This window comes from Serinus canaria, chromosome Z (genome assembly GCF_022539315.1).
Source record: "Serinus canaria isolate serCan28SL12 chromosome Z, serCan2020, whole genome shotgun sequence".
NCBI classification, from domain to species: Eukaryota; Metazoa; Chordata; class Aves; order Passeriformes; family Fringillidae; genus Serinus; species Serinus canaria.
In genome coordinates this window covers 15,832,976-15,905,064 of record NC_066343.1, presented here as the reverse complement: position 1 = coordinate 15,905,064, position 72,089 = coordinate 15,832,976, and the positions used below count along the sequence as shown (strand labels likewise).

At 40.0% G+C, this 72,089-nt stretch overlaps 1 protein-coding gene across 1 annotated transcript; it reads left to right on the top strand.

The window, feature by feature from the left end:
- Window positions 1-38,512: 38,512 nt before the first annotated feature.
- Window positions 38,513-51,624, top strand: SLC25A46 (solute carrier family 25 member 46). The gene is made up of 8 exons (XM_050987097.1): window positions 38,513-38,882; window positions 40,658-40,700; window positions 41,969-42,026; window positions 42,524-42,601; window positions 43,258-43,358; window positions 45,823-45,882; window positions 46,316-46,373; window positions 49,395-51,624. The coding sequence occupies exons 1-8, from the start codon at window positions 38,630-38,632 to the stop codon at window positions 49,971-49,973; spliced, it is 1,230 nt and encodes a 409-aa protein (XP_050843054.1). The 5' UTR covers window positions 38,513-38,629; the 3' UTR covers window positions 49,974-51,624.
- Window positions 51,625-72,089: the final 20,465 nt, after the last annotated feature.

Below are 72,089 nucleotides of genomic sequence, written 5' to 3'. Positions count from 1 at the left end.
CTGTGCAGGATCCGTGCCGGTAAGCATCAGCAGTGATGAAAGCGGCTTCAGCCTCGGCATCTGGAGTCACATCTCCATTCTCACACCCTTCTGCCCATGCAGAGGTCTGCTTTGTGGCAAAACCATAGCTGTGAGACTGCATTTATGACACTGAAAAACAGTCCAAAGCACTTTTATTTACAGCTATGTGATTTAAATGCTGGTGTTATTACTTTGCGTGCCGGAATTCTTTTACCACCTATTCTCTAAAGAATCTACAGCAGCTCAAGAGACTTCACCGGGTCTGCACTAAAGTAGAAGAGGATAAACTAAATAAACAGCATCAAACAAAACTCATCATTGCCTGAGGATTTACATGTTCAAATGCAAAGCCCCAAGCCCCTTCCAAAGTGATTCACTCAACCAATGTGAGAAAAAATGCATTTTAAAATCAATTATGTGCATGTCAGTGGTGTTGTACTCTTACTCATGTAACTGATATCAGTTAGATTATCTACACCAGGCTCAAAAGGTCCTGCTAGCCTATTGTCTTACTTCTTCTGTATTTATCATTCAGACCTTGGGGCATGATGGAGCCCTTTGATGTCTGACATGTGAACATTTTCCAACAGCTTTTGGTCTCATCCTTCTCACAAAGAGCTGAAAATTAGCTCTAACTCTGAAACTTGCAACTGAATATTCTTCTGCAGAAAAGTATCATCAATTATTACTTCTTCAGAATATCCAATTCCTTCTAACTGTAAAAATGGCTTTGAACTAAAATAGCTCAAAATGGCTATACATTTGCTATCACTCTGCATGGCCAAATAGGGTAGCTTACTGCCAGTATATATAGCATCCTGTCCTTAAAGAACTCCTTTGCTGCCAGAGAGTCTTTCCACAGGAAACATGAACTGTATTGAACTTCCCACTCTAAATAACCTCACACAAGAGCTCTGTAAATCGGAAAACAGGCACATGAGCTCATGGTCCTCACTTTGCAGGCACATAAGTTCATGCAGCTGACAGGTTGTATTAAGCCTCTGAGGGACTGTATACATGAATCAGGGACTAAGCAAAATCAGAGAACTGAATTTAGATTGAAATTGGTTTTTAAATTACCCAGGGTAATTCAGAGGTCACTCATTCTTGCATGACAAAACATCCTACTTCTCATTCTGGAAAGCCACGAGGGACAATTTATTACTGAGTACTTTAATTTATTATGCAGAGTGTTTCTAAACATCTCAAAAATTAAGCTTTCATAATTAATTTACCTCCATGATATGTTTTATCTGTCTCTCCTGAACTTATATAATATTTTCGATTCTACTCAGCTTCGTTACTTTTACTTAGGGATTTCTAACGGTGACAAAGAACAGTAGACCTTGAAATAAGGAAAATAAAAATAGGCACAGAATAAGTTGCTGAAATCTATTGTTGAAAAGTGTAGGTGTATGTCGTCTATAATTTATCAGCAGCATAGTCTGGAGAAATGGTTACATTCAAAAACCTTAGACATATCTGGATTTCAGAGGAGATTTCTTCAAATGCCAGATGCTGATGTTATTTTAGATTTTGAAATGGTTTCATGTTTCAATAAAGGCTGGTAATGGACTATCACTGCAGTGTGCTAGACATTCCCTGCACTTACTGCAGCTGAAAGGATCTTAAAGCATGAAAGGAAGGTCCTGGAATCAGACTACTCATTTCTCCCTTGATTTCTTTCTCTAACGACCCATGTAGTCAAGACATGCTTATTAATGAATAGAAGCCACTGTTATGAGAGCACTCAGTGTCCTTTTGTCTCCATACTCACTGGAAAATTGTTCAGAGTGCATTAGTCTAATTGCTTTCAATTTTTTCACTTTTGCTTGCAACCTGTTCATGTGCTGGATCTGGTCACCAATGGAGGTGAAAGGTATCTGCTGTGAGGCTGCTGCTGCTCTGGTCTTTTGTTTGTGCTGCTCCTCTCTTGCTCACACAAGAGTCTTGCAGCAAACACTTCCCAAAGCCTCCAATGCATGCATCTCAGTTACTCTCATGAAAATATCTCAGTTGCTCGACAACTGTTGGACACAAGGCACAATATTTGCCTGAAATCTTATGCAATAATGGTCATGCCACTGACACTCTCTCCTCATGGTATTGAAGATTTGAGATTAAGTGGAGGGTTAAGTTTAAATTGGTCTGTTTTGTCTTGCAAGCTCTCCAGAGAGAGGAAAATTCACAATCTCCCTCTACAGCCTTGCCCCGACATAAGGCTTGTAGGATGTGCCACATTCTTCCTCTTCCCATCTGTTTCAATCCCTTGCTTTTCTCTAACAAACTGTCCTCCTTCCTCCTCAGGAATTTAATTCTCTTTTCTTTTTTTTTTTTTAATAAATTTTCCTTGAAGAGGAATGTCAATTTTGTCAATGTAGCAGCTCATTATTTTGTGTATTTAGCTATTATCCTCCTTCCTCTAATCACCATAAAAGTATTAAATGTCTTTCAGAGAAAAAAAAAATGAGGTAATTGAGGAAATTAGTGTGTAAAGGTATTAAATAACTCATTCATGATCTGAGTTCATCCAATCACAATAAGGTTTACGGAATATCAGGTACTTCCAGAGAATATTATTATTCTGCTGTAAGTAACAAATGTCCAAGTGTCTGCAGTCCTGAGAAGTTACTTTAGAAACTGAAACAGAAAACCAGATATAATTGTAGTCTCTCTCATGCTCCTTTGAAGACCTGCAATGGGTGCAGCTAATGTACACAAACTAAACTCAAAGCTGACATAACCAACTATATAGAACAGAACATAATTGACACTGTCTATGTGTGACCTTTCTTAGGATAGAGAGGACTGCACTTAAAAAAGAACTTGGTAAGCTGTTTCAGGCTATAAGTTTGAAATAGGTTTTGTCTTTTGGGGCTGTTTATTCCTCATGACAGTTTAAACATTTACTTCTGTTTTTCTGTCCATAAAACAGAGATAAGTACACTTATTCTTTCTTGAGAAGCTGTGTGAGTTCCTAGGAGAAAAAAAATACAAGAACTAAAAATTATTAACTCATTAAATAGCATTTTTATTTAAATACTGAGAAGAAAACCAAAATGACTACTGGTCAGTTCATTCCCGGGGTTATTCCTTCTTTGCTAATTACATGTTTACCTGAGTGAAAGAAGAGTTGTTTACCCTAAGGACACTACTGAAGTTATAATGGACTGTAAGCTAGGCACATAATTAGGCAGTTTTAAATTACATAAACTATAGGCTATTTGGTGTCAAATAATTATGGTCTTATCATTTCCCCACTAGAGACAGAGCTTAGAAAGTAGAAAAAGTACTCAGGAATAACCTTGACATGATGAGGTCCAAGAGCCCTGCAGAAGGAAGGGTTGGTGGTGGAAGAAGTGAGGCATGAGCATCCATCTCCCCACCCAGGCGATGTTGTGCAGGTCTGCCTTAGGCAGACAGTGAAGAACCAACCTCTTCATTCTTCCTCCCAAACCTATTTCCCCTGACACCTAGGCTGTTCAGTCCTGCCTTGTCACTGGGCACTGCAGAGTGGCACTGCATTAACTTCCCAGCTCCCTCCACCCAGCACACTGCTCCCATTCTTTGGCTCTGCTTCACTCAGAGTTGGTGAGAGCAAACAGGAATCACAAAGGGGTATTGCTGCCACACAAAACAGCAAGAACTACATCACCGCATCATGCTGCAACTTCTGGTAAAAATTCTTAATGGTCTCTTCAAGAAGTGATCTTGTTTCACAAAGTCAGGCTGTAATCTGTGCAAAATAAAATTGTTCTGTGTCTATCATTTTTGCTGAGCCAGGAGCAATTTGTCCAGCTAAACTCAGCTTTAATACTTCTTACTGAGCTGCAGATACGCTCATTTCATCACTGCGATCCCATCCAATGCAACACATATCATCTGATTGTGCTACCCACCATGCCAAGGAGAGACTGATCCTGTCCTTCTACCAAGGTTACATCATGTGCTGGTAATGATTCAGAAGGTACCACAGCTCAGCATATGTTTTTCCCTGCCTTCAGCATGAATGTGTAGGAGAGAGGTATTTGGATATGGCTCACAGCAGACCACGCAGGCTGAGAGTGTTTTAACAGGGAAAAAAAAAAAACCTTACTGCTGTTTTACAATTCGTTCTGTTTGTCTTTTACTTAATGGATGAGCTTTAACTTCACCTTGTTGCAGCTAGAGCTGTTCCCCATTTTTCCACTGCATGGATTAGTAAATGCGGTGTGACCTCTTGTGGTGCAATAAAATATTACACACATCCTCCTTATGTCACGCCGTTCATACAACCTGTAATCGACATACAGCCCATCTGCCTGGAGGAGGCAGGCAATTAATAGATTCCTGTTAACCAAAGAATAACTCCTGTCTGAGAAATTCTCATTAACGATGGATTTCTCTTCAGTTGATGCCTTGAGAGGCTGATCTGGTACAGAGGCTAGGCAGAGTTAAATAAATAAAGGTGATATTTATTAAAAGGCCTTACAAGGATGCACCTTGGGCAGAACAAGAGCCTGGCAGGGGCTCTGCCCAAGATGGACCCAGGATGGTTGCAAGATGGCCAACCGGTCATCAGTTTTCACACTTTTATAAGTTTTGGTCCATTTTCATACAGGGTTTAATAGTCCAGTTATTGCTTCAGGTAATGAAGTCCCGTCCTCCTGGTTTGCTCTCCGCAATTTGCTGTTGTTTATGCTTCTTGGGCCTGAGGCGGTAATGTTGTCCTTTGTTCTCAGGCTGGAAAAGGATTGTTTTGTCTAACTAAAATGTGAAGAGAACTTGCTAACACTTAATATTAAGTTCAGAGTTACATACCAAGGCAGTACAGAATCTGAAAAATATGAAAGCTAAAACTTAAGGCATCACAGTCCTGTAATAAATGCATGTATTTCAAATAACTTTTAATTACTAGCTAATTAAATTTTCATTAACTTAATCTATCCTTAGTTTGTTTTCTTTTAATTTTGGATTATGACTTTCAAATTCCACATTCAGCAGTCATGTAAAGAAACTGGTAGTGAAAATACCACCTCATACTCATCATTAATAATGTTTGTCACTGAAGAAATTGACAATTAGCAAGCAATCTTTTTAATCAATCTGATTGTACACATAGGAGACTTAATACACACATGCCAAGAGCAAATATATAAAAGAAATGCAACCCGGCAAATGGAATCACTGGCTGTTATATATATCTGTGTAGGTACTGGCATTCCTTAGGCAGCAGAGGAAGTTACAAATGTACTGTTACTGTATGCAGTTGCTTTCTATAACCACGCATAAATCTTCTTTAAAAGGAAAAGGGGAAAAAAATCAGGGGAAAAGTGGTATTTAAAAAAAAAAATCTGAATCTTTGTGCTTCATATTGTATATTACTTGTGGCCATGACAACCAACGATGGCAGCAAGACTGCAATGCCTCTGCAGTCTTAGCACAGCAGCAGCAGCAGCCCAGTGATGTGCTGCGTGCAGTGCACCCAGAGGATGAGAGCCATGGAGTCCCACACAGGCACCTGCCCTTGAGAGTCACAGCAGAAACACTGAGTCAATAAATGCACTGAAGCTGAATCCAGAAACAACTCTGTTCCTGTTTCTAATGTAGCTCAAGTTGTTCAGCTCCCTGAATGGCACCTTGCAGGATTAGTCCAGACACAATTTTAAAGCTTAAGGATACCACAATGTCATTTTTTTATTCCTATTTATAAAAGTCTCCTCTCATTACTTGAAATACACAGTGATGTCTTAGAACACTTTCAGAAATGGTTTAACAAGTAATTAGCTTTAACAACAGGGAGGACCTAAATTTAATTAAACTTAAAAAAAAATTCACCTCTCCTACTTGCAGTACAGTGTTTTTCAAGATGATCATTAAGAGATGTGAAGTGGTTTTGATTTTCTTTCCCTTCTTTATCTGCTCTTACATCTTTTCTTTTTTACTGCTCTTACTGCACATGTGTCAACTTTGGGAGGGGAGGGAATGGAAGGGGAGGGGAGGGGAGGTGAGGGAGGGGAGGGGAGGGGAGGGGAGGGGAGGGGAGGGAGAGGGGAGGGGCGGGGAGGGGAGGGGAGGGACAATATGGTTTATGTGATCATGTCCGTTTTGAAGGACAAGAATCATCTTCTGCATTTGACGGCTCACAGAGCTGAATGTGGCTTTACAGATCAAAGTATGAGCTGTGTGTAAAAATATAAAGCCTGCAGAAAGAACAAGTGAAGTAATTACTTCTTTATATCCATTGTTACGGAAAATGAAGATGATTTTGAAAACTTCTGAAAGCCAATCACAAGTTTCAATGTTACAAGGGTTGGACACCTTCAAGCGACTAGACAAATAAATTTACGGCTTTTTTTGAAAAGCAGGGTCTAAATATGTTGTGGATTATTGTAAATGAAGATATAATGAAAGTTGAAGGAATATGGGGAACCAAAGCAAGGGCTCTAAGTAAGACCCCTGAGCAACATGCAGAAAGAGCAGTCTCATTGACTGTGATAGAGGTGGGTGACAGAGAGAATTCTGGCTATAATAGGGAAGTAATGGATAATGTTTTTTGCAGACTGAGATCTGAGCTTGTAAACACAGACAAGTGAGAGAATTTGTTCCTGTAATAAAAGTTCCAGTATCTGACTTCCCATTCATTAACTTCCAGTTAGACAGGAATGGCAGGAAAAGATCCTATGCATTAAAGAACAGCATAAAACATTCACAAGTATTTTAAGCAATCTCTTTTATTTCTCTTTGACATTTTTTAATTCTCTGACATGGCAACTAGTAGGAATCCTTCAAAAATATAACTACTTTTGTGCATCTCTTCCCCACAGCCTTCCTTTTCTTCAGCAAAAATCACACCCCCTTTATACCTCTCTGCATTGCTTCATCTCTCCAGCAAATTTCCATGCAAGATGTTATCTCTCCGCCTGCTTCTCCTGCCCTACAGGCTCTGTTTGCCACTTGCAGCTCCTTGCAGACATAAGGGCTAGCACACAAGGGTGCAGCTGTCACTGCTTCCCGGAGCCCCCACGGCACTCCCCAAGTCACCCCAGGTACTGCAGCACTCTCTAGCTGGAGCCTAAAGAGCTATTACAAGACAGAATGAACAGCCAGGGTAAGACAGAGGTTGACCTGAAGACTTAAAATCTTCCTGAGCTTTGCATACTTCTGTTTTCTTTTCCCCTGTTATTGATAGTGCCATGATGTCAGTTTTCCTTGTCATCGTCTGTGCATAAGGCAGAAGGGCTCATCCAGTAACTCTGAATTTTGAAAACATTGAAGTGAATTGATGGGAGTTAACTTTTTAAAATTCTGATGGCAGCAGGCTTCATACAGAAGCCTATGGGATCAACCCATGAGACTTGATTTGTTTCTCACTTTTTTTTAAATAATCCCACTTTCCATCTTTTTCAGATTCACAGCAATTAACATGTGAGTAGATTTAAGGCTTTAATGGGAGACATTCTTCAGCTTTCCATTTTGTTCACCTGTATTTCAGTGACAGAAACTCTTACAACTTTCAGTTTGATGAGGACAGGGCTCTCCAGTCACTTTTCTTGTTGTTCATTTGATGCACAAAAAAATCAGAAAGTAAATTAATTTCCTAAGTCCATATTTTAAACAGAAGAAAGAGAGGACATTTAACTTCAAATGGGCTCCAAGGTGCATAATATTTTTTTTAAATATTAATAAGAAATACCTGGAAAGATCCAGACTTGTTGGCTGGCAGAATTATACATACTGCCAAGGAGAGAAACTTCTTGCAGAATCCCTGGCAGATGCCTTTCATTGTAACACTATTTTCATTAGAAGAAGTCAAACTTACCAAAAAAACAGCTGATGGCCCTGATGGGCCCCTCTGACAGAGTTTTCAAAAGCTTGGAAAGTGGACAAATGTGCTAAAACACGTGTTGATCTTGCAAGCCTGACTAAACACTGTAGGGAACAAACTTCAGATCTCACAAAATGAGCACAACCTGTATAGCAAAAAAAAACCTGAACACTGAATGATTATTCACTAATCCTGGATGTGGTAGGATAGGGACAGTCTCGGCAACCTCATCATGAAAGGTAGAAAACTCACCCTGAATCACCTAGGTGTTGAGCCTGCTACAATACATTTACTCTTTTGCAAGCAAATCCCGACTCCATCAACAGTGATGTCAAAACACCTGGCCTTGGCTCTTCCTGGGTTTGCTGGTGAGCTCCAATACTCTGCAAAGCCTCCGTGGACTAAGTTGCTGAAAGTCATAGACATAGACCTCCCACAGAAAGTGATGGACCGACCTTTGCCAAGACCGACTGCCTTCACCGACGCATCCTCAGCGACTTCGACAGCAGCGGTGGTGTGGCAAGCTGAGGAACAGTGGCGTTGCATTAAAATGACTGCCCAACAGCTAGAGGTGGCGGCCCTAATAGTGGCGTGCGGGCTGTTCATAAAAGAGCATCTCAACGTGGTAAGTGATTCAGTGTTCGTTGCCACGCCTGGCCATGTCCAGGCCCGGCATGTCAACATCCGCCACAGCGGCGAAAATTGAAGAGGCGCCCTACTCCCGAGAAGGCACCATGTTGGTCATCCATATCAACAGCCATGACCCGATTAAGGGGTTTTTTCAAATCGGCAATGATAGAGCTGACGCTGCAGCAAAGGGGTTGTGGACACTTAGAGACACCCATCAGTTACACGAAACACTTCACATCGGGGCCAAAGCGCTGGCAAAAAAGTGCGGAATCCCTATCGCTGACGCGAAACATGTTGTAGCCACCTGTCCATATTGTCAAAAGACCCCACTATGGTCCTGTAGCTATTTCTTCTCCAGGTGACATCTTATAAGGTGAATTTTTCTGTGTATAAGCCATGCTGAAAGGTGAATATCCTTCTAAAGGTTTGAAGAAAATTAATTCAGTCTTCATGAACACATGCTACAAATACTTCATTCTGTATCTATAAGCATACACAGAGAGGTACTTTATTCTCCATGGTTTACTGCTCAAAATAGATTACTCAGTATTGTCTGAACTTCAAAACTGACAGGTCTGAAAATTGTTCTTTCAGAGATGAGTGGGGACAGCACACCTTTATGTTCCTCAGGACAAATATGAGATAGCAGAATTTCTCTTGCTGAAACTTCCCATAAAATATCAGAATTTACTTCAGCCAAAATGCTTTTAATGAAAGGTGAAGAGATATAGCAAATAGAAAATTTAGCAACACCTAATCCTTGTTTTCTTTCACTCTGGTAAAAAAAAAGCACCTGTATTTTTGGTTTTAAGTGCTCATATAAGCCATCAACATAATTCTAACTATGCTGTTTCTCTCTGTAGCAGTTATATCAGAAAAGAATCCCATAGAAAAACTTGAGAAGAAAAATTGAAAAAAATTCCCAAAAAATAAACATAAACAAAGTCTTAAATATGGTTGGAATATTTCCTCAAAATTTTAGAGAAATATTCTGTAATTTGGATTAATCCCTCGTGTTGGATGTTCACCAATCCATGGAAACATTCTTTCTTCTTACAGAAGCATTTTCAAAAAGGTGCCCTGATACTCTTATTGACAGATAGTGCAGGTATATGGACAAATTTTCAAATAATTTATCAGGAAGCACCATCAATTAAAGCAAGATAAAATCTATATAAAGAGAGGCCCACATTTAGTATTGCTCTGCCAATTATACCATCAATGATATTTTTTTCAGCTTTCATTTTGAATTCCAGGAATATGAGTATTTAGCACTATAGATAATAAACTCATAATGTGAGCAAACAGGACAAAAAAATTCAAGTACTGAAATTGAAGCCCATGATCAAAATGACTGGATTCTACTAATTTTGTAAAAGTGTAAATCTGAAGTTATATCTCTATGTACAACAAATATGAAGTTATGAATCTCTATAGTTTTCAAAAAGTCAGTTTAATTTTTCAGTATTGATGGTTATGACATGTAATGGATCATTACTGGCAATTTTAGAAGTTTCACAATCTTTGCTACCTTTAGTTTTTTGAACGTAAGTGCAATTTTTGTCCCACATCATAGGTGGTTTTAAATAAAATAGACTGCAATAAAAAGTAAGGCAGAGATGCCTCATGGATTCATCAGAGCACTGTCCAGACTAATTAAAAGTGTTGCTAAGGTTTCTACAGTAGAAACAACACTAAAAATTAGTTAATGAAGCTCTATACTGGGTGCCTTGCGAGTTTACGGTAGATTTATTGCATCATATTACAGTTGTTAAATTCTAAGCAGGTAAAGTAGCCTGTTTGAGAAGTGAGGGTCTCTCCTAGATAAAGTATGTCAAACTATTATTGATGTTTTGTGCTAAGGTGTTTCAGAATTTTATGCAAAATTGTCTAACTTAACATCAAAGAGTTTATTGAGAGGGTGTAACAAAACCTGTTCTGTTCATCTTTTAAAAGTTCGTGTAATACGAATCACTAGTGGACATAGTGGTTTTTGTTTCTATTATGTCTGTGAACACAGCCATACAAAATGATGGCTAAGAAGGTAGGATTGCTTTTCATGGTTGGAAAGATAGTCAAATTGTTCTTATAACTATTCTTTTTTCCTGTGAAAATTAGTGATGGCGCTCTCAGCTTTTGGCTAATGATTTGTGAGAATCATATGTTCATGAAAGTGACGGATTTATAGATCTCACAGGCAAAATTTAGCTAGGCAGTTACTATGCAAATTTTTCCATATTTGCCTGTCATTGTGCTTTAATCTTTACTTTATCTGCTTTAACTGCTAACTTCTGCGTAGGAAAAGAAATGTCACAAATCCTGCAAGGAAGAATGGAACCACAGCCTGACACAAACCTTCCAAGTTCAGCACATTCTCTTTCCCCTCTTGCTCATCCATATGTTGTAAGATGAAAAAAAAATCAGTCTTTCTCCCAGTTAATTTCTCAATCTCCTTCTCCTGTCAAAAGAAGTGCTATTATTATTTATAGCACAGTAACACCTAGAGATCACAAGTGAGAGAGGAAGTCAGGGTGTAATTTAGCTCTCTAAAAGTAGATTACTAGCACTGATTCAAGTGGTTTGCTGTTTGGAAGATGTTCGCCTGGGCTCCTCTCTTCCATCAAGAAACACTTTTGCTGTCTTCTCCCATGTAGGCAACTATATTCAGAGGTCCACAAAAAGATACTGGTTTGGACTATTTCCTTATTCTCCATGGACTGTTCCTCATTCTTCTTCTACTGTTTACAGATTCTCCATGGAAACCCATGTTATTCTGTGCATTGAAGCCTTAGCCAAAACTGGTCATTCAGCTCTCCAATACTGACTGTTGCAATAAGCCTTTTGGTCTTTGGATCTTTTTATACTATTTTTTGTAATGGCATGACCAGTTGGGCATCTCTTGAATAAGGCACCACTCAATGTGACAAAAAACTCTTATTTATTCACGTGCCTGCACCCAGTGTCCAGATCAGCAACAGTGCCAGAAGCAAAAATAAAGAAGAGAGAAATCTAATGGGTTTCATGGAAAGTCCAGATAAAAAAAGAGAGAATCATGAAAACCTATACAGAGTTTGGTGGCAGACAATACTCAGGGCAAGGGGAAGTTTCCATTTAGCAGGTGACCCAGCTGGGCTCACATGAGGCACATCAGTTTCCAGGACAACTAAAAGTGCCTTGTCTAGTGAGTAGAGGAAGACCAAGACAGGAAAGTCTTGGGGGGACAACACCCATGTCATGGCCCAGTCTTCACCTAACAGCACATTATTTTCATACACCACTCTCAAGGAGAGAAAGAGAACATGGACATAACACTCCGGGCACCCTTTTGCTTGATTAACCTTGAGGTACCACAGGCTGTATCTGCAGGCCAAAAGGCTGCAGCCATCACGTAGAAGGATGAGGGAAAACTGAACTAGAGATATCCAGGTGAACAAACAACTCTTTTGGAGCTTCATGGAGTTCTTGGAGCAGGTCAGGCTAATCCACAGGTACAAAAGAGAGAAGTTTCCAGCACCACAAGCAGGACAGGAGTTAAAGTGGCTCATCAGGTGTAGCCACAAGCTGCAGCCCTAATCAAGAGAGTTCTGATTCAGAAGATGAGAAACCTTTTAGCAAAAGAAATTAAATTGAGTGAAAAAAATTATGCTGGATGTAAATAGTGTTATCATAGAAAACCAAAAAAAAAAATAAAGAATTCATTCTTGTTCATCTCCTCGGTCATTTGCTCTGCTTTCTTCTGAATGGTCCCTCTCCTGGAGATGGAGCAGATGGCACCACACCAGGCACTTCAGTAAAGTCTGGGACAGCATTTTTTCAGGGATAGTGTTGGTAAAGGCCTTCTTTTCCTTTCTGACTTTACCTTCCTTTACTTCACAGCCATGTCTTGCTACTGCTGTCAAGGAGAGGTAGTAATAGTAGCATCAGCAGGAGCTGCAGTAGCAGCAAAATTTCCTTCAGAGTTGATGTTTATAGTTTCCAAGTGGGGCAGTGTCAAGGGTGTGCTAATAATGGAAATTTCACTACTAGGGTTGAGTTTGCGCTGATCAGCTCTAAAAAGCATTGCTTATCCCTGACTGCCTCAGCAGGGCCACATTGCCTCAAACACAAAGCCACAGTAGAGCACCACTGCTCTTAAAACGATTGCTAAATACAGCAAGCTCTTGGGAAGGGAGTGTTTGGAAAAATGAGCTTTATTCTCATGTGAGTTCCAGTTAGTGTAAATACTGTACTCAGAATGCAATATGGTGAACACCATAGTAGATGGTCTAGGCAGGGACAGGCATCTAGAGATCACAAGCAGATCTTTTAAGCTGAATCAATTCCATGGAAGATTTTCCCATGCTGACCTAGTTGCTTGGCCTGAGAAATGCAGCAGAGCAGAAATGTTGCACTGCAGCTGTGCTCCTCTCTTGGGGCAAGGGCTCCACTGGTGACAAGCAGAGTGAGAGGGAGAAGTGTTTGCTTGAAAAGCTGTAGACCACTGACTGTCCAGAAAACAAGGATCAGGAGAGTTCCTAGTCCAAGAACAGAGCTCTGGAAATTCGCTATTGACGTGCTGAGTTCCCACACACTATGTTCCCACATACAGAGCCTTTGATTCTGTGGTGCTGAGAGCTGGAAGAATTGGTGACAGATGTGAGAATGCTGGACCTCTCCCTGTACCATCCTCGGAAATATGGGGAGAAGGTCCAACAATTTGAAGCAGATGAAGTGTTCATTAGTTGACAAAGTGCCTCCACCAGAGCTTGGGTGAGGCTCATTTTCTAACACGGAGCAACTAACTGAGAGTTGCTATGAGTGGCACAGTGCTGCCTGCATTGAAATATAACCTGGACCATAGTCTAGTGTGTCAGCAGTTGTTACAAGGCCAATTCAGGGGCTGAAAAAGGAGGAAAGCCAAAAAAAATAGAATCTAGTAATGCAGATAAATGTTGGTATTTCCTGGTGTAAAATGAGATTTCATTCTCATGTCCAAAAATATTCAGTATTAGAGCAGAAATATATAGAGATTGGCTCTGATCTTTTAGTAAGTCCCTTGAATGATACTGTACTTCTTCTTACTGAAGAAGAATGGAAGGGAGAATGGAAGGGAAAGACTCCTTCTACTATGAAGTATGGGACATTTTTTAATATGCTTAGTTATGTTGGTAGCAAAAGCTTTGGAAATTTGCTGATCCTCAATTTACAGTCCTAGCTTTTCTCTTGTGAAAATCTGAGGGAATGTAAGTTGTTAGCTCAGGTCTTATTTTTCATATAGTTCTAGATGCCACATTTAAGGTCCCTTTTGTCCAATTCCTTTAGCATTGCTTGATCCCTCCCCCACCTAAGTCCTCTCCATATGGCTATACTTATGTCAGTAAGTGGATTTAGCCCAGTAGGAGTAGATCTGTAAAAGAGATTAACTGCTGCTCAGTACCAGGTGTCCAGGACACGTATTTCACACAAGTGTGAAATGTACACAGGTACCTTGAAACAGCTCCATAAAGATAAATCACAGAGGGAGCACAGTTTTCCAGATTTAACTCACTACACAGACAGGACAGAGGAATTCTAACTCTACAGAAGCTCATTTTTAGGAAAGACTTCTATACTAAATATGGAAATCTACTCATAGTCAGGTCAATTCTACCCTCAGAGTAAGAATCCCAGTACAAATTTACAGTACCTTTTTTTTTTGTAGAGTGTTTGTGAACATTGCATGAACTCTTTGGAGATGTTCTGTAAAATTCTTATGGTCTTTTCCTCTCTGACATATCAACATGGAAAAAAAAAATCATCCTTGATTTCAAAATATTATTTAAGTTTTTCCTCCCGACAGCCAGTGAAAGAGATATTAATTTATTTATTGTAAGATGAAAGCAAGATGAAAGATTGTACCTCCCAATCAGCATTCTCTCCTTCAGAGGATTCTTGAAGAGCAGAATATTTAACAATTGCATGTTCTTTTGTTGTTGCGTAGCCTGATATTCACCTAGTTCCCACACAGTCCACAAGTGGTTAAACTAAGGATCAATGGTTCACTGGCACAGCAGTGCTTTACTATTATTTCTTAAATGTATAATTCATACAATTAGTAGGCAGATGATAAGAACACTCTTTAGTTTGTTTAGAGGACTGATTTGATTTTAAAACTGTTGATAATTGACTTGCCGGGTAACAGGATCCATGTATTATCAACAGAAATCTTCTTTCCTCCTCAATAATGTTTCAAAAAGTAGACATGTGAGTCTATTCTCCTACACAAAAGTCTATTTTTCAATACCATTAAAATGTCCATAGATTTATGCCACTACTCTATTGGCATGCCAAGTAAATAGGATCTCTAAGGATTTATTTTGGGCCAATACATATTCTAACAGATATTTTAACAATAATATACACTTAGTTAAACTGGCAGTCCAGGTCCTTTTTGCATTCTTGTCATTAAAATTTGTACCTGTCAATATCAGCACTTTCTGAACAAAGCAAAATATGGGAAACCATGGTCCCAAACTCAGGCCCCTTTGAAGTTCTTTTTTACTGGGGAACTACCCTGTCAGTGAGACTAAAATAATACAAAGCACTATTTTCCCCACAAAATAAAATCTGAGTGACTTTGCTTTGTCCTACACATCAGCCTGGTGGACTGTACATCATGGACATTACACACACATTCATCCATCATTCTCATTTCCCCTCTACAGTAGTAATTCACATTTTTTACTCAGCATTTCAACTGCCAAAGAAACCTTAAAGTGTATATGAAACCTGTTTTAAATTACTTAATAAAGCTTTTCTTACATAAATCTTATTCTAAGATTTACCTGAAGCTCCATGTGAAAGTAAATGTGCTTTGCTGTTCAGGTGAATGCATAAGTTTTCCTCTTATCCGATTTTACCAGGAGTGATTCCTCCACAAAGAGCACAACAGGAAGTCTCCCTATTTGTGAACTTATACCTGGACCTTCCAGGCACCTCCTCAATACTTTTACTACACTCAGCACCCTCCTATTGCCCTTGCCTTTTCCTCTTCTTCCTCACAATATTTCCCCAAAGTCCCTTCCTCCTTGACTCACGGACTGCCAGGAAATGCCAGTTTTGGTTTGGAGCTGCCAAAGTGCTGAGAGATCACCTCATATGCACCTCTTGACTGAGGCATCTGATTCCTGCCTCTAAAAATGGATGGGGCTCTGAATTATGGCTGTTCCTCCCTTGGTGCACACAACAGAGCACTGGATCCTCTTCTCCAGTTAGCCTCTGATCTGCACAAAACCTCAGCATCTTCCCACTCTGAAACCTTAGGTTTGATTTACAGTAGGTAACTGAAGAGAGAAGGTTTTGAGGGGATAGACAAAGACACATAATCACTACATAGAAATTTATCACTTGCAAAATGAAACTGTAAACTAGTTAATATTTGTATTTTAAACAATATCTCAATATTCAGAGGTTTTGTTAATAGGAATAATTAAAGAGTGAATAAGAAATTATTTAAACCTTTTCAGCTTGGTATCATTAAATTCCATTCTAATGATAGTTATTGTTATTTCTGAATGCATTACAAAGAAATTATTCATAAGAAGTGTAAGATGACAGGTGCTTGAATGAAAATGATTTTGCAATTTGATAGATTAAATGGAATAAGGTCCAGACAGAAAATGCATCTTCTTTGACACTGTCAGTTTATTTTTCTAAAATTTTCTTCTTCACGTAGGAAGTAGAAGACATTTTCATCTTGGCTTTATTCCAAATTTTATACTTGAGAGCAATCAAGTTGCCTTTCACAGCTTAGTTAGAAAGGCTTAGCGTAATTACCAGAAATATAATTTAAAAAAACTGTACTTCTTTAGTGTCCCATTTGCACTGAGACAGCATTATGGCTTCATTCTGGGCTACTGGAAAATTCATATGGTACCTAGAATATGAAGTGCTAAGACCTAATGTTCTCTGTTTGGAAGGAAAAGGGTAAAAGGCTACAGAAAAGTTTAAAAAATTTTTGATTCATCTATCTGATGGAACATCTTTCTTACATTCAGGAAACCAGCTTCTTTTGTAAGAAAATTGCATATTTTCGGGACATTAAATGAGTTTGCTATGTAAAACTCTGGAATTAATGGGGCATGAGTGTTAAAACAGTGGAGTTAGACCTTAAGTAAAAACAGGCATTCATCCCTGTAATTACAGCTTTATTACCTATTTTAAACACGTTCCAACAAAAACAATTATTTATCACCTGGCACAGCAGTGCCAGGTGATAAATAATTGTTTTTAATTAAATAAAAAAATAAATCTGTAACTCCAGCCAAGGTAGCACAAGGCTACTGTTTTGATAACCAGTCCAGCAATAAAATGGCTGGGAAATCTGAAAATGCTTTACCCTGCTCTACTTTGAAGTTCTGCCATTCACTTTTGGTAGATCAAAACACTTTTTTCTCACTAGACATCCTCTTATGTAGTGTTTTATAACCACAGGAAGCAAAATGCTGGCACATTCTGGTTATTAAACAGGGAAAATACATAATAATTAGGCTCATTAGCATTTTGCATACAATCAGCAATTCCTGTAAAAACCAAAAGAGCCAGAACTTTCTTTTTACTATAACCACCCTTCTAGAAGTGATGCTCAGGGCTGACACCAACAGTTGGCTTCAAGCACGAGTGACATTTATGTGATTTTTATGAAATTTATGAATTTTTATGAAATTAAAATATGACCACCCTCTCAACATTGGTGTAAATAATGAGAAGGCAGCAGTTTTAGACACAAAAGACTGGACCAGTTGCAAGATTAGGAAAACCAGGCAGCTTTCTGTGGCGGAGTCTAATCTGAGTAAAGTGATTCCAGAAAGGGACAGAAAAGTTCCTACCAACTACATTGCCTGCACAAGCCAAGAGCTTTTCCTGCTAGACAGCCTAAGAATAAGACCAGGCAGGGCAGAGTTAAAAGTGATTGCTAGAGGAGAACAATTTCACAGCTGCACCACATCTTATTTCCAAACAAGAAGTACAGTTTATTTTTTTTTTCGTAACCTTAATGCCACAAAATTCAATTTTGTCTACACTGCTAAGAAGATGTGAGCCACTTCAGACTGAAGACTGCAAAATTAACATTGTCAGTAAATGCACAAAGCTGAGGCACTTTTATTTCATCTCTAGGTTTTGATTCACTAAATGCTGCTTCTTTATTACAGAATATGCTATAAAGCGTAGTGGTGCTGAAATGAATCCAGGCTTTATTTGGACAAAAATGGACTGCTAAACTCAAGCCCAAAAGCAGTGAAATCTCACTAAGATGCCCATTCTAGAGTGCCAGTTGTAAGAGGTTTTTTTAGCTCTTTCAGCCAATGCTTTTTTCCTGCCAAGTTTAAGAAACAAAGCACAAAGGATAACCCCCAAAACGAAAGCCCATAATTTGCAAATAGGCCTGTCAGTGTGTTTTACAATCCCTGCATTTTCTATTTGGAATGTAGGACAAATTATATTTGCACCACAACCTTCTCTATGAGGCTCACTACATGCCAAATGGATCGCTTTCATAATAACTTTCCAATGTGAATGACCACTCTGCTTCTATGCATTATCTGGTTTTGTCTTAAGAAGCCCACGAGGAACCATTCTGGGTTGCAGGAGATGGTGGTTACTGTTTTCTCCACTTTAAACAGTTGCAAGGATTTTAATGGAGAAAATAAAAGGGAACATAAAATTCATCAAAGTAAGTACTACAGCTAATCTGGTCCTCATAATACTACTAAAAACACTCTTGCACAAGTTTGTATTTATACAACTACAAGCTAGTTAAAAATCTGCATACTTTCCTGTGAAGTTTTAAAGTATTATGGAAGCATTAGGACTGGTACCTCAGGTAAGAGGAATTATGCATTACCTGGAAGTTTAGAAATAAAGCAGTAGATTGACTTTTCAAACACCCTCTGCTTGCTACTGATGTTATATTCCTGCAGGTAACTGGGTAAATAATGGGGTGAGAAGCACATAAACCCTAAGACCCTTTGTTATTAGACACTGCCTGAGTTTCAGCTGGAGGCCAAACTAGCCATGGCTTCACAGTGCTCAAGCCACGCATTGTCTGACTGCAGGGAGGTGCTGCACCAGAGGAGAGTGAGCAGCCCCTGGAACCAAAGTCTCTTTGAGGCTTAGCCTGCTCTGTCACTGCGCTCCTCTCTAGCCCTTGCTTGCTGCACAAGGCAGCTCACTTAACACCGAGTCGTTGCTTAATATTGTTGTGCTTGGCACAGCAGAGACACATCTCAGGAGCTTTTCCATTGATTTGACTGGGCTTTAGCTGATCTCTGTAAATACTAAGACAAACTTCAAAAACAGGCAATTCTAATTACGCCTGGCAGGAAGGTTTCCTCTGATATCCAGGCACAACTGCAGCAAGCCTCACAGAATAAAATCTGTAAAAGCCTTTTTTAAAGAACAATGCCACTGCCTCCATACATACCAGTATGCAAGATCACAGCCTGACTTTGATTTTGTTTCATTTATGTCACAGCTTTTACCAGCTCAGAATTTTAATTATTAAAACTCCAAACTTCGGTTTCTACGTCTATAGAAGTAGTTGATGGATATGAAAAACCAGTGGTGAAAATCAATAAATAATGTATATTATTTACACACAGCAGTAGATAGCAGAGAACTTGTTTTTTTCTTTCAGTACATATACATCTCATATACATCTGACAAGCATGGACCTTCTTATAGATTGGAATTCTGAGTGATTTTGTCTGTGATTTCCTGAGTAGCAATGTAAAAATGTAGAAATGTAAAAATGTGGAAAACATGGCAAAAATACGCAGCTTTATTTTTAATTTCCAATTGAATTATTTTCTGTTCTTTGCATTTATAATATAAAATGCATTATTTTCATAGTTTTAAATAAGATTTTAATTGAGATGTAACTTTGATAGTGATGCTATTACTATTGGTAATTGGTACTGGTACTAAACAATCTAAATGTTCACAAAGTATTTTTCTTGCACACTGCCCCAAGGGCAAGTTGAAAAATTAGTAAAGAATGAGCTTGTTGCTGCCTAGATGCATGCTCACTTCTATCATATGAGAAATCCTGCTTCTCAGGTAGGAATTTTACCACTGCTCCCATAAATTTCCTTCTCCTTTCCTTCTCCCAGGATTTCACCCCTTTTTCTTGGTATGGTTGGTGTATGCAGTGGCAGATGGCTCTCAGCCACATAAAAAAGCACACCCTCCTTCAGAGCTAGGTCCCTTATCAGGCTATTTCCTTTGTCTGAAAGGCTCTAAGTATCTTAGGTGGTGATTGTTAGCTGCCATATTCGTAGGAACCCTCCTCCGACATCAGGGCAAGGCTGGTACAAGATTTTGTGTCTCAGATATTACACTGTACGAACAAAGAAAGTAATTGTAATTTTATCTCAAGGTAAGCAAGAAAAAAAAAGAAGGAAAAAAGAGTACTGTACATCTTGTAGTGCCTTGCTTCATGTTTAAGTCTATTAAATTCTACATATCAAATGGGAATGGACTGGCCAGACAATTTCTGGTCTGCAAACCAATATTCCATGGATTTTAGGGCCAGCATGTACACAGGGCTTTGGTAATAACCAGAAAGTACATTTGGAAGTAATCCCTTGGAATTAGAAATTAAATAAAGGGTTGGCTTAAAATTAACATCAGTAAGTGATGACAGCTGAGAAATAAGGAACAAGTGACAGCAGGTAGAATACATACAAGGCCAAATGGAAACTGCTGGGTGCTGTGCAAGAGGCATGGAATGTATAACCTGATACACATGGGATACAGGGGCTTACATGGAAGCCTTGTATCTGGACATGCCCAGGGCTGGAGAAACAGGAGACTGGCACCAGCTGGTGCCACTGCCCTTTGGCACTGTTACCCATGGAGCAGCCCAGCTGCTGAGGGCACAGACCCAGGTCCCTGCAGTGCCTCACTGCAGGTTGCTTTAATATCTTCAGTCAGTGCCAGGGAGGGGTCAGCAGCACGGGCTGGCCCTGGGAATTCAGAGATGTTCTTAGGCTGAAGCCCGAGCCAATTCACCTCTGCTGCGACTGCTGCTCCAACCAGCTCAGCTCTGCCTGAACAGATGGCAGTCCTGCCTCCTCCAGCTGCAGGCTGGGCACACATGCATCCACAGGTGTATTTGTGTGTCAGCTACAAAAAATTATAAACTGTACAGAGCCAAAACACCACTGTGCCTTGCCTGGGACCCAGGTGTATTTAGTGCCCTGTAATGGTTTCAGGGTGAATAAAGCTTATGATGTGTTTTCCTGCTCTGGTTTTTAAGACCTAGTAACACATAATGCATGTAAGAAATAGAAAAATATTGAATTATTAGGTGCAGCATTTCAGGTTCCCCCAGGCTATGTAAAAATTAAATCAAAGTATGCAGTGCTTTTCCTACAGTCAGAAGAAAGTTCCAAGGCAAAATTATCCCCTCTAATCTACTTTTCTATTTCTAGTATGTATTTTACAAATAACTTTTGCCTTATCAATTATTTTACAGATACTAAGGGCAGCCTGTGATGCATTATTGAAAAGAAAGAAGACTGCTCATTTGTAGACTTCTGTGCAGAAAGTGAACTGCTTAATTGGATGTTTCTCATAACCTGCCCCAACTCAATTTAATGAATATTTAACGGCAGTATAATGTAGCTATTTTTAACAAGTAGCTGACAGCTGCACAAAAAACAAAAAAGAAAGACTTCACAAATGGTGACATTGGATTCAATGCAGTGTAGTGAAAAAAAAAAGTCGCAAAACCAGAAACATAAGCAAGCATGTATGATGAACTGAAGCTTACCAATAATTATTATTTTAAAAGATTTAAAAATTAGGACAAAGTACAGGGAAATTAAAAGTACAGAAATATTCTACAACAATGCAACACACCTCCAGAATTTCTGCTTTAGGTGCCCCCAGATTTGCCTCCAAGCAAGGAGAGCGAGAGCTCCAGAGCTTCTCCCTGCCTGAGGCCAAAGCCCCAACGAGCCTTCCTGACTCGCACAGGTGAAAGGCGCTTGCATTGACTGCAGCAAGAAGGGACTTAGCTCGTGGCTCTGGGCTTTGCCCATCCAATCCAACTGAGCACATCAGGGCTTGCAGGCTACCCCAGAGGAGGAACCCAGCAGGAAACGACAGTGAGAAGGCCTGGGCCAGAGATGGAGACTAGCAGCCTGAGAGGAAGGGGAGGATGAGGGACGACAGGAGATGCCGACAACCTGGGAGGCTGCGGCAGGCCAGGAAGCCCAGCCCACGAATGCCCCTGGCTCTGCTGCCTTCCTTTCTCTCCACACTGCCCTGAGTCAGCCCAAGGTGCTGGCAAGAGCCACCAAGGGCTGCTGCTGGCCAGGCTTGGCTAGAGCTCGTCTGTAGCCCTTGACATCTGGCATCTCTTCTTATCCTTTATTATGAAAAATGATAGTTTAGAGTGTACATTATACACAGTTACCGCTTTTTATACTTCTTTGTTTTAGCCCAAGCCAACAAATCTTTTCTATTTGCTGACAGACAGCATTTCTAACACAGTTTCACTTTGAGAAAGGAACATCAAAACTGATTACAGTATTTAACATGAAGAATTCTCTGTGTATGGTCCTATACAGAGAAAGGGTATTTTTACTGAAACATTCAAAAATAACTATAAAATTTTTTGTTCTTAAGTTAACTTAATGCAAGGACTGGAGAAAAGCAGTAGAGCTATTTTTCCAGTTTGATTTTGTAAGGATATTTCTTCTATGTAATAATAGCATCTGAAACTATGTATGAAACTATTTTGGATTTTCTTTCCATTACCCTTTTTAACATATTTTAATGCTATTTCAGAATCCTTTTTTCAGCATGCCTTCTTTTACCTCTCTTGTCAACTCATCTAACTTCACTGGGTTTCCCTGAGTTGCTTCACAGCTTTCTTTGATTTTGCCTAACCAATATAACTATGTATTATCTGCAAAACCTGTTTTCTCATTGATCACATATTTTTATCCAGCAACAGATAAACGTATTAGGCAACATCACTTCCAGCGTGCCACAAAAGGGCTTCTACAAAGCTGGGCACAATCCAGGAGCAATCTCTTAGCCAATTTCTTATCCAGGCCAGTCATACACCTCTAATCCTACTTGGAGTTAGTTTCCAGACTATGATCTTAAAAAAATTTTGTCAAAGGCTTTTGAGCCAATAATTATATCAGGCAGTGATCCATTGTCCACAGTTTGGAGGCTTCAAAAACAATTACCTGTGACTGTAAAAGTATGTTTTTTCTCTCAAGCATGGATGATTTAGAAACAGGGATGATTCAGTATTTTATAGTTTGTCACTATTTGAAAATGTATACATGATGGCACAAAGAAAGCTCACTGAAATAAAATTTACCTACTACCTTTAAAATAAATTAGTAATCTACTATTTTACTGTCTTAGAAGATCTGTACCAGTTCTGTTGAGATTAGCTCTGTCTTTCTAATAATTCTTTTATACTTTCAATGAATTCTTGGATTATTTTTGTGAAAGACTAAAGCACAAAAAACAATTTCACAGGTTCTCAGTCACTCTTTCCCAAATTGCAATAGAAATGTTTCCTATTTTTCCCTACTACATATACAACGTGCAGCACTAGCTTTACAGGGCAACAGCTGCAGTTCTTTGGGTCAGTTTTGGGTCATTTTTTCCCACAGAGATGGATCTATAATGACATGACTCCACGCAAAATGCTTCAGAGGCCAATTCAGGCAAAGAGTGAAAATTATGTCACCCCAGGTCTAATGTTTTCCTCAAGGCTTGCTGCCCTGCTCCATCTCTGAGTTAACTGCCAGGACCAGTTGTCCCACTGGCAGCAAATGGGCTACAAGAGGAACCCTGCTGTCTAGTCAATATCCTCCTGAGAAGCCAAGCTGCCAATTTGTCCCTTTTTTATATAGAATTGTTATGAAAAGTCATGTATGATTTGACAGGCAAAAAAAAAAACCATATAGTATTAATATAAATTCTATGTTAAAACATTTGTTCTGTTTTGTTATCTTTCTGTTTTAACAGAAAGGAAAGCAGTATAGACCAGCAGGCTGACAGTTTTTGGAGAGTTAAGTTCTACAGCAAATTCTTTGCTCCTTCTAATTCCTTGACTTTTCCTAAGTCTGATGGCATTGTATCCTCTAAAATGATATATACTTTTTGGCTCTTTGCACAGATAATCTAAAACCTTCAGTTTCTGAAAGATTAGTTTTACTGGAGCAAAGGAACTTCTGAACTAAAAAGTTCAGATTGAAATTGAAAGATCACAGCTCCTGGGATTACATAGTTGAGCATGAAAAATAATCTGTCAACACAGGTAGAAGAATCTAAAAGCCTTGCAGGATTACCTCCAGTCATCTCAGACCATGCTGAACATAGCACGGATAGATAACAAGAAATTTTGTTGTGGTTTGTTGACCTAAAGTTTTAGACAGCCCAGTGTTCATCCAGAGGCCATCACACACTCATTCCAACATAGCAGGCATGACTACAAGATGTGGTATGTTCAATTAAATAGTAAAATATGCTAGTTTTTCAAATCAGTAAGAAAAATAGGATCATGCTATTTTTTTATTGAACATACCACATCTGGTAAAGTCAGTATAACTACAGCTTTTACAATCTCATGGTTAAACTCTTAAAAATCAGATAAAGTAGAAAAACAGAAAACTGAGAGCAAACAGCATTGAGAATCTCTATTTTGTACCCTACAGATAGATCAGTTTTGCTTTCAGTAAAGGATATGTCTTTTATTTTTGAGACCTAAGGAACCAAAAATTTAGTAGGTAACACTTTAGTTAAATCAGAAGTTTTTGCTGGAATATAATGATCTACAGGAAGGAAAATTTTAACCACATGCTGTTCAACAAAGTTAGTGAAATTATTTTAGACACATTTAAAGTTCTTCATTTGCTGCAACTTACTTATGCTTTCCTTTCTTTGCTCTATGTAAAGAACTTTCAAAATCCTCTTCCAGAATTCTCTTTTGTATGTATTTTTGTGGTTTATTATTTATTATCTCATTGTGGATAATTGTAAAGGAACATAATGTTAGGGCAACTCATTATAGTGTCAAGACACTGCCAATGTATGAATGCCACCCTTTTAAAACTAGAAATAAACAAAAATAGGTAGTAACAAAAATACTTACTATACAAGCTTTTGACTCTTCAAAGATTTTACACTGTTTAGGGTTACGGATGGTTGATCTATCACACACAAATGAACACTATGGTAACATTACCACAGACTCCCAGAGCTGTCCTCTTTCAGCCAGAGACTGTCCTGTACTTGGCCACAAGTGGTTTTAATAACACAGAGAGTTTTTTGCAGGCAGTCAGTGGGCAGGGCTGCACCAAATGCTGTTTGGGTTTGTTTCTAGGCTTCTGCCTGGTATGGTAGGATTCCTTTGTTTGGCTTGACCTCAGTTTCTCTGTTGGATGATTAAAATAGAATTTATAGACAGACTTAACCCAGTGACTAGTGCCACTGGTAAAAGCACTAAAAATCTAAACGTTTAAATATTTAAATATCATTAAGTTTTGGGGGCAAAGGTGGGAAGGGAGGAAGAACAAAAGGAGAGAGGAAGGAACTGCAGGATGGTATTTCCAAATATTCCAGACTTCACCATGGGGGCTGGGACTATAAGAATGAAGTCTCATAAGGAGGAGCAGCTATGACTTCATTACATTCAGAGGGAATGTAGTAAGGAGACACTTGGCTGGTAATAGCTATTCTTGTTCTTTAGAAAAAAGTCTTGATCACTGAAGAAAATAACTAATGGAAAAAAATATTGAACAGAAGAAAAAAAAAGAAAAAAAATTGGCAGAAAACCATGAGGGAACCTGAGAGGATCCAAGTAAAAAGAATTAACTGCCTCTCTTCCTCCAGAAATGTAAAAGAGGAAAATACTAAAAGAACATTAAAAGGAAGCATAAAAGCAAAAATGTTAACTTTTTGGAGTATGCAACTTAAGAAACAGGAAAAGAGATGGCTATCATTAGAAAGTGACTAGAAACACACAAAGGAATAAGGGCAAACATCACAGTAAAAAAATTAAGTGGCAGGGGAGATGAAAGCTACTGCATCACATATATTGCAATGTAAGGTTCCTTGGTCAAATAATCACCACCTGAATCTTTTGCAGGTCAGATTTTAATTCCCCCAGTCTGCAAAGAATGACACCCTTGTATAGCTTTATATTCATCAATAGGGAAATTCTCTGGCCTCAGAAAGACTACAGCCCCACACAAACTTATACAAGTACACATGCACAGAACCAAAAACTATGGAGGAAGCAGGGAACAAGTCTCTTCTATACTGCCTTTGGAGGAAGAACTTTTGCAAGAGTTCAGGTGGCTAAGTAGATGCAGGGAGTGATGGTAAGGTGCACTGCAAATGATGTGAGAAACTGAGGAGTTGGCAGAGTAATAGTGAAGAATGGGGTTTCTTTCTGAAGTAAATCCACATTAACTAGCAAATACCTTCCCATGATAGCTGTGTAATTGTTTGACTTGGTGAGATTAAAAGCAACTGCCAAAGGAATTTATTTGCCTTGATCACTAGATTCAAGTTTCTCACTATGATAATAGAATTTTTAAACTTATTTAATACATAAAGCAAATAATGCTTCATCCTAAACTGATTAGAAAAAACAGATTACTAATGGGAAGAAAAGCAGAAGTAAGGGTGCTTAAATGCTTTCCAAGGATCAGAGGCATAACATGAAGCTAAGGTTTCAGGTGGGCTTAAAATGATGCAAGAGATGGAAGCAAGCATGTGAATGAGATGTTGCTGCTGAATAGCAGTTACCAAATGGACCAGGAATGCTGCCAGAATGGAGGCCAGGTGGGCAGGGCATTGAAGGGTGGGAAAGTAGTCAAAAGTTCAGCATGGTGAGGGAGTAAGTTGGTGTGGGGAGAATTTAAGCACTGGAGAAAGGTCTGGAAATGCTTAGCAGACAGATCTGCAGGGCATCCAGTGCTGTCCATGAATACTCTGCTTTTTGTGGGTATTCCCATTGCAAAGCACCAGGTGTGACCTCCTTCCATGGTGTGCCTGTAGGAGCAGGAACGGCTTTGGGGACCCACAGAATGATACAAAGCCCCAGGAGAAGGGTGGGCAGTAGTTTGGAAGGAGTTCTGCTGAATTCCTCCACCCCTCTGAAGCAATACACGGAGTAAATAAACTCCACAACCAGAGATAGTTTTGAAGTGGGTATGTATGTCAGCGCCCGGCACAAGCAAGATAGCTCTCACGAAAACTTGTGCCCTGAGCCTCAGTCTGACCCACATTTTTATTCACAAAGGTGTTCCAGATGCAATACCTTGCACAACTTTTTCATGCATGTCCAACCTCTGGCCCCACCTGTCCTCGCCTCGCATGGTAATCAGATCCACGCCCTTCTGGGCATGCATTGTTTGCTGTGGTGGTGGCACGGGGATCTCTTGGTGGTCTCTGAGGCTGAAGGCCAGGAGGCCATGGTCTTCCTCATGACTGAACTTTTGAACTTTTCTCCTTTGCACATGCACTTTTGGTCCCTTGGTGCTTATCAGAGTGTGTCTGTCGGCCTCGATCAGCTTGGAGACAGAGGAACTCCTTTATCTGGGTTCTTTCCATCCCTTGGTCTCCTCTAGTGTTGTTCTTTATGCAAGAACCTTCAGAGATTTGCATTTTCCTATGCCCTTTGTACCATGGCAGAGGTTTCCTAAGTAAAAAGGTTAAAATTCAATACATAATTCTACAAGCTGAAATTTAAATGCTTAATTCATATTGCTAACTCAAGTGAACTCCAAAAAACTCATGTCTGCATGGGAAGCCATTCTTAGAGAAGGATGAAATAGACTCATCACTTCACAGAGACCTGCTTTCAATTCTCATTATTCAGGACTGGTTTGCTGTGGATTATGTGCAAGGTGCTTAGGGTAAAAATGGATCTAAAATCAAGTATGAATCAAAGATTCATACAGCATCTCCTTCATGTTATGACAAGAAACAATGACAAAGGCACATTAAGCATCTAGTTTCATTTTGCCTTCTCTGTCCTCATCGGGTCCACAAAAAGCAAGTACATATCTGCCTTTTTGTCAAGGCAACCACTATGGCAAAAAAATGATGCTTTGAAAATTCCAGTGAAAATTCCACCTACAATTCTGTCTGAGTCTGCTGTTTGGTCATTTTCTTCCATTTTAATATGTTGGGTTTTGGGTTTTGCTTGGTTTTTTTCCTAGCTGCAATCTTTGCTGTGACTAATTCAGTAAGAAATAAAGCCAGCAAAAATGAATCATTTGCTCTCTTCTATTGATTTGGTCAAAAAATACCCATCTGCAAATGCTTTCATCCTCACATTCAGAAGTGTAATTTCTTTTTTTTGTTTTCAGTGACAGTTTGTGTCAAACTTACCATAAATTCTCACAGTGTTTTGAAGACAAAACTGCAGTAATGACTTCAGAAGAGCATGACATCTATATAATGTTGTTAACTATCTATGATGTTACCAGCTGCATTTGCCCATTGTTGCTGATACTTAACCTTTACTCTCCTTCTAAAATTTGAAAGTGCTTTTCAAATACATGTTACAGCATGATCAAACAAATTTAGGTAAGGCTGACAGTGACAGTTTCTTTGTTTGGCTTTGATTTTTCCCAAACAGAAATGCTATTAAAGTTAGGCAAAAGGCATTTTTCTCAAGTACAGTTTTAGCACTTCTATTTATTGAATTGAAATGTCTATACTAATCAGTACAAACCTCGCCGTAAATAAACCTGAAATATTGTACAGCTTTAGAAAGTTTCTAGCCACAAAAACACTGCAAGGTGGAGAAAATAGCAGTGTACATATCTCTGTCATGCCATTTATACAGACTTCTCATTTTTTTGCTGTGAACATGGAGAAACCAGCCTTGGCGTTAATTAACCAGGTTGTGCCCTCAGTGCTTCTGTCCATTGGGAGAACATGCTGTGGTGGGAGTCATAAAATACCTCATGTTGGAAGAGAGCCATAAGGATCACTGAGTCCAGCTCCCTGCTCCTTTTAAAACTGCCTAAAATTAACTATATGACCAAGAGCATCATCCAGACAGTCCCTTGGCTCTGCCAGGTTAATGCCATGACCCCTTCTCTGGGGAGCCAGTTCCAGTGCCTGATATGACCCTGTTACTGAGAAATGCCTCTGCCTGGATTAAGGTGCAAATGTGACCATATGCCAAAGTCAACAATTTGGATTTAATTGAACAATAAAATGTGACATGGAGAGAGAAAAAGTAATGGAAAACGGAGGAGGGAGACAGACAGATCAAGCGAAAAATAGTCACCACTCGAGGATCCAGTGGCATCCTCTTGATCTTTAATCACCCTGGGCTTCTCACGAGTGGGAGTCCTGAGGCTGTTCAAAACTTTTCACTACTTATACATTTTAGCAAACAATAAAATAATTATTAATGCGTGTTCATTGGTGTTATGCTTGGGGAGTTTAGGGGAGTGTTGTTTGGTGCACTCTGGTCAGTGTACAGGAGAAACAACAAAATTCTCCGCAAGTTCTATATAAGCTTCTACTTGCAAATTTTAGAACATTTTACAGTAAAATAAGGTCATTGGCAATTTTAAAATGTAGATATTTTGGTTAGAAATGCTGCAATATAAAAGCATAAAAATAGCACTTAAGAAAATGTATAAGGTAAAGGAAAGAAAGAGAAAGAAAAGTGTTGGATAGGCACATGGTCACCACCTGTGGATTCTGCAGCAAGATTTGCTTCTTGCAATTTTCATGTCCATTGGTCAACATGCTGGTCACAGTCCTGTCAAAGTGATGGTCACAATCTTGATCCTTTTGAGGTGGGGAAAGCCCCTGAAACACAAAATCTCGGGGGTAATAGAGCCTCAGGCTCGGTGAGAATGCCCAAGTACCCCCCTGGGGCAGTGAGTTTTACAATGGATTATGTAATGCTGTGGATCAAGGGATACTTTGGGAATCTTTGATGGTTTGTTTTATGACAATTTCTGAGACTTTACAGCTCTTTACAGCCTCAGTCATTGGTGTAGTATCAGTTGTGTGAATTATGGCCCTTAAGCAGAGATGAACACCATCAGACCTAGTGTGAATGTTCTGGTGCTTCCCCAGAGGGGAGTCTTCACAGCCAAGCCACTTGCATATGGACACTGGCATGATGAAACGCACTATTTCACCTCATGGGATTTGCCTCTTATCAGCCTCCTCCCTTGGCTTGTTCAACACTCAGTAGTTGCCTTGGCTGATGGGTGTGCACCTCCTCTGCACCTGGGCAGTCACTTCAAATGGCAGATTGTTTGAGTATTAAACACTAACATTCCAGTATCTCACAACTAGTTACACAGTTCTCTTATTCTGTTGGTTAAATGATTCCCTCTCTTCTCATACTAATTAGTCCCATTCTCAGTCTTTCTCTTCTTTTGAGTCAGTGGGTTCTGACTTGTAGTCACAATCTCCCCCTGCCAGAATTACCTTTTGCCCATTCAGAGCTGGTTTCAGCACAGCTGCTGGGTTAGCTTTCCTTGTGGTTGCATTCTTTATGCACATTTTCAGTGACTTTCTTGTCTCCCAGGTTTGTTCACCTCTCCCTCCACAGTGGCCTAATTTAAAGTGCAGGTTTCAGGTATCCATGTAGGCATATTTGGTGGTGGGGACCTCAGTGGTCACAGGTGCGATCTGTTCAGTAACTTGAGGGGATCTTAGACCCTATAAGCAGTTGCTTCTTTACACAGTTTGTCACAGCGGGATTTTTTGTCTGCCTTTTTGTCTGCCCCCATTACCCAGGATGTGCTAGCCAGATCCCAATTACACCAGGCTTGGAGTTAGAGCCATCCTGTTGTTCCCACCTGTGTTTATCTCATTACAAAGTCCTTCTGTAGTAGTAGTGTTTGAGACTGGCAGTTGTGCTTCTTGAGTCCTTACAGTGACCCACCACACTCATTGAAGGAACTTTTCTTAATGCCAACCTGAATCCCTCCAGCTGCTGGCCCCCATGAGAAAGCAATGGGGGCTGTCACCTGCTCTTCTCCAGACTGAACAAGCAAATTTACCTCAGACCTTCCTTGTAAATCTGGCCCTTGAGATTTTCCACCTTCATAGTGGCCCTCCTCTGAACACACTCACACAGTCTGATGCCCTTCTTGTGTGTATCTTGCTTTCAGGCTTTCTCTAAATAGGATAAGGCTGCCTGAATAAAGAGACCAGAGCAGAAGGGTTGCACAGGTGGAACAGGGCTGTGATAGAAGTTCCAGATGGAAAACTGGGAATTTTGTACAAAATTGCTCTGAGCCATCAGCAACCCTTCTGCATGGTCCCAAGAATACAATTCTGTTAACATGGTATGACTCAGATTGCCTTAAATTGCTTGGGCCATTCTTTTAGCTCAGATGTTGGCTGTGCTGTGAGAAGGCACAACGGAAGGTAGAACAGGGATTTCCCTGTCTGTGGCAAGGGTAAGGAAGGACTACAGCGAGTGGGCTGGAGGGTGAAAGGCTGGGGAAAGTGGTGGCATGTGGCAGGTATAAGTGGTCTCTCGTCTAGGAACAGTGTGGGCTTTGCACCAGGGACACGCAGCATACAGGAAGGGCTACAGATTTTAGGTGCAGAAAATTAGCAAATTACCCTAGATCAAGATATTGCTCTGGGAAGGGTTTATATTAAGGAGCAGACAGCATCCCACTGGAGCAGCTGGCTGGCATGGAATGCTGAAGAGAAGAAGTAGACAAAATTTGAGGTAACAGTCACCAAAGCTCACAAGGTGTGGAATGTTCCTGAGCATCTGTGGCTGGGCAAGATCAGAGTCTGATTTGATAACTCTGATCTGTAAAGGAAACACATATGTTTTAAAGTTGCTTGAATTATATATTTTTTAAGAAAATAAAAGCACACGATAAATAGAAGCAATTTCTGCAAATAAGCTGTGCATGATTGGAGCCTGTCTTTTAACCTTGCTGGAAATCTTTCATTGTCTGATTGTAAGACTTTGAGAAGATTTAACCTCTCTGTCAGTTTTCAAGTTTCTAACTTGGAGGTGATCAGCCTCAGTGTACTACTGCAGGATAGCTAATAAAAAGCTATAAAACACTAAACACAGTATGGAAAATAAAAGAATAAATGGAAAAATCTGAATAAATTACTTGAATAAATAACATAGAAAAGAGTATAAGGTACTTCATTTACCTTGTCACTCTATTGGCATGCTTTTCATCCATCTGTCATTTGTTTTCACAGGTTGTGTGCTCCTTGGAAGAGGATCTGTGTCTGTCCTCAGCACTACAAAAAATCATGCCACAAAGTTGAAATAATATTGTGAAATAACAGTCATAGCTGTTGGAAGTGTACCACCTATCATAACTGAGCAGGTTTGTGAGGTTCTGAGTGTGCTCCTTCCCCCACGACCTCCCAGAGGTGAGGAAGCACTCCTCTGTTCATCCCACACAAGGACATATAACGATGAAGACCTGGACAATGTGTCAGGGCAAGGAAACCTCAGCAATCCCAAAGCCCAGGAATAGCACTTAGGTGGGATGGGCCTCTTCAGATACCTTTGCTTAGACAAACCACCCAGAGGCCAGCAGATGTGACACAAGACCTACAACAGGGCCTGTTGGGTCCTGTTCAGAACTGTTGGGTCTGAACTGATTGATGGGTCCAACAAGTGCCCTAGGACACCCCACGTGTCAGGATTTAACACAACATGCCTATGTGTAGCACTTCATGTTTGAGCATTTGTACCAAGCCTCACAATCCCCCTTAAAGCAGTGACAGAAAACATGACCTTTTGAAAAATTAATGGTACCAGGGAGGGTGGCAGCAATCAGCATTATTTTCATCTGCTTAGATGCTGATGTCAGGCCGAAAAATCTATAAAGCATGAGGGCTGGCTTCATTTCTGAACGGAGTAGAAATCCCAAGAAACTGCAATGAAATCAGGCATTTCAGATGGAAACTAGACAGATTCATTACTTTGTGGACATTCAGCCAGAGATCTCTGGACAGCCCAGAGATCTCTGTCCTTTGCTCTGCCATCCGCCACAGCCTCCTTTCTGTAACATGATTTTCTTGCATTACTTGCTATTATCACTGTCACTTACTATTCGTGGAGAGTTGATGGCATACTCCAAGATGGACTGATGTGCAGAAGGGTGTGTGCACTCTTTTTTAATAGATGGGGAGTCTATTAATCAGACTGCCTGACAGTTTTTCTACGTATAGCTCAGCATCTAAACTGACCTAAGTCCGTAAACTTCAAAAACCCCATGGCATTGCCTCATTGATGACACACACAGCTTGCTTTTCTTCTGCATTTCTCCTCAGCCTCAGCAAGGAAGACAGATTAGTCTCACTCCTGGTGTGATTTTAACAGTGATAAGAGTTAGTACACCAGGTAAGATTTGTAATATACCAGCAGGACACCTATAATGACAGAAGTAGAGCTTCCAAAACAAACTAAAATGACCAGACCTTAAGCCCAGTTGCTAGCAGCTTCCTGGATGCTCTGGGAGCTGATCAATACCTGGATTATCTGTCCCTGTCTCAATTAAGCACCAATGGAGCAGGGTGAGGTTGAAGTAGCTGCCAAGAGAAGAAGGATTTGGGTCGGGATCAGCAGCCAGTGCACAGGCCAGAAGCTGAGTCCCCCACTTGCCAAGCGCAGAGCTAAGCCCCAGGTGTGTGACCCTACAGAGAGTTTCACACCTGGGTCACAAGACGGTGCTGCTGCTCAGCCAATGCACAACTTAAGCCTTCCTTGGCAGCAACAGAAACCTACTGCTGTACCAACGTATTGATTCAGGTGTGCATTATTTTTCTTAGTGTTCTGTGGCAAATTAGTGTTTTAAGGTCACTTAAAGAATCACAGCAAAGACAGGGCAAAAGCAGGTTTAATATAAAACAGGAAGTGTGATGTAGATCATTTACAAGGTTCCTTCCCTCTACTACTTACTACTAATGCTCTGGTTAAAGCACAGAGAAAAAGAGCAAACTAAAACCTAAAACCGGTCAATTGAAATCCAGTCAACCCAAAACATACCTCTGTGGAGGCTGGGGTTAAGGATAGGAAAGGGGTAAGGAAAACAGGAATAAGGAAGACCTTCCCATTGCATCACAATTGTCAGAGTACCTTTGCAAAACTGTCCCCCAGACTTTACCAGCAGTTTAGGCCTATAGCTTTAACAGCACTTAAGAGTACTTAACTGACTGGTTAAGTTAAACAATTTATCCAAAGATTCATCTAAAATTTTCTATAACTTATGAGCCTAACTTACAAATCTGAAGTACTTAAGAACCCGGGAGAGCAGCGTTCCTTGTACATATGCTACAGCATACTCACACCCTCATGCACACAGACCTAAAGAGTCTGTACAAGACACTCACAGAGTACCTGTGGCAAATTCCCCCCAAATTTGGTGAAGGACACACATCTGATACTTTGGGATCTTCCCAATGGGCAAAGGGTTGAGTCTGGAGAAGTGGGGGTGTCAGTCCAGGCTCCATCATTGTCATTCAGAGATTCTCCAAGTTTAGCAAACTTGAGAGTTCTCTGGCTCTTAGAGGCCCCACATAGAAGGAGGTGCTGGTCACAGTCTCTGCAGTCCGGGAGAGCTCAAAGAGTGTCACTTTGGAGCATTGCTTATAGAGGCACAAGAGAGTGGGCTTCAATCATAATAATTTTTCATTCAAAAATTGCAATTTGGACTAGTATGTTCTTTGAAAGTTCAATAAAAAAATTGTTATTCTGCTTGGGTTGTTTTCCAGGCAAGAAAAATAAGTTTCCAAGGCTGTTCATTAAAAATCAGGAGCTCATTAGATAGTACTAGTTCCTGGGAACAGACTGTTTTTTGATAAGCTCAGGAGGAGCTCGGCCCAGGTGCTGTTTGTGAAGATGGAGGCCTAATGAGCCTTTCCCAGATCACAGTGAGGCCCCAGGAGGAGTGCAGGGGATGCACACCACATGTACACATATGCCATTGCACATCTCTGTAGTACAGATTAATTAAAATTACATCCAAATCTTGATCACAGAGAAGTTCTTTAATGCACTTTTCTCATGACAAACCCCCCAGGATAACACCACTTTGTATCAAGTAGGTTTACTCCACTAACAACCTACAACAAGAAGAATATTTCCATTTCTTTAGTTCTGATTCCTATTACCCCATATATGGTTCTTCAACACAGATGAGGAACAGATTCTGAACTTTGTTTATTCATGGTTATGTATTTATTTATCATATATGTACATTTCACAGAATTTGGTATTTTGCTGTCAAAACCATTAGAAGAGCATTAATGCATTGTACATGGTATCATATACTGGCTTTGCAATTTGGTGTCACTCTTATGGTTTGGAGGAATATCTAATATTCCAGGCATTCTACACATTGTACACAAAAGAAGACTGAAATAGAGGTGTTACTGCATGAGCAGCAAAGGATGATCCAGCCACCCATCTTAGATTCAGCTATGAGAAGAAACAACTCTGCAAAGACCCATTTAATTTCCAGGCTTGTTTCTTTTCAGCTGAGAAATGAAAATTTTCCCATGAAGGCAACTTGCAGGCTCTTCTTCCTTGCCCAGATCACTCTCGATGGGCACTGGTGAACAAGCCAGCCAAAGCACAGACACTGGGTGCCAGTTGTCAGTGTGAGCGAGAGACCCAAGTGCCTGTGGCATCTTCCAGCTTCCTGTTTGGGTAATTGAGGGAGTTGCAGAGATGTACAGCAGGAAAATGTCACGTATTCAAGTCTAGACTGCCAGCTGGTGTTAAAACCCCAGGGTCCCTTTTGCGGGCCCGTTTGGGGTGACTTTTGCTTGAGGGTCTATTTATGTGCCTGATAAAACTGTGAGGTAAAACAAATATTTTCTTCTGAGAGCACTCAACAGATGAGCAGCTGAAGGGAAAGAGCTGTTTGGATGTGACAAAGGACGCTATGGATGTCAGGCCCAAGAGACCCAGGAAAAAGCTGGTGAGTTTGCTGTTCTCCTTGGCAGTGGGTGAGCCTCCTGCTGGTGTCAAGCATCTGTGTTCTCATCCTGAATCACTATGGGAAGCAAAACATGAGCATGGGGTGAAGACCCCAAATGACATAAGCACCACTGTGTGTCCTGTCTAAGCCAATGTCAAACTAACATTCAAACCTGACACCCACTTGGAGAGGATTAATTTATTGCCAGTTTAAAATGGAGTAGTAAACTGGAAAAAGCACCTTTCTCTTATCCTCTCCTGCTACCAAAATCATGGATGGGTTCAGCTTTGGCCATGGCAGGTCTGGCTGGAAACCAGCTGGAGTTGGCTGTGCCTGACAGAGGGGCAGCTCTTCATGTCTTCTGACAGAAACCTTGTCTGTGACCTGCAGCCACACAGGCCCAATACACCGACCAAATTCAATTGTCTTTCAAGCTGTGCTGCTGGAAGCCCCAGGCTGCTGTGGAATACAGCTGCCCTATTCCATTATATGAACAAGAGGTTCACAGCTTCCCACTGTGCAGATCTCAAAGAAATGGTGTAAATCAAATCTGAGTCAGCAGCTTTGCAAGCTTCTCCTTTGCAAACTGGTTAAAAAAGCAGTAGCTATGAGCATTGTTTTTCAAGAGTAATGTAGATTTTAATTTGAATACAGCTTCCTCACCCTGAACAATTTTCCCTCTCACACACATTCACAAAATTCACAGGTTGGAAGAGACCTTAAAGATCATCGAGTTCAACCCAATATTAGTAAATGAATATTGTTTTAGAAAAAGCAACAGACCTGGCTATTCCAACAATCATGTCATATTCCAGTGTGGAAAAAGATTGTGGTTTCCTTGGAACACTCTTTCTCCTATTTTTTCTGAGGAACTGTGGTTTACTGGTTTCTCTTATTGACAACCTTCATCCTGTTTTCTGTCCTGAAGGCTGCTCATGCTTACAAGACCAAGCACAGAAACTTCATGCCTGGTTTGATATTAAGTCACATGAGAATTAAATTTTAGGCATCATTAGCACAGAAGTTTTGTGTCCTACTGTAATTGCTGCTCAGTGCACTTAGGCTGTGGCCAACTTCTTCACACTACAGAAGTAAACCTATGAATTGTTTTATGTTTTCTTTCAAAGAAAAGGAAGCCCAAATTTCTGCTGTATCATGTGAAAATAGGTTCTGTGCTATGGGAGCACAGTCAAACACCAGGGAATGGTCTGGGGACACTGCATAAAAGGCATGGACCCCACACCTGAAATTCTAACTAATACTGATATTTAATTTCTTATCAGTACTGTTCAGTATCTTTATCAGTAACAGGGACATCATGGGATTGAGTGCACCCTCAGTAAATTTGGAGATGATACAAAGCTGAGCAGTGCTGTTGACACAGCTGAAGGACAGAGAGTATTATAAGACTGGTAAAACACTGGAAAATGTTTCCCACAATGGCTGCAGCCACATCTCTGGGAATATTAATGCAGTGTGCAATGGACCCTAAACACCTGCTGGAAATTGAAGATGTCCCTGCTTATTGCAGGGCAGTTGGTCTAGACGACCTTTAAAGATTTCTTTCAATCCTGACTAGTCTGATTTTATGATTTCCACAACTTTAGGAAGACTAAAACTGTGTAAGAAGTTTTAGCTGTGTTACAGCTATGTTCTAACTTTATGTGCTGAACTTGTGTTTTAGTTTATGGCCATTGCTTCTTTTCCTGTCCCTGGGTACCACTTAAAAGAGTCTGGCACCATCCTTTGAGATATTCAAATGCATTAATGAGATTTCCTCTCACAAAGGTGTGGATGACTCATGCTATGCTTAGACTTGAACACACTAATGCTGGCTTAACCTAGTGCACAAGACCCAGTTGTGGGAGACCTTGTTGAGCTTCTTAGAAGACGAGCTGCCTGGAAGGAGATTGTAGCAAGGGGGAGCCTCCTCTCCCATGCAACAAATGACACAGGGAGAGGTTAATGTGCATGGAGAGGTTTCGACTGGACATTACAAAAAAAAATTTTCTACAGAAAGGGTGACCAGATATCGAAAATGGGCTGCCCTGGGAGGTGGTATTTAAGGAAAGACTGGACATGCCATGGTCTGGTTGACATGGTCATACTTTGGACTTGGTGATCCTGGAGGTCTTTTTAATCTAAATGATTCTGTGATTCTGAGCTAAGGGATGGTTAAACCCACAGGGTGTGGCCCCCAACTCCTAAAAGAAAGGAAGATTCATAAATGCTCATGGCTGAATGGAACAACAAAAGGCAGAGGGTCTGCAAACAATCAGGAAGTTTTATCAGTAAATTACACACCTGGCATGGAAATCGGTATTCTAGCCCCTGACCTACCAAATAAGCATGTGGCAATGGGTTTAAGATAAAGCAGTAGTGTGAAAGGGAAGAGAGAGAGGAAGAGGTGAAGAAAAAAGGAGATAAAAGAGAGAAAAAGAAGAGATCACTGCTCCTGGTTCCAGCCCTAATCCAGCCGAAGGCATGTCAGTCCTGATGTCAGAATCAATCCAGCTGTATCCGTCCAGCCAGCGGGATATCCTGGGGGCACCAGCTGGGCTTGGGGGATACTTTCTATGGCCTGATCCTTTCTATTCCCCGTACTGAAGTGTTTCTCACTTCCTATGCAATCAGTTACCAAGGGCAGTCTGCTTTTTCAGACCTTTTACCAAATGGGTCGGAGGGCTCTGGGCATCTTGGGTGCTCTGTGTTCCTCTCTATGCCCTCCTTCTTGGCCTCATCCTTGCACTTGCCATGTCTTCGTCGTGCTCATCTCCAGCGTCGATAAGAAGGATGTTTTTCCCCGGAAAGTGCTGTCTCAGGTCCGCATGGTCACCTTATGTTTCTCCGGTCACCTCTCGCTTTCTCAGGGCTCGCCTACGGGGTGCGGCCCGCCGGGACAAGGCGGGAAGCGGAGCCGCCACACGGGCTATCTGCCCGCCGCACCGCCAGGGAGAGCCCTCGCCCGCCCACCCCGCTTCGTCGGACGCCCCGCCCCGGGCCGGGCAAGCGGAGCGCCGCCATTGGCCCAGCGCCTCGGCCCCGCCCCCTCGGCGGTCACGCGCGCGGCCTCACCGCAGCCGGAAGTGCCAGGGCGGGCGGCGGGTCCGGGTCCGTTGCCGCCGGTGCGGCCCGAGCGCGGCGCCTCCCGCTCCTCTCCCGCTGCCCTCGGCCACTCCAGGCTCCCTCAGCCACCCCCACCATGCACCCGCGGCGCCCCGACGGCTTCGACGGCCTCGGCTACCGCGGGATCGGCCGCGACGAGCTGGGCCCCGGCTCCAGGCCTTTCAGCAGCGGCTCGGAGCTGGGATCCTGGGTGACCAGCCCGCCCGACATCCCCGGCAGCCGCAACCTGCACTGGGGCGAGAAGACGCCGCCGTATGGGGCCGGGACCCCTCTGGGCGGCGCCGGCTCCAACGAGGAAGCCAACCTCGGGGCGGCCGGCCCCGGTGCCGGTAAGGGAGGGCCCGGGGCCTGGGCTAGCCCGGGGGCGGCCGCCGCCTCTCGCCGCTCCCCGGTCCCGCTGACCCGCGGCTCCCGCCTCCCGCGAGCAGTGACCCGCCGGGCAAGGGCGGGCAGGAGGCGGCCCTGGGCTGTGCCGCGGCCAGGCCCAGCGCCGCCCGGCCCTCCTTTATAGTGGCGGTGCTGAAGCGCCGGGCATAAAAGTCCTTTAGAAGAACGCGGACTGCTCCGTGGCTGCCTGTTGCGCTCCTGCACTGTGCAATTCCGTGCAAAATGGTTTGAGAGTGCCAGAACGCGCCCGCTTCTCGTTAAGCACTGTGCGGTCAGCTTGCTCCCCATTGCTCATGTAAACAATCTCCTGCAGAAACACTCCGCCCTCTTTAAGGGCGGGAAGTGCTTTTGGCTCTTGGAGTGCTGCGATACTGTGGTGGTGTTACAGAGCGCCTGGCTTCTCTTGGGTTTAAAACATGAACTGCTGACGTAAACCTCCCCCGTCCACGTCTGATAGCGAGGGAACTGTGGGACTGGTAGGATTTAAAGAAGCAACTGAGTACAAGGCTTTTTCAGTAATTGCTGGGAAACTTGAGTATAAGCCTCCATAAATAAAGTCATTTTAGATCTTAATGAAACTGAGGTGAATTAAGGAGAACTTGCTATATCTAGGGTACTGTATGTTTTTAAATAAAAGGACCAGGTTATGGACACTTGAGTATCAAAAGATATATGAAATAGTAGTTTACCTGAAATCGGATTATATTAGTAGGCAAGTCTTTCTTCTCTGACCTGTAGTGCCATGATTTATGTAGGTCTCATAAAGAGTAGAGCCTTTAGCTGGACTCTGTCCATGCATGCACTGGTTGTAGCACTGTCTTAAGTATCTTTGCATAGCTGGAGACTACATTTTTTCCCCTATCTACATGTGGAAGGTGTGTTCTTTTTGCGCTTTAGAGCACTGATAAGGAATTGCTGTAATCACTGAATCCAGCAGCTGCAAATGGTATCTTACCATTTTTAGGAGGGCTGCCACCTTTGTGTGGAGCCCCACTGAAGTTACTGACTTTATCCATGCCTTCAGACTACTTGGACTCTGAAGATTGTAGAGCTGGGCATTAACTTTAAATTACCTTTACTGTTCTAATGTTCATTTTAAAATCCCTTCTGATAATTCCCAATGTGGAAATGTTTGTCTGGTTGCAGGCAACAGAGAGTTGCATTATTTACTTTTGTAATTCTCCACTAACTAGATTTTTGCAAAGGACTGGAGTTGAACAACTGGCTTGAAAATTTGCCTTATGTTGTTTTGTTACTTTATCCATGGCTTTTTGTGTAACTTCACCCAAAATTTTGCCTTCCTACCATTTTAACATTATTTTCACCTCAATTATCTAAATTTATGTTTCAGAATTACTGTGAACTCATGCATGCTAAATCTCTCAGTAGCTGGTTTTTTTAAGATATTAAAATACTCTGTTTTACTGTTCATTTTCTCTGTTCTTTTTTTCCCCTGTATGAAAAGCATAATTTTATATATTAGAGTATGTACCAACTCAAATGCAGTCCAAAGTGCAAATATTCCTGGGAGAATTTTTTTTTTTATATTCTCTGTTGCTCAGCTGCCATAAATATTGTGGTTTAGTGCGTGTAATTTTCTAAGGCAAGTACAGGATAAAATTAGTTTTTCAGATCCTGTGCATGGCATTTTCTTCATTTTGTGATTATCACTGCTGTATAATCTCATTTTGTTTTGGTTTTTTTTCTTCTTTTTCAGAGCAGTTGAACAGATTTGCTGGCTTTGGTATTGGCCTTGCAAGGTAAGAGTTGTGTTCAATGACAAAGCAGTAGTAAAAGTCATATTTGTCTCATAGGGTTTATAAAATCCTACATACACTTTTATGTTGTGTTTTTATTCCAATAGCCATAAGTAGTTGAAATGTGTTTAGAAACTTACTACCCCCATTTAGATTTCTGTTTTCTTTAACTGTTGCTCAAAAAATACTTGCATGAATGTAAGAAACAGTTTTTCATATGGAATGCCCAGGATATGTGTACCCTGTCCAAGTAATCTGAAAGTAACACGGGAAAACTTTTTTGACATTTGCAACTTTTATTAATATTTTTAGGCAATACAGACGTTTTCTAAGAAAGTGAAAATGTCTTCAAGTGTATTACCAAAGTATCCTCAGACCATAATGTTCATCTAACCAAGTGGTCTGAAGGCCATTTTATTCTTTATTATAGTGACCCTTGATTATTGATAGTATTTTTGACAAAGTGCTGAATTTTTAAGATGCTGATGTCCAGGGAAAGTTTTACCTCCTTTGGTAGTAGCAAACTACAAATAAGCTCAAACTGCAGTGTTTTCCTGTGCCACTTGTTCATCAGAAGTTCAGAAACCTACCAGAGATGATTCTGTAGCTTGTGTTTGTAAAAATCCTGGATGTTCTACTTTTCTAATCCATGTCCCAGGTTTGAGCAATGTACAGGTAAGTACTCTGATCACTCAGGCATTTTGAGATGACATAAATATTTGCTCTGAATGGCTGCAACCAGGAATTCTGCTTTGGAAGTGAGAACTTTGAAAGCAGAAACTGTGAAGTTTTGATTGAAATATGACTTCTGGCAGTGACAGGAGATTTGCTTTGGGTCAGTAGTGTTTTTGGTGAAAAGGTAGTTAGTACCAGTCCTCTGGCCTTCCTAAGGAGAGTCTTGATTAATAATACAGTATGCAGAATTAGCATAATACTGGAACTAGTCTTCTCATAATTGTGGTTGGGGTTTGTTTTGTACCATGATACTTTGTGGAGGATGAAATTAAGAAATTTTGTATGTTTTTTTGTTTATAAAAATATGTGCATACTACATAGGTATGGGGTTTGTCATAGTGAATGTATATGTCAGATTTCATGTAACTTGTTCCTTGGGAGGCTGTTGGATAGCCATCAAAAACATACATTGTTAGTTCACTAGAAAATATATTGCTTTTCCAAATACTGATTTGCTGCTGTTAAAGACAATTAACAAGTCTTTTCTAAGGAATTTTAGTGACTTCTCGTGCATTAAATACAGTTTTCTTTTAAAGCCTATTTACAGAAAATGTGTTGGCACATCCTTGCATTGTTCTACGTCGTCAATGTCAGGTATGTCTTTTATATTACCTATTCCAGTCAAAACTCCTGTGTACTGTCATATCTCTGTATGAAAGTATGTATTTTAGGAAGCTTTGTAATTTTTAGGGGCCCTCTGCTACATTAACAAGTTTTTACTTGTAGAATACATATTTTCTATTCTGCAGTTTAGGTTATTTTGAAAAATCTTGCTCATTTTTCTTTGGGTAGTGGAAAGGAAATTACAGCCAGTAAGTGTTTTGGGGTCTGCAGAGCAACTTTCAGATCCCCATTTACAAGCAGGATGCTTTGTTTCATATATTCTGATTTATGTATTGTTTATTGTTTAAACTATCAGTATATGAATACTTAAAAGGGCTGCCTATTTTCCTAAATTTCAGTAAAAACTTGCTCATATTTTTCGCTGATCTTACAGAGATAAAATTCTTGTATTTGAAACACCTTTATCTTTCAGAATTGTATCATCTGCAAGTGTGATTCTAAGACTGCCATTATTTATATTTTAACAGGTTAACTATCATGCACGGAATTATCATCTCACACCGTTTACTATTGTCAATATCATGTACTGCATCAATAAGACACAGGTTAGTACTTGGTGGCTATGTGAGCATTGAGGCTTCCTACAGCATGTATGTACATTGTGTTTATGTAGGTGGTGTTGGAAAGCATGGCTGTTGAGAGGGTTTGTTAGTTTTATGGTTACAGAAATGTGTCAAGAAGATAAGTAAACCATTATTTTTTTCAATAGAACAGTTCTTAGTGGGGAAAGATTTATGGATGTTAGAAAACAAAAAGTCCCTGATTTTTTTTTTTCATTAGGTTTCTAAAAGATCATTAATCAGTATGTGGGTAAAGTTATTGTTGAAGTGACTCCTTCCAAAGGTAGTACTAAATACATTTCCAATTCTGCAGGGGAATGGCAATCCTTAAACTTAGATCAGAAGGCAGGAAGAAATTCTTGATTCTGAATATCTTATGGATGTACTTTTGACATCTCAAGCTCATTTTGTTCATAAAAAATGGTGTTAACAGTGGGAGATGTGCCTCCAAAATTATTGACAGGTCTTTGAAATTATTGAAATACAAACTTCTTCATAGATTAAAAAATAATTTGTTACCCAAGTTTAATGGTAAAGTTGAACAGTAGAATTGTAGCCCTGTGTGGTCTGAATTTACTATTTTTTTTAAATAATAAGTTGAAAACCTTTTTGAGTTTTATGTCGGATATTTCAACACACAGGGTCCAAGAGCTCTCTGGAAAGGAATGGGCAGCACTTTCATTGTTCAGGGCATAACCCTGGGAACAGAAGGCATCATCAGTGAATTTACACCTTTGCCAAGGTATTGCATGTGTTTTTTAACCACTTCTAACAAATCAATAAGTTGTTGACTTATTTTCAGAGTGTTAGTAAGGCTGTTTGAAAAATATTCCTTCATGAGAACAGCGAGACAATAAATAGGTGTTTCCAGACACAGTGTGGTTGTCTTGGAAAAGAGTACCTCATAATCCATAAATAGCGAGGGACTCTTTTAGGAACTTTATTTGTTTGTGTCAACTTACTTGTTTTGCTTGGAAATGCTGTGGCAAATTGGTCTTTGATATTCAACTCCATAATTTAAAAAATGATAGTTTTCTTCTTTTATTTAGGTTTTTATTGTGTGATAATAGCAAATACCATACCTAAGGGAAAAATTCCTGATCTTATTAATCTATATACAGAAGACTTGCCCAGCTAATAATCTAGCATTGATATTTTGCTGAATATTTGCACTGTCCTTGGTAGGAGGGGAAACAGAGTGGCCTGCATTAGTGAATGAGAAGACATGGTAAATGGGTGTCCATGTAGTAGCAGCTTTGTCTTCTTTCCTTGACCAACAGCTACACGTACCTTGTTCAGTATTCTCATAACAAAGACATTACCACTAAAAATTTCTGGCTTTATTTAAAGAGATACTCATCATTCTACATCACTGTGTCAACCCTCTGCTGCAGAAGTTTAGTAATTTTTTACTAAAAATATTCAGGGACATGGAAACTACCCTGGGTTTAAAAAGAAGAAATTGTTAGGATGAATCAAATACTGTTATGATGCATGTGTCCATAATAAAAGTAGGCATTTGCAAAAACATTAGAAAAAGTATTTCATATTTAAATTGTATAGCCTGTGTATTTAAGGGTATTGGTCAGCTCTGTTTCATAGGTAATTGAAATTTCTAGGCATATGCTTTCTTCCAAGTGTGTTTTAGATACAGCTCTAGGGTATGCTTAAGTTTATATGTGATATGAGATGTGATATGGTGTTTATATCTTCATAGTTCTGAATTCTCACAAATGTGAGCAATATTTTTGTACTTGGGGGCCAGTACAGAAGTTTGGAAAGTAAGCTGGTGCTGCTGCCAGAAGAATCAAACCTTTCTGCTGGAACCAGCTCATTCCTTCCTCTGTGCTACTCCTACCTTTGTGGAAACACAATGTGTGAACAGTCAGGAAATTAACTGGACTGTGAAAGTGATCTGGCTAAAATGGTGTTCTCATACATGCACCACCCCACAACAGTTTTATACTGAATGCTCTCTCTTCCTTCTTAGTGGTGGCTTGCATCTTTGGTTGGTCACAGGGAGGAGAGGGTTATTGCTATTTAACTGCGTTATCAGGGTCCAAAGAGCACAGAGAAGTGAAATGTCAATTCTAATTCTATGTAATACTTACATGAAAGAATGCCCCTGTTTTAGCAGAGGAGCCCAGAAATGGGTGTGAACATTTTGTACTAGGCAAACTTGTTACGTGATTGTTCTTGCAAGGTTGTGCCTTGTGGATTGACAGATTAGGCTTTCACACATTAGTTTGGCTGGTTTAATTTTCCACATCATTTAAGTATTAGGGGTAAGTGGATGTGATCCAAGTGTCTGAAATATATAATGGTAAAAATGATCTTCTGTTCCTGTTTAGTGATTGACCTATGTATTTAAAATGTGACAGCTAGTAGCAATACTCAGTTCTTCAGGAAGAGTAAAATCTTGACTTTCTTGGATTAGGGTTAACTACAAGCAGTATCTGATTGTGATTCCTAGATAAGACTTGAAGCTGAAAACATTAAAGCTTGTTATTAAAAATGCAAAGTCTAATGTGCTCAGCATTTCAGACTACTTCAAGGAAATATTTTTGATGTCACCTTTGTGTTAAATACATGGATTTTCTTCTTTTTTATCAGAATATGCTAAGGACTGGTCATAGAACAAAAAACTTCAGTTATGTCTATATGGAATTACTGTGCAACTTATAGCCTGACCTCCTGTACTTGATTTATTCTTATCTAACTGTACCTGAATATGATTTATATTTTCTTGAAAGAAATAACAGCAGGGTAGACATAACCTTAAGAACAGAAGAGTGCAACCAAACCAAAATGAAATAAAAATGATTTCTTGATAAAGGAAAAGTAGGAAAATATTAAAGTATTCCATTGTTCCCTGAAAATTGCTTTAAGTGCTTGTACATAAGGTTGCTAAATAAATACAGAACCGATTAAAGTCAGTTGCTGTGAGAGCTGCAGACATCTTAGTAATTAATAACTGAAACCTTTTTTGATAGAATATCTGACAGGCTACTTGAAGAAAAACTACTTGAAGTTAAGCATGATTTACTAAATATTTTGCTGTCTCTTTTCAATATGGGAAATACTTCAACCTGAATAGTAGAACACCAGTATGAAAACTGACAACAGGTTGTTGATGCTCATGGAAGAATTGCTTGAGAATTACATGTGGATGATTATTCATATTGTGGTAAATACTTCTCTTTTAGAGAGCTTTCGCATAAATGGAATCTCAAGCAGATAGGTGGACACCTTTACTCAAAGGGTAAGTATAACATGTGTATTATGTCTTACTACCTAAATATAATAAAACTATGAAATGGACATAAGTTTAGTCTGCTGCTACATCTTCTTGACAAGACAGTACTTTTCAAATGCTGATTTTTTGAACAATCTTGATTACATACACCACTTTCACAGGTTTTCTCATACTAGATCCCTGTTTCTATGGAACTCAACTAAATTAAAAGATTAGACTATTTTAGACCTTAATCAGTCTGGTCACATGGAAATAGAATTTAACTAAACTTTTGACTGAAGCTTATCTCAACTAGTTGATGTACATTTTAGTAATTGAGTTATACTTGGTTATTTTTTTCTCAGGGATAATTTGGTAGATAGCTTTATCAACTTACAGGTGCCTGTTTGGCTGAAATTCTAGTATTGTCATTATGTTAATTCTTACACTGTTTATTTCTGCAGGTTAACACATGTGATAGCCATGCCTTTTTATTCCGCGAGCCTGATTGAAACTGTACAGGTAACTTAAATATATTTGGAACATTTTAAAAGATACTGGTACTCTTTATAGATTAGATTATGTGGAGAGATGAATCTTTGAATTCAGCTTTGCATTGCAGTAATTTGCATTTGTTTGTTTGTTGCATTTGCTTGAGGCTGTGTGACTTAGCTGAAATGGGCATTACCTATGTAGGGTATATCAGTGTACTATCTTAATTCTAAATCTAGAATTAGAAAGAACATTTAATATAGATAGTTGGAATATATTATATATGAAATAGGGACATGCTATATCTATTTGTTTCAGCAGATAAAGCATAAAGAAGTTTTTCTCATGTAAGATTTTTAACCTTCGCTTTCCTAGGCATGTTGTTACAGTGACATCTGTCCTCTACAACAACTGTGAAGTTTTTTCCAGTAGTTCAGTGGGGATTTTTAATGAAATACTCAGCTCTACCCTCTCAGGACTGTTTTCATTCAATCAGCTTTTTATTTTTAATCTTCATCTAGTTCTTCCTTAGCCACAAAAATTAAAGTCTGGACCTGTCACTTCGAATGCATGTTAGCTTGTTCTGTAACTGTGCTGAGTAGCCCCAAGCACTGTGTTGCAGACTGCTGGTCCGTGAGGTGTTGCATCTCTTTCTGGAGAAAGGCAAGGGTTAGCTGTGCAGAAATGTCCAGGATAATTCTCCCAGCCCTCTCTGTATAATTACTGCTCTTAGATGACACGGGAGAGTCTCTGTGCAGCTAATGGAACTATTTCAGTAGTTTGAGCTCTAATATGGAGAGTGCAGGATAGTCACTCTTGTGTCACTGAGTCATTAAAATAATAATTTTCATTCACAGCTTGGGCAAGTTCTATGTACTGTAAAGGCTAGTTTACTGCTGTATGTGTCCAAAATGGTGCTTTTCTGGGGAAAAGGCTGGCTTCTGCAGTTTCTTGGTTTCAGCATGTACTTTAGAGGCATGGGCAGGGGCAGGATTCTGCTGTGGGCAGACAATCCAAGCTGAAATAAGCCAGAAGGTACTAGGAGAGCTGTTCTGTCTGAACTGGCTGCATTATGGATTAACAGGTCAGGTGAGATTAAGCAGCTGTGCAGGGAGAGTTATAGACAGACTCCCCACAACAAACTCACTTCCTCTGAAGATACTCTGTATTTTATAAACTTTCTTTTCTCATGGGATCTCTGGTTTGGGGAATATTTGGGAGACTTAGCTGGTATCATAGTGGGAACCTGGCTGGAACTCAAATTCTTAATTATTGGGGAACAGCTCTACCCTGAGCATGCCATAATTTTGGAACTAGAAACAGTGGTGGAACACTTAATGTTTCTGGAGTCCATAGCAGGCCACAGAATGGAATGTTATATCTTACTGCTCATTTTTTTTGTCTGAAAAGATGTTGTATTAGCTGTGTTGTTGGGCATGGGTAAATTTTTTAGCAATAAAAGAGAACGTGATTTAGAGCCTGTCTTCTGTTTGCAAAGTATATAGTTTCTTTGCTAAAAAGCAACTTAATAGGATAACAATAAAAAACCAAAAAAGCATCTCTCTTGGCATTTTAGGTAGGTGATCTTCTCTCTGTTGGATTGATTATGAAAATTCCACTGAGATCTGAGGATTTTAAGATTAGTAGCTTCAGCTGTGTGCAAGTATTTTAGTGAACAAGTGTGTGTCTGTCTGTATGTATATATATGATACACAAAATGGGTTCTTGAGTTCCTGGAAGCATAAGCTTATTAGAAACACAGCAGAGGTAATGATAGTATTTGTGAAGATTTTTATATTGTATTAATCAGTGCAGGAGAGCAACTTGACTTGCCAGGTTTGCGTTACATTTCCTGTGCTGCAAGAAGACAATGACCAATGACAAACCAGAAAAGCTGAAGATTGTTGGATTTCCTTCTAGCAGGTTTATATTGACTTTGACTGTCTTAATTCTGGTAAACCGTGCTGCTCAACAGTATCTGTTTTACACTTATCCAAGTGTACATTTCACCAAAATAGCTGTAAAGGGTGGAAATTTGTAGCTGTCACATTTGTTCTTTTGTCATTAGCATCTCAAACCTCATGGTGGCGTGTTAGGCCAAAGCAGGAGTGGTTTTGAAGTGCAGTGACTGTAGTGAAGTGGGACAGAAAAGGAGTCAGTAAGGGTTGTGCTGCCTAACTTGTACTTAAAGTCTGTGACAACATTATGTTCTCAGGCATTTAAACTAATTTCTCGCCCACACAGAAAAGACCATCAAGGCTCTGCAGGCTGTTTAATATTTCCTGAAAATACTGAGGAATATTCTGGTGGTTTATTCTGCTGTGAGGTCAGGACATAGAGACCAAAATCTTGAATTTTGGATGTAAACCACATGATAAAACACTAATAGTATGGGAAATAATATTTTTAACTTAATCCTACCCTGCCAGGTGGATTGTAACAGAGTAAATAATTATTACAGGATTTTTATTTTTAGCACATGAATAGAGTAATTATCTCTTCACTCAGAGACAGCGTGAGTAAGGAATACTACTTTAAATGCATATAATGCCATGAAAACATTCAAAACTGAACGATTAAATTCATGTCAAAAATGAGTTTTCAACACTAGTTATAGAAGTCTTTTCTATGTAGATTCAAATTCCAAGGTTATAATCATAGTCTTTAAAGTAAAGGAACTTTGAATTAAGTAAGTACTTCCTGGCATTTTGCTCCAGATGTAGACATTATAAGTTCATGACTGGTTTGCATTCTAATACTTCCAGCAGTTGGCTGAAGGTTGTATTTCTTTGGTAGAAACATAGATAACTGCAATATACATTAAAAAACCCTCACCGCTTTAAGATGGGTTCATTCTTTAAAAAGAAGCTTAATTGAATGCTGTGAAGAGTGTTATAACAAGGGACTTTTATTTGTACAGCTGTGTAGACATAGTAGCATGCAAGTATTTAACTCTTTTTAAAAGTTCAGCAGTGATAAAGTGTCAGAATGGATGTCACGATGTTTTTGAAGTGCTCAGCACGAGTTGTAACTCCTTGTTTGTTCTTGTAGAGTGAAATCATTCGAGACAATCCTGGCATCCTAGACTGTGTGAAAGAAGGAATTGGGAGAGTTGTAGGCTTGGGAGTACCCCATAGCAAACGTCTCCTTCCTCTGATGGTCCTGACTTTTCCCACTGCTCTACACGGAGTTCTTCACTACGTCATCAGTTCCGTCGTCCAGAAGCTTGTCTTGTTTATTTTGAAAAGGGATAATTCCCACAACCTTCCAACTGAGAGCTCCACTTCTGTGCAGAGCATGCTGGATGCGTATTTTCCAGAACTTATTGCTAGCTTTGCTGCTAGCCTTTGTGCTGATGTCATGCTTTACCCGCTGGAGACAGTTTTGCACCGCCTTCATATTCAAGGGACACGCACAATAATTGACAATACAGATCTTGGCTATGAAGTGCTTCCAATCAATACTCAGTATGAGGGAATGAAAGACTGCATAAATACTATAAAACGGGAAGAAGGAATGCAAGGTTTTTATAAAGGATTTGGAGCTGTTATAATACAGTATACCTTGCATGTGGCAGTTTTACAGCTTACCAAAATTATTTACTCAACACTGCTTCAAAATGTTTCATAATCTGTCCAGGTCTGGATCTAGCACATTGGATATGATTGACTTGCTAACCTAGTTATTGTTTGAGTGGCTTAGAAAATGAACTTTGGGGAATCCACTGTGGATTCTCCTTACACTGTAGAACAACTTGTTTTAAAAATGGGGATATAGTTTCCGAAGTGTAATTAAAAAAGGACTGTTTAAAAATTACAGACACAAATTGAATATGTCTTATGCAGTCATACAAAGGGGATCAGATTTCAAATGTGATTGCATTGAGGATTTACTTTTCCTCTTACCACTTCAGTGACATAAGGAATGGATATGAATTGTTAGTATCTGCTTTGTAAGTATCACATATGATATTTAATATGGACTGTTAAGCAGTTGGATTTATTTTCTTAAGTTATAAGAACTTGCAATTAGGGGACTGATGGTCTTTTAAAAATGTTTCCAACTTCACTGTTAATGGAGCTGCGAGTAAAATAGAAACTGTAAAAGTTACTTAAGTAGACTTAAATGTTATCATTTACAGGTATATAGAAGATTTACTTTGCTGCAGTGTGGCAGAAGATGACAAATGGGAATCTCTTGCTTTGTATAAAAACAGTGAAAAATGGGTGTGGGGCAAAACTGCACAGAATGCAAATCTGGCTGTCTTGCAGTTTGTTTGCAAGGCTTACAATAACTAAGTGTGTGAATAAAGCAAAATAGAAACTGATGTGTGCATGTATAAGTGCCATTTTTAGTTGACTTTCCACTGACAACTTCAGGGTTTAGTTTTACTCTGATGCTCCATATGAGAGTGTAATTATCATACAAATCTGTGTGTAGTAGTAGTAGTGGTGTTCAAAGTGTACAAGAAAGCCTAAGAAAACAATTGGCTGTTCCTAGAGTTTTTATTTTGTTAGATTGGAGAGGTGTGTATAAAATTGTCTCCTGAACTATTTAGTGCTGATGTCTGTAATTTAAAATCTCTGCTAGTTTAAATATTTTGTAGAGCAGAGCTAAGTCTGTTTATGTGCAAGGGAACTATTGAAATAAATCACTTTTGCCCTCTTCCCCTTCAGACTCAGCCTGAAAATGATTTTTAATCATTCTAAATAATCTAATCCTTGGTTTGATCAGTAAATATGGGGGTTGGAAGATGGTTTTTGCAAATACAACAAGCATGTGGAAAGTCACTTATAAATTATGAGAGGCTGCTGCTTTTTTCACATTCATGTGGCAAGTCTGTTTTTGTGAATGCTGTAAACGTATCTGCATTTAATCATTAATCATTATGTAGTTACCACTTACAGAAAGTAGTCATGGTAAAATAATGCAAAGATGTTGCTTTTTGTAGGTTCTGACTTCATATCAGGTCTACTTTGTTATTAATCTAACTTTCATGTATTTTAAATGCCTAAGTGTTGAAATGAAAAGTATGGTGAACTTGGAAACTGGATTCTTTTGAAATACTGTTGATTGCAATTCTAGTGTATAGTGTATTTAATAAAATGAGAATTCACTGTAAGTATTATAAAATAATTCACCAAAGAGGCATGTAAAGGAATCCTGTTTTGTGTGTTATGTTTTAGTGTTAGATTCCAGGGTGGCATTTTCAAATTCCTCAACTTTTGTAAGTGCAAGAACATGATGAATTAAACTGCATGCAAGAGCTTAGGTAAACTACTCAGTTCTTAAGTTGGTTTCTTGAAAAATTTCTATGAGTATTAAGATGGCCATGCCAGAGGATCATCCAGACTGGAAAAGACCTCAGCAGGTCATGCAGTTCAAATTCCTGCACTAAGCAAGGACAGCATTAACTTGTACATGCCCCTGTCCAGTCAAGTTTTTAATACATGAAACTGGCCTTTTCAAATGTGTTAAATTCAGCTGTAGCCAACAATTTTATCACAATTGCCTCGAAGCAATAACTAGTGCAGTCCAGCACTTCCACATGTATCTGTAAAATTGGCCAGTCCTGTTTTTCTAGGAATAAAATTCTAGAGCTTTTTCTTTTGTGAAATGGAGGACTTGCCTTTATATATCCTTCAAGAGGGAAGATGAGTTCTCAAGAGTGACACTAGAGACAGCTATAATATTTTATTGCTTTCATTGCTGACAGTTTTGCAATTGTAATCTAGGTTCTCAGATCTGTAAGCAGGATGAGAAGAATGCTGTCAGTGTAGCCAGCTGTTCCGTGGTGGAAAAAACCTTTTGCTTAAGGCTATACTTTTTTGGTCCTCTTTCAGGTAATTAGAATGAACACGTTTAGATTTTTCATGTATACTTTTTTATCTTCCAAAACACTTAAAACATTTTGTCCAGAGTTGCTAAGGTTTTGCCCATGCAAAAATGTAAATGAATATGGGCTGAAAAAAGTAATTTAAATTTTTAAATCATAAGTGTTCCTGGTTTTCATTTGGATTTTAAATCTGAAGTATTCAATTTTTAGCTCGCACAAATGACCAGTAGGTGGTTTCAGCAAGAGATACCACTGAAAACTCCAAAACTGAATTGTCTGTAGAAAGTAGGCTGTGATGAAATATATAGAATTCTTATGTATATGAATTCTTAGGAAGAATTATTACTCTAATTCTTGTGCCTGCTGCAAACAATTTTTTTACCTTGTTCTTCTTACTACGCTTTTTAATATCTTTAGAGAGGAGAGCTGATTTCCAGAAGGTCAATGTTCCTGAGGAAAACCAGATTATGATGTTTTCCCCCAGTGAAGGATTATGTGGCTTCTTATCCATGTCTCTTACAAGGAAAGCCTTCCTGTGCCATAACTTACAACAGCCCAGGCAGAAAACTTTGAACTATGAGGCCTCCTGGAAGCAGGCAAATAATCTGCCTGTGTTCTTTCATGGACAGCACACAGATGACACTTGGCTTTCATTGTGTTACAATGGAGCTTTTAGATCCAGTGTTGATGCCAATACTAAATTCTCCAGGATTGTTCTAGCTGTGTTCATTCCTTTTAGCAGATCTGCTCTGAGGCACAGATTTGATCTGCACTGAAATAATTTGAAATGTCCAGTTTCACAGATTTATGCAGAATTTGTAAGACTCAAATATACATGTTTTTCTTAGCTTCTCTGACTTTAGCAGCAAGTTCAAAGCAAATATATGGAAGGTATTCATACCACATGGTCTTTCAGCTGGATATACGCCTGCAGCTTCAAACACAGAGTAGTAGAATCATAGAATATCCTGAATTGAAAGGGTCCCAGGAGGATCATCACAGTTCATACTTGGGCACGCCAAGTATCCCACTAAGTGCTTGAGAGCATTGTCCAAACACTTCTTGAACCTAAGTGCTGAGACCATTTCCCTGGGGAACCTGTTCCAGGTGCCCAAACACCCTTGGAGGCAAGAACCTTTGCAGAATACTCAACCTGAAACTCCCCAGCATAACTTCAGGCCATTCCCTTTTTTTTCTGTCATGGCTAACCACACACAAGTTTGTCTGCCCCCTTCCTCCCATCGCAAAGAAGTTGAAGACTATAATGGGGTCTCTCCTCAGTCTTTTCTCCAGGCTGAACAGACTCAGTGACCACAGATGCTCCCTATAAGGCTCTTCCTCCAGCTCCATCATCTTTATGGCCTTCCTTTGGACAGTCTCTAGTAGCTTTATATCCTTTTTACATTGTGGTCTCCCAAACTGCCCCCAGCACTGGAGGTGAGGCTGCCCCAGCCCAGAGCAGAGTGGGACAATCCCGTTCCTTGCCCAGCTGGGGATGCTGGGCCTGATGCCCCCAGGACAGGGATGTCCCTCCTGGCTGCCAGGGCACTGTTGGCTCATGTTCAACTTGCCATGGACCAGGACCTCCAGGTCCCTTTCCACGGTGCTGCTCTCCAGCCTCTCATTCCCCAATCTTTCCATACATCCAGGGTCGCCCCATCCCAGGTGCAGAGTCCGGCATTTTTCCTTGTTGGACTGCACACAGCTGGTGATTGCCCAGCCCTTTGATTCACCGAGGTCTCTGCAGGGCCTCCCTGCCTTTGAGGGATCAACAGCTCTTCCTGTCTTGTATCATCTGCAGATTTGCTGAGTCTCCTTCCAGTCCTGCGTGCAGGTGTTGATGATGTTGAAGAGCACAGGGCCAAGGATAGAGCCCTGCAGAGCCCTGCTAGGGACAGGTCACCAGTTTGATGTCACCCCAGTCACTGTAACCCTTTGTGCCTGACTGGTGAGCCGGTTGCTCACTCATCACATGATGTGTTTTCCCAGCTGTGGGCTGGACATTTTGTCCAGAAGGATTTTGTGAGTGACAATATGAAAAGCCTCACTGAAGTCCAAAAAAATTACATCAGCTGGTTTCCATTGATCAGCCAGGTGGGTTACCTTGTCAGAGAAGGAAATCACCTTTGACAAACAGGACTTTCCCCTCATGAAGCCATGCTGGTTGTGACAGATGACTGCATTGTCTTTCAGGTGTTCAGAATATTCCTAAAGCTCCTGGGTGATAGCTTCATATAACCAAGGCATCACAGATAAAAAGGCTGAGTAGGAAAAACACCCTCCTTGATTTGTTGCTCATTTACAGAGGGGGATTTGTGGCTGAACTGGTGATTGGTGGCCATCTTGGCCACAGTGACCATTAGGTGATTCAGTTCAAAATCTCTTGACAGGAGGAAGAGAACCTCAACCATGGACATGTGGAGAGCAGACTTCAGGAACTAGTAATGAGGTCTCTGGGAAAACATTTTAGAAGGTGCCAGAGATGATCAATTCTGATAACTTTTTGAGCACCACCTCCTAAATGCACAGGAAATTCCAGCATGTTGGAAGTCAAGCAAGTGAGGCGGAAGGCTGGCTTGGTTGAGCGGGGATTTTTTTGAGCTAAAGCAAGAAAAATAACGTGTATGGCCAGTGGAAGCAGGGCCAGGTGCCATGGGAGAAAAATAGAGATACTGCTGTGAGGGAGAAAGTTCATGTAGCCAAAACTTGGCTAGATTTGACGCTGGCCAGAACTGTAGGGGACAATGAAAAGAGTTTCTTTAAACATTAATGGTGAAAGTCAGTGCTGAGGTAACATTGCCCATTGCAGGCTAAGGGTGGTCACCCCCTGAGCAGGGACAGAGACAAGGCAGAGGTGTTTAATGCTGTCCTTGCCTCGGTCTCCAACCCTGCTGGTGGGCTGAGGGTGTCTGAGTGCCCTGAGCTGGAGGACCACAACTGTGGGAGTGACAAACTCCCAGCTGGCCCTGAGCCTGTGCAGGTTCCATTGCTCCAGCTGGATCCCTGCAAATCTGTGGGGCTTGATGGGATTCACCTGGGAAAACTCAAAGAGCTGCTGATGTCATCATGAGCCTCTCTCAATGATTTTTGAACATTCCTGAGAATCCATAAAAGTCTGAGTTGATTGGAAACTGGTGAACATTGTCCCAGTTTTCAAGAAGGGCAAGGATGATCCAGGAAACTGCAGGCCTGTCAGTCACACATTCAGTACCTAGTGAATATATGGGGAAGAGGAGTTTATTTTGGGAGTTACTGAAAACCACCTGGAGAACCTAATCAATGTACGTGATGTAAATGAGGCCTGTCCCTCCATTAATAAACAACTTCTTGCTGAGCTCTAAGATTTTTGTTGGTATAATTCAGGGATAGCTGTGGTCACTGTCAAACTATTTACTTCTTCAGTGATAACCCAGGAGAAGGGGTCATACACTAAATTATTTGGCTAAATGATTGTTGCTGTGAGATTTGAGAGCAATATAAAATGGGAGCATTCCCTCACTTGAATGGCAAAAGAGGTAGGAAAATGGGAATAATCTGTTTGTTTGATTTTGCTTCAGAGTATGTAATACATATCTCCAGCAAGGCCAGAAGAAGGGATTATCTTAATTTGTGTTCTTCAAAAGCAAATCTCAAATCAAGGACTTGAAAAAATTTGTATCTTCAAATTTTTTTGATAGAATAAAGATAATTTGTTCTTTACCTTCTGCTCTCCAGCCTCCCCACCGACAGCCTGGCAATTTGGGAACATAATTTCAGGGCAGAAAAGGAGCAGTATTGAAAATGGAATGCAGAGACTGTCCATAAATACAAAAAACCAAAAGTCAGTAATTATCGTTCTCAGTTGCATAAGCTGAATAAAATGTAGAAATGTCCAGATGCATATATATAGTATTTATGTCCAAATGTATTTATGTGTGTATTTATGTCATATTTATGTCAGGTTTCATTTGGAAGTCATTTCAGCTTTTATGTTTCAAATGGTGTTTTTAAAGATAAGTTAAAATCACAAAATGTGTTAACCCTGATTTACCTTTTTTTTCCCTCCGGATACTTGGAAACTGACTTAACTAAAAAGCCAGCTATTCTTTCAGCTTTTTCAACAGGAAAAAAAAAGTCTTCTGCATCTTCCATTCAAATTGAGTCACTCTTTCAAGGGATGCAAATAACACCATACAGTGGTCTAATATGGCAGTTACAGATTTTTTTTTTTGTTTGTCATCATTCAAGCTGCTAATGAGTTGGCTGCAGTACATATTGCCTCTTGATCTGGGTGAAAAACTGTATCACTCTTCCCCTGTTTTCAAAACATAGGAGCAGAATGTGACTCCTACCCACCAAATTAATAAAATCAAAAGGGATATTTTAGCTTTTACCTGAAATTATGGGTCTTCCTCTTATTTGACAGTCCAATGCTTAGCACTAAGGCAAGTCCAGAGCAATGGGCCTTTTGCATGGAACTTGACTCTTCTGCCAAGGTGCTTCATGTCTTTCCCAAACTGAATTTTTACTTGTAAACTGGTGTTGCTGATTCTTGGTTTCAGGATCTCTGCAGAAAAGAAAAACAGCAGGTTAGCTTTTCCTGCAGCAGTGAATGTAACTCACTGAAGTTTCTGATATCTGAAATAGGATCCTGAATTTATGTAATACCTTTCAGTAAGGTGTGTAATACCTTTACATACATTTTTATGTATGTAATGCATTTCAGCATTATTTGTAGGAGGAAAGACCAATATACACAGATGCCTTGATTCTCAGCTTGTTACCAGCTCAGCTCAGTGCCCATCAAAGGGATGTGACACACCTTTGATGGCCACACAGCCCCCTGACAAGTTTATGGTCTCTGTGGGTAGAGGTATCAGTCTAAACCTGTTGCAAAATACAAGCATGGGCAGGACTGTCAGACTCTTCCCATGGACTGGGACTCTTCCCATGGACTAGCTTTGTGTATGCAAAATGATACATGAAAAAACCCAAACAAAGGCATGGAAAAGGGGATTCTTGAAACCAAGTATGTGCTTACTGTTGGGAGCACCCTGACAAGGAGGTTCATGTCACTTCAACAGCTACTTGAGAACAGTGAGGGGAAGGAGACTTGTCATGTACCTACTTGTGTTTCAGGAGCTTAAAAATGCCTAGAGTGTTTTCTTTGAAAGATGGAGTTTTTTTATTTCCAATACAATAAAAAAAAACCTCCCCAAAAAAAAACTGGCAAAAAGGTTGCTGTGAAGCAGGTAACATAAAATTTTTTTGTTGCATAAAAATTTTTACATTTTTTGAAATTACCTAAATAATATTCGCTTTGGCTAATACTTTTTTTTCTTTTAATAGAAGGCAGCTACTTTATAAAGCCTACTTTTATCAAGGGAATTAATGTGTCTTGTTCTCTTAAGCAGTTTATTTGTATTGATATGACAACATAATGGGTCTAGAACCTCATTTGTGTGTTTTTTCCTCTAATTCATTGTGTCTGATAAGTGCTCTTTAATAATAGAGTTTCCTCAATGTAACACCCATTGATCTTCATAAAAACTGCTGTTGAGAAATGGTTCCAATCACTCTACAAAAGAGGAAATATTTGTGTATTTAAATACAGTTTCAACATACAAGGAAAGGCCAGGAGAACTGGGATTGTTTAGCCCGGAACAGAGGCTTTGGGATGACCTAACATGGCCTTCCAGTACCTGAAGGAAGCTCACAAGATAGATAAAGAGGGACTATTTACAAGGGCATGCAGTGACAGGACAAGGGGAAACGGCTTCAGACTGAAGGGGAGTAGGCTTAGATAAGATAAGAGGAAAAAATTCTTTTCAGTGAGGGTGGTGAGGCCCTGGCACAGGTTTCCCAGAGAAACTGTGGATGCCCCATCCCTGGAAGCGTTCAAGGCCAGGTTGGATGGGGCTTGGAGCAGCAACCTGGGGTAGTGGAAGCTGTCCTCACCCACAGTAGATGATCTTTAAGGTTCCTTCCAACCCAAACCATTCTGTGATTCCACAATTTTTCCCAAAGGAAATGAAAAACACGACATTTTAGGTTGTAAAGGAAATGCTGCTGACATGCAGCAACCCAAAAATTTTTGAATTTCCAAACAAACATCAGTGTATGCTTGCTCTATTAATTAATAAAGTATTAGGAAAAGTTTAGAATGTGCAATACAAAAAATTGGAATCCTACATAAGTACTAACTGGGAAGCTCTGTAAATGAAACCACTTGGCACACTAAGGCTTCTGCTTGCACAGGAGGACAGTCACCAGCACATACCAGCACGTATCAGCACGTGCATCAGATATGCAGTCCTCTCATCTCTGGAAAGAAAAGGGAGTTCAAAGCATGATGGTTTGGTGTACACCTTCTTCTGTCTGTAGCTGCAAGCTTTTAGTCATCTGTCAGGTGTTTTGTTCCCCTCTACAAAAATAAAAAGTCAATAGATACTCCTCACATCTTCAAACTCTGCCAATTGTGCAGAGTTACTAAGTCAGAATAATTCTAGATGTAGTAATCATCATGAAAATGACACTGGGAGTGGGGGCTGGATTTCCTGGAGCTCCTGCAGGGCTGTGTGATGTGGAGGATGAGGTGGGGTGTGCTGACAGTGATCTCAAAGGGAAGAAGAGCTGCCAAAGAAATGAGAATATACCTCTTCTGGAGTTTGTACAAACACTACTTTTTATCCTCCCTGCCTCCTGCACACTGTCCATAGCAAGCTGTTTTGGGTCTGTGTTCCCCATATGACATGGAGTGCAAATGACAGAGTCATAAGTGATTGATACCTGTTCTTTTGCGCAGGAATCTTCTGCTTCCTTTCTCTGTGCAAGTGTCCAGGATGGCTTGTTGGTCATTCCCCATGGCTTTGTGTGCACCGTGGACTGGTGTAAAGGATTTGTCAATAACTTCAATGTTTAGGGGAGGAAATTGAGTCTTGCATTTTAATCCTTAAAATTAAAATCCTATGAAAACATCTGTGTAGTAAGCGCCTGTATAGTAAGATTTATTAAACTAATGACTTCTTCTGTTAGAGGGAGCATTTGTACTTGACAGGAGACACTCGAGTTTTTCCTCTCTTTTCTAGGGTTCCTCTTCTTGCCTGGCTTTATACATAATTTCTTTATGTACTAGTTGCCTACCCTCGCTTCAATTGTTCCACCTTTTTCTAATTTTTCTCTTTTCTCTTTGGTTTTCCTGTGTGCCTTTTCTGTCTTTGTTGTGTATGTCTCCCCAGTGAAATATCCAGGCCATGTTTCCCTGTTCCCTTAAATGAAGGGCACTTTGGGTACTCACCACTGTGCATGATGCTGCCCGCATCTGGTCCTGGAGTACTTGCCAGAGATTGTCACCAGGACATACAAATTAAGCTGAATTATACTCTGCACTGATGAATTCACAGGGTGATGAAGCATCCCTTAACAATTCATATGGTTGGGATTAAAAGTCAGGCAGCTGAGCTGGTCTCAGATAATGTTCTGTTGGCAGCTCCAGCTGTATTGTAACGTACATATATATATATACTATATATATATATATATATATATATAGTATATATATATATATATATATATAGTATATATATATATATATATATACACACACACACACCACCGTATATATACATATACACACAGCATATATATGTATATATATATATATATAAAAACTTATTTAAAGACATTGCACATATATATATATGCTAATGGCTGCCTTAGAGCTGTAACAGGAAGTACGTAGCTATGCAGGAACTGGGTAAGGATAAGTTTGCAGATATTAAAAAATAAGTAGTTTGTTTCATACTCTTTGTAATTATTGGGGCAATTTTCTAAAAGGTGCCTAACTTTCTGCATTTACAGTCTTTGTCTGTAATTATTTTACTTTAATAGCTGTGGCAAAAGGAAGGGAATAACGTTTCCAGTACTGATCTGTAACAATCACATGAACAAATTCTTTCATGAGATTATAAAAATCTGGCTGGGGTGCAGAAATATTTACTGAGCCCTCAGTAAAGGAAATAAAAGTTCTCATTGGCCAGAAGCTATTGCACTTACATTTTACTCCTACGAGCAACAAAATTATGTGCAGTTACTTTCTGTGTGACTTCACCTGTAAAAGAAAAGCATGTGGTTGAGAAGAGCTAGAACAATAACCATTTCTTTGGTCCCCAGTTACCTTTTGAGATCTGTTCTGCCTTTTTCAGGGAGGTGTCTTTGTTAATGACTCTATTAAGTACAGTCTCTTTTGGCTTAATGCCCCTTGTGGTGTGGTCACAGGTGTTTTGTGCTCTTTAGTTTGCTGCCCTCGGTGTCTATTTCTTTTTCCATGGGAGTTCTGACTTAGCACCTTGCAGCTGGCTACTCTTCAAGCACCAGAAACAATATTTTACTGTTAATGAAGTACTTTGATCGTTTAATCCCAGCCAGCAACTGAGCCGCGCACTGCTGTTCACTCACTCCCCTGTGGTCAGATGGGTGAGGGAATTGGAAAAGAAAAAAAGTTACAAAACTCATGGGTTGAGATAAGAAAAGTTTAATAGGAAAAAACAGAAGGCACATAGATGGAGAGCAACACAAGGAATTCATTCACTGCTTCCCATGGCTGGGCAGGTGTTCAGCCATCCCCAATTGAGCAGGGCCCTATCACAGCTGCAGTGACTCAGAAAGACAAACACCATCATTGCTCTCAAAGTCATTCCATTCCTTCTTCTCCTCAGCTTCATATGCTGAGCATGATGTCAGATACTCTGGAATATCCCTCTGGTCAGTTGGGGTCAGCTGTCCTGGCTGTCCCCTCCCAGCTCCTTGTGCACCCCCATCCTGCTCACTGGTGGGGTGAGGAGCAGAAAAGGGCTCAGCTAGCAATAACAAAAACATCCCTGTGTTATCTTTCCAGCACAAATCCAAAACACAGCCCCATGCTAGTTTACCATGAATAAAATTAATTCTACCCCAGACAAAACCAAAAGAAGCAATTTGTCCATGCTAAATCAGTCCTGGAGAATTACTCAGAGCTATAATAATATCATCAAACTGGTTAATCAGGCCAAACACAGCAACATCATAATTATGCTAAACTGGTCATTTTGGGGCAACTCTGTTTCTGGTTAATTATGAAAGAGCTGCTACTAATTAGATTTAAAAGTAGTGTGGCTTAGTGATTGATTACATAAAACATTATGAATGATGGAATCACATAAACCAAAATGCATTTCAATGGGGAAAAATGTGGTAGTTATGCAACAACTACCACAACCATATAAAAGGTGGATTTTGCCTTGTAGGGAAAAGAACACTGTATTGTTCTGTCTTGTGACATTAATGTGAGGTTGTTTTCTTTGTATCCAGTGCTTGCATGGTACTGCTTGCCCACTCTTCCAGACACATATCCATCTCCTTAAATCCCTTTGTCTTCCATTCCCTCATTTAATCTGTTCACAGGGATTATATGGATTAGGACTTTAGGAACAAGTGAGACAGTAGTTTGAAAGAAACACAGCTGTAATTTCCTTCAAAAACCTACTGAGGTTGTTCAAAACATCACTGACTTTTGAAGATGTTTCTAAAACCCACTAATTCTTTGGCTTATGAAAGGAACAGTAGAATATGTGTTCCTCATTTAGCTTTTCAATAACCTAGTCATCATGGGCCACTGCATCAGGAGGCCTCAAGTACCAGGAGGCATCACATGACCGTGATGCCCAGAAAACCAATGTCTGCTTGTCTCTATTTAAAATAGATATATTTTCCATTTTAAACCAATTTCTGGCCTATGAACACACCTTCAAACATATATTCAATGGGACTTTGCCTTTTCGCTACTAGCCATAACAATAAACAAATACCAGGTTCTTAGAGGCCAAGTCACAAATTCTGTAATGAGTGGGCAGGATGAAAGCTTCTTTTTATTTTCCCCCATTTTTGTGCCTAGCACCTCAACCAAATCTGTGGGTGGCACACCAAGTAGGTACGCATGTGGGTAACAACCTGGCAGTATGTACAGAAATTGGTACTAAATCAGGGATGGGCAGTTATATATTTGTAAACACTGCCTGCTGGAGAATGAATGACAATTGCTGCAACAACTACAGCCCTGGGGAAGGACTATTTTGTTGCTCTGGAAACATGGTCAGAGTCAATAACTAGCTGGAGAGCAGAGCTGCCAGCACTCGGGTGGGAGGGAGGCACTCACACAAGAAACTGGAAAGAAAGATTTGTGTAGGTCATTCTTCACCACGGTGAGGAGCAGCAGCTGATCAAAGGTCTGCAATTCACAAAGTTTTTCCATAATGGGTGACTGTCTGATGCCAAGAAGACTGCTCACCACTTGGTAGGTAATGTGTTAACTGTAAATTCTTAATTTACAATTTCAGTAGAGGAAATAGTGGCTCTGAAATATTTTTAAATTCTTTTTTTAGGGTGGAGGGGCAGAGGCAGGTTATGGAATGTCTTGTATGAAATATGAATATGATAGTCTGGGCAGAAGTGAGGAAGTGCAGTTTCAGATGCAGAAGAATAGGAGTGGCAGAGGCACAGTCACCCAGAGGTGGCATTGCATCCTGCTTCTACTTTTGCAGCGAGTTTCTTCTCTGACATCAAGACAAATTGGTTCATGATCTGCTCCACAAAGTGCCCAGATCAGGTTAATGGTTCAAATTCTAATCTTTCTTCTCTTCTTGGTATACTGTTCTATATGTCTGGACAAGCTATTGTGAAACAAGTCAAACTGGTACCTCCTGCACTCTTCTGACCCCTTTCTCCTTTCAGCCCAGCGTGTGCATTTTCATGCCTGTCATTTCACAAATACATCAGGAGGAGCATCAGACTGTACCTGCATTCAGACAAGGTCTAAATACAGGTCCTTACTTTCCTGAAAAAAAAGTGTTAACAATGTGCTTAGCACAATTCTGTGCTTCTGTCATCTTGGCACTGGAAAAGGCAGTGTGTCTGTCTGTTACACTGATACTGTCCAGCCACTATCTTTTCCCTCTGTGAGGGTATCAAATCATCACTACAACGGGAACTTGCCTTCTACTTTTCTGCATGGTGACATTAGAACCCATCAAATGGCAATCTCTTAGAAACCTGTGCTGACCTGGAAGTTTCCTCCAGAGATTGTGATGGAGTAGGCTTTGTCATCTGACGGGATTCAAGCAATTTTCAAAAGCCAAGACCTTTAACTTTATTCTTTACTGATTTTAAGTTATTTTGTTCAGAAAAGAAGTTGTCTTTACTATGTGTAGGTTCCTGAGTAACCCTTTACAGAGTTTTGAAAAAAGTGTAACCATCTTTACTACTTTCTAATCTTCAGGAACCAAAGAATTTTTTAAGTGGGGTTGTACTGAAGCCACTTAATTCAACTATTTCATTGTCCATCTTTCTTTAATTGCTCGGGAATAAATGTGGCAGTTGTTGCTATTTATTTTGTTTGTTTTTTCTGTAAAGTCTTTTGTTGCTGCCTGAGTTTGAGTTACCATTTCTGTTATATACACCCACAGAGAAGAGGTTCTGAAAATGCTGGAAGCCCTTCCACTGTGAGCACACACAGACAACTTTTCTGTCTTCTGATAAGGCCATGTTTTCTGCTATCCTTTTTACACCCTCCTGATCTGTTGGTGCTCTGTGTTCTCTGACAGTCTTCCTATTGGGGGGATATTGAGGTGATGACTGATTATTCTTTTCTTATGTCCCTTTTGAGATATTTCTCTATCTCCCTAGACTTCTGTGCTATGTTTTTCACATTTCTTCTGTCTCTGATTTTGATGCCATCTATTTTAATTTGTAATGAAACTAGAATTTTTCAAAAGGTGTTTTTTAACAATTTCCTTTACTTTTACGCTGCCATTTGTTCACTTTGTCTACTTTTTTCTTTTCCACTGAGTTTTTCTTGTTTTTTAGGATGTTTCTTCTTTGCTTTCTTCCTGGGGAATGAAGTCACTGGTTGTGTTAAGCAATGACATCTTGATCAATGCTGACACTGGCATATAAATTAGGAGTGGCTGCCTTACTCTGTTCTTTTTCCTGTCTCTAGTCCCCAGCATGGTAATTAAACTAATGTCCTCTTTACAGGTCAGTCATTTCACATCTTTGGTATCACGTGTTTCAGAGTTCTGGTATTTTTGTGGAATGCAATTTACTCTGATCCTTTATTTTCTTACCTGTCCATCACTTAGATGGCCTTCACCCAGAAAGCAGAATTTTCATGGCAACAGCTGTATGAATACTAAAACCAATTCCCTTCCACATCTTCCCCTCTCTTCATTTCAAGAACTCAATTCCAGCTATCATCTGCTTCCAAATGAAAAGTTTCTTTTTGTGTTCACTAATAGCTTTATTAGTTGGAAAACCTGTAACAGTAGGGGATCAAGGTCTTAAATGAGCAGGAAATTTTCCATGGAACAAGCAGAGGACTGTGTCTTTCTTTCATGAAGATCAACTGCATTAAAAGCCTGGAGACATGAAACACTGGGATTCCCTCCTCTAGGTCTCACTGTGCACTAGGGAGATGTAGATTAAAGAACAGCTGGCAGACAGCAGGAACCAAATTCTACTCCAGTTAAATCTGCATTATCCCCAGCTAAATTTGGCTTTTCTGTGCTATGTATGTCCAATGGCATATTCTTATTATTACTATGCCACTTATGTGCCAGTTTTATAATTACTTTGTTGTCCTGAGGCAACTTGTGAACAGAGAGGAGGTGATGACCAGAGCCATGACAAGGGGGAATGGCATGAAGCTGAGTCAGGGAAGGTGTAGGTTGGATATTAGGAAAAGGTTCTTTACTCCAGAGGGTGTTTGGGCACTGGAACAGGCTCCCCAGGGAAATGGTCATAGCACCAGCCTGACAGAGTTCCAGAAGTGTTTGGACAATTCTATTACATCTCTGAACTTTACACAGGATTTCTGGCCCATACACTGGCAGAGGATACTGTTTGCAAGAGCTGCTCAGTCAAAACATACAGAAATTACTTGCAAGCAGAGTTTTTGAAAGAAGACGCACCAATAACTACTAGAAATTCCACAAACTTGATTAATTTTTAATTATTAATAATTTTAAGCTGGGCATTAAGAAAAGTACCCCTTGTAATTTATCAAAAAAACTTTTACAAGATAATTTTTTTTATAACTTGGGAAAGCAAATAACCCTGTAGTATGTTAAATTGTAGTAAAATTAGTCTACCATTCCAGAATAAGCAGATGAAAAAATTAATATGGTGAGCAGTTAATAGTGTTTTGATTAATGTTGAGGCAACATGATATTGTGACTTTCTTACTTAGCAAGGTGTGTACGACTTCTAAGGTAAAAATTTAAATGTAGATTGTTACACAAATCATCACTATGATTTTTAATTTCTATGACCGTTGGATTATTCCCCACTATTCTCCTCCCTGATCTAAAACTTACTGAGTTAACAACATATTGATGGATGCAGATGATATGAAATAAATTAGAAGCTGGCATCACTTAAGAATAAACACAAAAATGCAAAAAAAGTGGGGGAAAAAAGCAAAAAGGTAAACAAAAAAGAAAAAGCAGAAAAATAAATTACAATTGGCCAAAGCTGTTTTGTAGTTTTATCAAAAGGCTGGGCAAATATGCTAAATCATACTAGAAACATTTTTAGGATGGTAGAGGACTGTCAAAGAATGTTGCATATACAATACTTTGTGCACTAGAGTGGTCTCATGGCAACAATTTTCACTTCATTGTGCTTGTAAAAAGGCAATACACCCAAGAGCAGCTATACATCCCTTTTCAAGACAGGAACAGTGCCACGCCAGTTAGACCTGAAGGTAATAATAGTAACTAAGAGAACATAAACCCAGCTATGGCACCAGGACAAATACAGGGAACCTGTCAGTGTGTTAGCAAAAAGGAAACACCTGGAGGTTGAATGGATCTTGCACAAACATTGCTTCATATTTAACAATGTCAGTGTGATGGTGAGACCTATGACTGTACTGAAGGGGCCTGCTAAAAGGTTGTGTGACAGACACCACCCAGAAATCTCAAAAGTGAAACAAAAAAATAGACCTTTATAATAGATGATGGCTCTTAAAGCAGCCAGGAATCACATGATCCAGAATGTCTAGGTTGCAGCTGGACAAATTTCCTTCCCAAAACCAGGGTAATTAATTAGTGCTCTGTGATACAGATGTGAATTTAATACTGTCTGAACTCTTCAAGTGCAAAAGCACTTTTGATATATTATGCCTTTGGACCTTCAATTAAGTTATAGATTCTGTGTATGTTTCTGTAAATCATTAGGAGCATTGTCCAAATGCCTGTTAAACAGTGACAAGCTTGGGGCATCGATCACTTCTCTGGGAACCCTGTTCCTTTCAACAAACAAAGTCTGAACATCCCCTGGCGCAGCTGTGAGCCCTTCCCATGTGTCCTGTCCCTGGATCCCAGGGAATAGAGAACAGCACCTCCCTCCCTCTCCACTCCCCCTCCCCAGGAAGCTGCACAGAGCAGTGAGGTCACCCTTCAGCCTCCTTTTCTCCAAAATGGACAAACCCAGACCTCCCAGCTGCCCCGCACTGGACAGTCCTTCCAGCCCTTCCACCAGCTCCACTGGCCTCCTCTGGGTGCATCCCAGTGCCTTCACATCCCTCCTAAAGTGTGAGGCCCAGAAGTGCTCTCACAAAATAGAACAGCACAATCACCTCTGTTGACTGTCTGTCTGTCTGTGCTGTGTTTGATACACCCCAGGATGGGGTTTGCCCATCCTTCTGAATCTGGCAACAGCTCATTCAGTTTCACAGTGATGAAAATTGTCCAATTCTTCCTCCAGTCTATATTTCTCTGCAGGGCACCTTGTCCCTGAAGACAGTGTTCACCTCCTGGTTTGGTAGCATCAGAAAACTTGGTAATGGTGCATCCAACTCCAGCATACAGATCATTAATAAATGTACTGTGAGGGTTGATATATCTGTTCTTGTGACAGCTTTTCACACAGGCTGTATTAATCACCCTCCCAGGTACTCTTTTCATGTGTGAGCCATGTGAAGTGTGAGCCAAAACTTAAGTTGTATTTTTTTTTTCTTACTTGTGTGATATGAATTTGTGCATCTGGCTGTTAGGTTCAGGAAATATAAAACATATCTAACTATTTCTCTCAAACTCCTGCAGCCTTTGCCCAAAGGTTTATGTGAGCCAGTGTACAGGTGTTTGTTTCTCCTCCTTTCCTTCTCCCTTATTGTATTTACGTGAAAAAATTGTGGTAGCTCCAAAGCATGTCTCCTTTCAGGTTTAATAAATCCTTTCCCTCCAAGACTTCTAGTGAGCAACTCTGTTTCCTTAAAGCAGAATTTCTTGTTAAACTTACTAGTTATTCAAGACAGATATCATAAAGTTTCTTTATGGTGTGAATGGATTTGTCAGTCAGACACCAAGAATAAACCATACAAGTTAATTTCAAAAATTCTAAGCTCTGCACTCCCGCTGTTATGCTAAGAATTAACAATGCTAAAAATTATCCCTCCCCCATGTTAAAACAGTAAAATAAAGGAGTTCAAAAGGTGGAAGATTATTCAGTATTTTTTATTAATTTTCTATTTCAGTAAGTTGCACAACATCATTTCAAGTGGTTATTTTTAAAATAATGAGTTAACTTGTCTTATTATATAAAATTTATCTAAAACTGCTGCATCTATTGGAGCAGCAGTCTGTCATAAAAACCTTCTAAACCTTGCACCTTTCTGTGAAAAGAAGGAGTTACCGTTTGGGGAGTTTCCTCAGGGGTATTTTGCTACCTTCTTTTTAGTTAAAGCTTGATGATGTAATTGTGTGTCCTCCAGAAGTGACTTTTCATCAGCTTTATGTTTGAGCTCATGGTGTCAAATTAATCCTGGTGTGTTTCTGTGTAAGTGGTAAAATGAATGTAAAAGCACAAAAGGTGCTATAGGTGAAATTCTTCTATTCCTCTGTCAGTTTCTTCTCTTTTCATCACAGATCAGTGAACACTATTTGTGTTTCATTTCTCTGAGTGGGCTTGGGGTATTTCTTTCTTTTAATATGCTAGACCTCCAAAAGACACTGTGAGTAATAATGCAGATAAAAATAATGGTACAACAAAATGAAATGCTTGTAAAGCAAACTACATCTACAGTGGAAGAGAGAGACACAAGCAGGCCTAAGGTTTATACACACTAAAGTGTGTATAAACCTTGCTATTCTTGCTTCTTGGGCAGAAAGAAGCTTCTTGAGTGTTACATGACTAAGTACAACCAGTAGGGAGCCACGTAAGATGTAGGAGTTGCTTGCAAAGGGGCTTAAGCCATGAGCTAGGAGTGCAAAATATAGGGGGTAATATAAGACTTAGAAGCAAGAAAAGTGGCTTCAGTGTTGGGGACCAATCATACATTTAAATGAGGATTTCAACCAGCTGCAAACATCAAGGGCGTGTCTGGGTGTGGGAAAGAAATCACAGCTGCTTGTCTGTATGGTCTGTCATTTGGGGAGCTGAGTTTCATTCAAAGGTGATGGTATGGTTGAAGCAGGGCAGCCTCCATGCTCGGTTAGAGGATGTGTTTTTATTGCTGCAGCCGCGCTCAGGCCATTGGAGCCTCAGCCTGTGAAAGCAGACTGTGCTGATGTAGCTGCAGCTTTTCTGAGGGTGGCACCTGGGCGACTGCAGAACTCCCCCAGCTGCCACTGCAATGATTTCAAGACAAGTTTTACACTGTGGTTCTTCTCTCAGACTACTGCCAAACTTCAGTGTGGTGTTGAATCAGAGAGGCAAGGTCCCCAGGCTGTTCCCTTGGCCCCAGGGCAGGATGACAGAGACCTGTCCCTCAAGGTGTGTTTCTCAGTGTGGTGGTGAAGGTGTTCCAGGCAGCCTTCTCCACATCCTGCTCCTGGTGGCTCCTACAAGGGATTCCTGGAGTCCAGCCCTGAGCTCCCTCCTGGGGCCTCCCTGCTGCCCCCAGACAATGAGCAGGCAGAGTTCACTGTGTTTCAGCTGTCTTTCGCAGAAGGCAGTTCTCATGTCTCGCCTTCTTCTCTCAAAAGTGGGACAGCCTTTCCTTGTGAGAGATTTTGGTTTACTCCTTTGACCAGTCTGCATAAGGTTTTTCTTCCTAGACATCTGATTAGCTTTATTGCTCCCCTCTGGTTTATTCCTAGACTTTTTTGTCAAGAACTTGGAAAAATGTTAAGTATAATTCCAAGTGGCATATGCTATGCATTAAAAAAAGCTTAATAGGAGTATAATCAGGCTAAATAAGGGACATTTGGTAAGAAATACACTTAAAATTCTACTCTTTTGGCAGAGAGCCTTGCCATTTGCTAATAATCATCATCAGCTTTAACCCATAAAAAAACTTTCAGATTTATTGGGGAGGAACTGACCACAAGCACACTTCCCAATCTCATGGTGTGTCACACTAACAGTATGAAGTTTTGTTTTGGCATTCATAACATAAATGTTTGGTTATTTTGGGAAAGTGTTCAGAATTGTTCTGAATTGCCACATCATGGATATTGAGCCAGAGCTTCCGCAACTCTTTTTAATTTCACTCTAACATTTCAACCATTTCTAATTTTCTCTCTTTGTCCACATTACTTTCTGTGGTTTGGAAGAACTTAAGGGGAGGCATAAAAACCCCACACAAAAATATGTAATTATGAGAAACTATTGACTATGTAAAATATATGCCTGTGTGCCTGCTCAAGGGCATAGATGGTCTAGTCTTATCAACATAAAAAGATTTAAGAGCTAAGAAATTTTTGCATCTTAATTATTCCCTAAAGACTTGTGTCTTCTTTCGAAGACTATCATGTCTTTAAAGAGTTAATTTATAATTTATGACACACTAGGGATGAAATTGCAATAGTTGCTCAAAAACAAATAAGAGAAACACTTGAGATGGTGAGTTCTCTGCAGAATTTTATATTCTAATTTTTGTTTTTAGAAGTACTAAAACAGGAAAAGAGTTATCTTTGTTCAGGTAAGTTTCTGTCAATATGAAATCTGACAAAAGAAGTAATTTTAATAGATACTGTAAAGAACTCTTTTCAAGGGCAAAAATACTGGAAGAAAACCAGCAAAGTGTCTGCTGGCAAAGAGTTCTCCAAAGGCAAGTTTGAAACCAGAAATTTTCCAAATGGAGTAAAGGTATAACCTGTCCTGAAACAGAATAAATATAAACACAGTCATGCACTTGTCTAGCTTGTGATGTCTGTGAGAAAATATTTTTTGCAGTCTATTCATGTAATTGTTAAAAAGAAAAAAAAAAAAAAAAAAGGAGGAATTCCACTGTACCCTTGGTGGTTATTCAGATTTTTAATTATGAAGAAAATGTTGGTGCAAATTCAATATCACATAGATGAATTACTCAAAATTACTTTTAAAAGACTCTTCAGTGAAAACATGAATTTGTGTTTTGTCTGGGTCTCATTAAAGATTTCATCCCAGACTGAAATTCTCTATGTGAGTTTAGAACTCTATGTTCTCACCAGATGGAAAGAGTAGTTCAAGACAGAAAAGTTTTTTCTTGTATACACTGATTCTGTCTTGCTGATGAATTAGCAGAGCTACTTCTGAGAGATTTTCAAATAATTGCTACAAAAGGAAAAAAAAATGTTCTTTGGGTATTAGATTAGATTGTATCTTTTTCACTGGTTTTTTAATTTTTCCTGATTTTGTTAGAGTATCAGCTTTAAAGTTTTTATAATGAAAAACTACATTAAACTTCATTAAACATTTTGTGGCAAACTACTTCCCACAAAAGTATATATTGAATAAACAAATGAAGGCACTGTGGTTGGTTTGCCCTGGTTGGATACCAGATGCCCACCCACCCACTCCATTTTTCTGTTCCTCAACAGGACAGCTGGTAGAAAATGTAATGAAAGGCTCATGGGGCAAGATAAGGGCAGAGAGAGGGATCACCCAGCAGTTGCTATCATGGGTGAAACCAGCTCGAGTTAGGGAAATGAATTTAATTTATTACTTATGAAATCGAAGTAGGGTAATGAGAAATAAAGGCTACATCCTTAAACAACCTTCCTTCACCTCTCTCTCTGGGCTTAACTTCGCTGCTGAATTCTCCCCCTCCTCCCCAGAGTGGCACAAGGTGTTGGGAAATAGAGGTTATGATCACTTCAGCACATGCGGTCTGCAGGACCTTCCTCCTCATAGGAAAGACTCCTCACAGTCCTGCACACAAGCCTAACACATTATCTATAAGAAGAGAGAATATAAACCCCACTACATTAATTAATAATTATTAAAATAAATGTACAAATACATATTTAGAGACTTACAAACCTTATTTTCTGGCGAGTTAAAAGGCTGACATATTTCAAGGAAAAGTATAAATGACAAAACTTCAACTTTGGGCTTTTGATAGGCAGGAATTCTATCACAGAGAAACTAATTTCTTTGTTGAAATGTTAACATTTTGTTATCTCACTTTGCCCACAAGTCTAAACGTTTTGAAATCTTTAAGAGGCTTTCCCTGCCCATACCATGCCAAACAGGAAGACGAAAAGCCACAGGAATGTACCTGTTAAGCCTCCCTCCTAAGGGCTGTCTGTAAAGAGACATATGTTACAAACATACAGGTGTTTACAAGGAGAACAGCTTCGCACCCAGCATTCAGTCTGTGATCTTCTGAAACCATTACAAAAGCACAGACAAAAGAGGAGCCCAGAAGAAAGGTGCATGACTGGCAGCAAGCATTTTATGGCTGCTGCCACAGGAACTGGGCTGTCTTTTGTGCTCAGGACCTGTTTTAGCAGAGGATGCGGAAGCCAGACCTCGCTGCAGTAGGGGAGGTCTCAGACCTTCCATAGCCAACCATGAAATAAAGCCAGTGGTGCTGCAGAGCAGTTGAGTCCTCAAGGCATGGCCAAGCTGTTGCAGTGCTGGCAGACAATCATCCCAAGTAAATATATTAGGACTAGGAATTATTCACAAAT

Excerpts from the sequence above, each read along its gene's own strand:
- SLC25A46 (XM_050987097.1), top strand. The coding sequence starts at position 38,630 with ATGCACCCGCGGCGCCCCGACGGCTTCGACGGCCTCGGCTACCGCGGG. Across the intron at positions 40,701-41,968 it reads TTTGGTATTGGCCTTGCAAG|CCTATTTACAGAAAATGTGT; the intron begins GTAAGAGTTGTG and ends TTTCTTTTAAAG. Across the intron at positions 46,374-49,394 it reads GCCTGATTGAAACTGTACAG|AGTGAAATCATTCGAGACAA; the intron begins GTAACTTAAATA and ends TTGTTCTTGTAG.